The sequence below is a fragment of the Saccostrea cucullata genome, unplaced genomic scaffold (genome assembly GCF_032062105.1).
Source record: "Saccostrea cucullata isolate Sc308-1 unplaced genomic scaffold, CSIRO_AGI_Scuc_v1 ctg615, whole genome shotgun sequence".
Lineage (NCBI taxonomy): Eukaryota > Metazoa > Mollusca > Bivalvia > Ostreida > Ostreidae > Saccostrea > Saccostrea cuccullata.
In genome coordinates this window covers 11,649-72,608 of record NW_026926389.1, presented here as the reverse complement: position 1 = coordinate 72,608, position 60,960 = coordinate 11,649, and the positions used below count along the sequence as shown (strand labels likewise).

At 31.2% G+C, this 60,960-nt stretch overlaps 3 protein-coding genes across 3 annotated transcripts in view; 1 reads left to right on the top strand and 2 right to left on the bottom strand.

Moving 5' to 3' along the window:
• Positions 1–7,216: 7,216 nt before the first annotated feature.
• LOC134271520 (uncharacterized) lies at positions 7,217–13,934 on the bottom strand. The gene is made up of 13 exons (XM_062753715.1): positions 13,833–13,934; positions 13,487–13,504; positions 11,230–11,256; positions 10,549–10,608; positions 10,033–10,095; positions 9,555–9,581; positions 9,366–9,386; positions 9,136–9,153; positions 9,001–9,018; positions 8,712–8,774; positions 8,456–8,470; positions 7,472–7,499; positions 7,217–7,383 (listed from the first exon to the last, which is right to left on the bottom strand). The coding sequence occupies exons 1-12, from the start codon at positions 13,873–13,875 to the stop codon at positions 7,486–7,488; spliced, it is 387 nt and encodes a 128-aa protein (XP_062609699.1). The 5' UTR covers positions 13,876–13,934; the 3' UTR covers positions 7,217–7,383; positions 7,472–7,485.
• Positions 13,935–29,723: 15,789 nt separating this feature from the next.
• LOC134271524 (uncharacterized) lies at positions 29,724–39,087 on the top strand. The gene is made up of 13 exons (XM_062753722.1): positions 29,724–29,973; positions 31,833–31,862; positions 32,092–32,221; positions 32,562–32,653; positions 32,771–32,858; positions 33,006–33,076; positions 33,364–33,607; positions 34,032–34,105; positions 34,713–34,806; positions 36,009–36,094; positions 36,424–36,511; positions 36,742–37,846; positions 38,154–39,087. The coding sequence occupies exons 1-13, from the start codon at positions 29,904–29,906 to the stop codon at positions 38,160–38,162; spliced, it is 2,181 nt and encodes a 726-aa protein (XP_062609706.1). The 5' UTR covers positions 29,724–29,903; the 3' UTR covers positions 38,163–39,087.
• Positions 39,088–58,700: 19,613 nt separating this feature from the next.
• The window catches only part of LOC134271519 (keratin-associated protein 19-2-like), an 11,333-nt gene continuing 9,073 nt past the window's right edge, over positions 58,701–60,960 (bottom strand). Inside the window, exon 2 of the mRNA XM_062753714.1 lies at positions 58,701–58,778. Coding sequence (XP_062609698.1) covers positions 58,726–58,778 — 53 coding nt within the window. The 3' untranslated portion in view covers positions 58,701–58,725. The remainder of the gene's footprint in view (positions 58,779–60,960) is intronic.

Sequence of the window (60,960 nt, the reverse complement as noted above, 5' to 3'; positions counted from 1 at the left end):
TCATTGGACAACTCATTGTGAACATGTAATTATATAAATGATGGCCTAACAATCATTATGAAAGAAATGAGTCAGCATTTGTCTTAATGATAAGTTATATTTGCTGATGAGGTCATACAATTGACCATAGGACTTACAAAATAATGATTTTAAAAGAGATTGCTCACATTCTTGCTTCATCAACTCGTCTTTCGAAAACTTGCATCGTTTTAGAAATTGTGTATATATTTGGTATGCTCCTCCGTATCGAAATGACTAAGAGATATAAACTCCGTATACAGGTGACAAAAGTACATGTATATTTCTGCATCAGTAAAAAAAAGCTGATGATTGAAAAGTTAAAAAAAGTCATCACGTTTATTAAAAAGCTTCGGTCTTCGATAATCATTACTGTCTTCTTCTAGTAAAAGATCCAAATATGAAACAGATGTCCCAGATCCTTTGGTATCTTTAATATTAAGATCATCGGGATATAACGTGTCGACATAAGAATGAGGATAGTTATTGTTAATTGGTAATACGTCATCATTATGTCTAAATGTTGTATTGAAGGCAACAACATGTGTTTGATTTATTGATTAATTGAAAATTGTTTAACGTCCCTCTAGAGAATTTTTCACTCATATGGAGACGTCACCGTATGCCTGTGAAGGGCTTAAAATTTAGACCTATACTCGACACTCAGGGCCATTGAGCCTTGAGGGTTCTTTACCGTGCCAACGCCTACCGTGACTCGGGACGTACGTTTTAAGGTCATATCCGAAAGACCCCTTACTTTCACCTATGGTGCCGAGCGCTTGGCGAAGGAACAGTCACTACCTATGTTTAGGTCTTAGGTATGATATGACGCAGCGCCGCGAACGAGAATCGAACCTGGGCCTCCCTCTCGAACTCTCTACCACTAGGCTACCGTTACCGATATGCAGCATGTGTTTGAAGAGATTGATCAAATTCATTTTCAAATGAATACAAAAAAATTGTCTGCTAATAACGGGGTGCAATAGGTAGCCATGGGAAGTGAAATGTAGGTCTTTAAGATGAAAGCTTAGTGCTGAACACGATTCGTACAAAGAATTTGTCCGCCATATTTGTTGAAATTCTTGCTATATCTGCAGGCCCCTATAAATAGAGACGGTCACTTGGTCACTGTTCAGTGTAATGAATTGTCGACAGTGTACATGGATATATGCTATACAATACTCAGTAGCGAAGCGAAAATAGTTGTGTTCTTCTTCCAATGCAGGAAAGTAAGATAAAAAAGATACTTACAACAGTTGCACAGGTCAGGTGTAACGAATGCGAAAGGTATACCCTTGTGTTAATACCCTAGTGTATCGTATATAATCATATCGAAAATGTCGTATGCCTATTTACGAGTCGTGTTCAGCTTTAAGAACGGAGGCCATGCATCAAGACAGACATTGGCACGATAAAGAACCCTCACAGGTCAATGGCTTTGAGTGCTGAGTTAAGGACAAAATGTGAAACTCTTTACAGAATATACATGTAGCTACTATATTACATGAGTGAAGAATTTTGGAATGATTCACTATAAAATAAAATAGAAAAAAGAATCATTGCTGAGAAACAGTGAAATTGATTATTTAATAAGTAATGTTTACAATTTCTTACATTTTGCAAAGGTCCTACTCAAATTTGACTTGGAGATGAATATGGTAAAATCATTATGTTGCAAAGTTATATTGAAACCAATTTCAGTATAATGGTTCTCAGTTTTAAATGTTATCCAACATATCAAACTAATCCAAAACATAAAAAGGTAAAACGTTAAAAACAAAAAGCGTCTACCGAACATTACATTAGTGTTACACTACCTTTAACGCACATTTCTAGTAAAATATCCAAACACATAAAAGACGTCAAAGACTAAGATATATCGTTTTGACATATATGAATGAAAATTTCTACTGATTGATTGTTACAGGAAAGGAGAAAATGTAATGCTGGTCCGGAGGCGAACCAGTGTCCCTGCATCAATAGTCAAATATTTTACCGACTGAGTTATCCAGGTGGATATAATTGGTACAGCCATACAGTTTACCCTAAAGTTGATTCTATGACCAGGTCAATATCTATGGCCTAAACTATCACATTCCTTCCTCCTTAACGTAGAACTTACGTCGTATGACATTATAACTAGTGAACGTGTTTAGCGTTTGCTAGATCCATTATGACGTCATAATTAATTTTTTGGTAGTTTTTTCCATACTTAACAGCTTCAATGAAAATTTTAGAAAAGAAAATAATTATTTTCATATTCATGAAAATCAGGCCAAAAATCTTTATACATGTATTGAATAGAGGATGTCTATATTGTGTTATTTGATATTGGCTTTATCCAACGAGTTGAAATGGTGTATATATTCGCGAGGATTGCCGAGCAAATATACATCATTTCAACGAGTTGGATAAAGCCAATATCATATCACACAATTAAAGAAGTTCTGTTTATCTCATACAAATTTCGTTTTAACCAAACTTTGAGACTTCCCCTGCGAAACTACATGAATGATTGCTAATTCAAACTGATGACGTATAATTTGATGACTAGCACCATTGATGTTGAAATGCCTTGAAAGAAAGTAGATCGTTTTCAAAATTTAGATGGTGTGTCGAGGATTGTGTGCTAATTTTGTGATGTCTATTATGAAATAATGTGCATTCCTTTTCATAATTATTCGTTAATTGTTAATGCTTATTTTTACTTGTTGGTGTTTGATTTTTCTCTCAAATATAATCTTTTTTGATAAAAAAAATACAATTTTTGATAATTATTCACAATGAAATCTGAAAGAAACCCCAAACAGTCATTTAATTATGAAATCGAGTGTAAGTGTAAAAAGGTCAAGAGAAGTCCTATCTCTCTTTAGTTTGGGGCGAAAGGTATATATTTTAATTACTTTTTGTAATCATTTGGGTATTTTCTTTAGTATATTAAAGATTGAAAACATCATGACAAAGACTTCTGAAACATATTTACAAATTGAGGGTGGAAAATTGTCTTAAAATACAGTTCATTTTCCTATATTTTTCTAAATATGGACATATCTTTTATTTCAATCTAATAAAAAAAAGAATTTATTCTTGAATAATAATGCTTAATACTGTTCAGTTAATAATGTCTATAATCGACGATGTTTAAAGAAGTGTTTTTGTGAATTATTTTATTCTCTTCATGACAAATACCCCTAAAAATGACTGACAATATGTAGTGACATTATGTAATTACTGTTCCAAGTTTCATAGGCTATACTACATTAACAGATTGATAAGCGAGTGCTAATTTATCATTTTAAAAAGTTTGAAAATCTTGTGACAAAGACTTTTCCGATGTAAGTTCTACCTTAAATGGTCTGCCCTCGAAGCCAAAAGATCTTATTCAGCCCTAGTAGGGCTCTCACTTGCAAGTTCATGGGTGATCACAGCACCAAATCTCTATCAGGAAAGGAGGAAATGTGGGGCCGAACTGGGAATCGAGCTCAAGACCCCTGAATCACTAATCAGGTGCTCTAGCGACTGAGTTATCCACAACGATTACCACGGCCCAAACCATTACATAATAATACGTCCACGACATATCTAAATGTCGTTTTGAAGATAACATGTTTCTTCTCCATTTGTATATATATTTTAAAACAAATCTGCTTTATATGAAGACACCACTACTTGCCACTACTTACGGGCGATGATTTACAGTTGAAGAATGAAACCCCAGTTCCTCTAAAATTCAATTAAAATGAAAAGCTGGGGCCAGTACATACTTCTGTGCATGTAATCTTTCTTTTTCTTTTTACTTCAGAATAGAGAAAGATAGATTTTTTTTCTTATTGACCCTCAATCGATTTGGGGCATCAATCCTATAATTATGCCTGTGATAATTGTATATGGTCCTTAAAGAGATGAAGATAGAAATGTTAAAACCTTCATTTCAATCTTACACTCAGTTAAATTGTCAGGTTGCCGTCACAGTAGAGTGTTGCAGGTTTTTCCTTACGAAAGTTTATTTTTTTGTTTAAACATTCTCCTTAATATGAATACACAAACAGTTTATTATAATGTGACATCATTTCTACCATTCATTGACAATTCAATGATAATTGTAATATCAGTTTTAGAAAACTTTTATGTTAAACCAAATTTATTTTTACTGTAGTGAATCTGCAATTGCAAAAAAGCAATATTTGGAATATATTTTCGAGTTATCTCCCGTTAACTAAGTATCAAATTAGATGCAATCAAATTATTTATTGTTAATAATTTTAAATATTGCAAGCCTTATGGTTTTGATGACTTTGAAATTATATCTGACCATATTTCCAGTAAAATAGATTGTATTATCTGAATCGATCATGAAAAGGAAACGATATGCAAAAAAGAGATAATACATCATTCTGTATCTGATACAATTTCGACCCCAAACAATACTATCAGCCATACTAACACTTCACATTCTTATCATTACATTTCACATGCTTAAAAGTGTCATTGATATTTCATTGCTTGAAAATTATCATTGTTCATGATTCCTGGTTCTTTTGTGAATATTTATAACTTCTTCTGTTAAGTAAATTCTTCTGGTTATTCTAATTTTGTTTTTTTTTAAAAAGAAATTCTATTCCCTGAATTAATAAAGTCTTTTTTCCAAATATATTTGCTAAGAATGAAATGATAGACGATCAAAATTTGTCATGCAGTTTACGTCCTTCGTCAAAATTATTTTATTTTAAAAACTTAGATTATCTAACAACATGGATAAAATAATGTGAAAGTCAAAAAGATTTCGAATTTTAATTTTTCAAATGGTTTGATAATCATGCAGCATGAAAAAAAATTACAGTACCGATGTCTTGTATTGCAAGGAATTTTTTTAAAATTTATTTTCTAAATGTACGACTATTTAGAGTTCCTTTCGTGCTTTTGGAAAATACGAGAACACATACGTACATGTACTTGTGTAGTCTAGTATTTAAGTGTAAATTCTTTTGATGAAATCATCAGTTAATTTTTTTTCTAGGTCATTTTCAATAATCCGCGATATCATTATAACAGTAAACAATGAAAAAGAAAAGATTTTGAAAAGGGGAACAGTGTTTGTCATAAAAAGGAACCAAGCAATTAAGTCTTTATTGCCTTAATTTAGAAGAACACCCAAACATGATAAAAATAGTATACACCCTTTCGTTTCCTAGCCTTCATTCAAAGATAAGGGGACTAGGATATTACGAGACGACAGTTGACTTGATCGAATTATTTTTAATCTACATACATTGTATCGTCCTCTGTTTATAGCTAAAATTGAGATGAAGGCAAAAGGAAATGATTTCTTCTCATATAAAAAAGTTTTTGAATAAGTTTGTTTCATTTTATAAAATGTGGCCTTTTATATTGGTTAATTTTCAAGTTTCCAAATCGATTGTAACGCATTTTTGAAAACACTATTCTATATACTGTATGTTTAATAACCTCTGATGCGTATACACGTAATTAATATATGATGCCACATCTATTTTTTATCAGGTGCAAATTTTAAGCAAATTATCTCCTCGTTTTAAACTCGCGATGTAAGATTTAAGAACATATTTTTAAAAAAAAAAGTCACGCAAAATTTAAAACCAATTTGATATTTTCCTTCACCTTTGAAAAGTTTTATTCGAAACTATCTTTTCCTTTTTTTATTTTTGAAAAAAAGAGTATTTAATGTGTGAATTAAATTCATTTCAATTGATTTAATTTCATTCATTTCTTGTTTTGATTGCTCCACCTTGTAATGCCTTTTATTTAATTAGATTTTGTTTTGATGTTTTTTTCTCTGTATATTTTCTTTTGAAATATTAATTTTTATGTAATAGTACACTTATTATTTTTTAGGGGGTTTATGGAAAATTTTTCCTACGGCAAATGTAAATAAAAAAAGAATACGAACAAATTATCTAAGAGAATTATAAAATTTCACTACAGCAATATGTTTGCTTTGAAAAATACACAGTATGGAGGAAATTGTCTTCACATTGTGTTGTAGTCTCCATGTAATCAGTTGATTATATATTAAGTTTTCTTTTAGGAACTATAAGAATGAATATGGATACTTATGAGTATCCAGCTTTATGGCGACAGAATTTGGAATTGAATGCCATACTTTCTTTCTCATTATCTACATTTTTCTTTATTCAATTACCATATAAAATCTAACCATGATGTAGCACAATTTACAAAATTGGTAAATACACAAGAATCAACACACATTATCGAAGATGCGCTTAAAAAAATAGATTGGTGGTTATTAATTTTATGTAAATGAAGAACCATAACTCTGCCGTGTATCAACTCATTTTAGGATCTTTTTAAAGTATTTTATGTTTTGTTGGAAAAGATTTTCATGTTCCTGATTCCGGACAAAATAGTGCATAACTGGGAAACATGATGGCAAGAAAAGACAAAAACGGAATTAGGGGATAGAAAATTTATTTTTTTTATATTTATTTAGACACACAAACACATACGTACAATAAATTAAATAAAGAACAAATATGAACTGAACACTTTACGATGTAATACACCATATTTATAATAGGCATAGTTAAAATGAATACTCATCTACAAAAATAGTCACATTGCGTCATTAAGTAGAACTGAAATAAGGATTAATCACTTTAAAAAAAAAATGGCAGATTCTTTTAGAAAATATATTCTATATGTCAAAAGGAGAAAAGGTCGACTAAGTAAAATAAAACAAGAAAAAAGTGCCTAACCTTCAATCAATAATCAATAATAAAACATTTGATGCTATAACATAATTATTAAACGATTAAAAGATTTATTTTTTGCACCTCTTAAAATAATTAGTATAGGCATGATTCGTTATAATCAATGAAGCTCTAATTATCTTTTATATTATCTCTGAGATACAGATAGAAAAGGTTAAAACACAGTTTTTTTTTTTAGAAATGTCATTCTCATTGTGTAAAAAAAGTTTCATTTCAAGTAATATGCATACTTTTTTTACTTTTTCAAAAATATATTAATCTGGTTATGTGATATATCAAAATGTTATATTTTACATCATTTTGATAATGGATTAAAAATCTAATTTTTGTGAAGATTTATTGTAAATAAAAATGTTCTGTAATAGAATTATGTCATGTTAATACTTACATATAACACAAATCAGAATAAATCTTTTACTTTAACAGTGAAACATTAAAAAAAAATCAGTGTTCTTACAGATTTTAAGATCTTCACACAAACGGTTTATATGAAAAATAAAATTCATTGAATTTTTCAGCAATCAGCACAGTATAACCGATTGATTTCAAAGAAGGGATTGCAGATGGTTTGTAGCTTAATAATGTTCATAGGAAATATCTGCAAAAAAGAGACAAAAATTGTTTTTGATGGCATTTATACTCGTTCTGCTTCACTATTATTCATCTATCTGTGAATGAATAACTACCTTTGTTTTGTCTTTTAACCAAACACATCTGAAATGAAAAAAAAATAATATTAAAAATGAAATACAAAGCTAAATAAATAAAAAAACACAGGAGAAATCCATTCATTTTATCTATTTGATCAAGAAAACTGCTGACAGATGATAAAAAAGACCCAAGAAAAGATGCATGCAATATGATTGTGGTCAAGATCTAAATATAATTTATTTATCTATTTCTTGCAGTTGTTGCCCTTTTTATATTAGTATCACTCTCTAACTAGGTCGCAGTCCATTTGTTTTTTGGCGTGCACAAGTGTAACAAACCGCTAATTTTCCGTAATCCTTTCAGACGCGTGGCATATATGGCCATTTTATGGTCGCCGCGTGACATATTTCCATTCCATTAATCAATACAGAGAAATTGGTAACTTATTAATATAAGTGATAAACAGCGTAATAAAAAGGACTGAATATAATTTGCCTCTCAATGACATGTCCCCTCTTATTTATATATTTCTTTATCTGAACTTTTGTCCCTCCTTATTGCTGAATGAGTTGCATGGGTCTTTGTCTAGTAAAATATTCAACTATGAAACTGATTTTTTATCTAGACTTTTTAGTATCATGCATTTCAAGCTTACCGGGGTATATCGTATCGACTGGAAAATTAAAAAAAAAACATTGTTAATAAACAATACGTCGTCGATATATCTATATGTCGAGTTGAAGGCCACATCAAATGTTTTTTGCTTTTGTTTTCGTTTTTAAGGCCTTGAACAAAATTTTGCAAGAACCTATTGATATTTGATATATATATATTTTTTTCTTTTCTTGTAATTTGTTAACCAATTTCTCACACTTTTAATTCCTATAATGAATATTTTGATAATATCTGTGTTTTTTTTTCACTAAAACATTATTGAAATTATTTTTTGTCGTTTTTTTTGTTCATTAAAAACATTTAATTGACTTTTCCTGTATTTATCATATCCTTTTTATACTTACATGTATTATCAGGATCTGTGGAAAAGAAAGGTTTTGATGTTATTACATATATTTTTTTCTTTTCTTTTCATTTTCTTCAAAACTCATTTAAGGCTATTTTTAAAACTTAAGACAACTGTTTATATCAGTGATTTCTTTAGAAAAAGTAATTGATGAATGAAGATAATGCTTAATAGAATTTTTAATTCATACAGTTATAAAAAATTTAACATGGAAAATAAATACATGTATATGAATTGTATAAAGGGGAACGTACCATACATAAGCTGATAGCCACTAAGACCTCTGCCTCCTAAACTTGATCCCCCAATAATTGGATCTGAAATACACAAGACACAATGCGATGTTGAAAAGGTACATACAAGTAGTTTTTTTTAAAAGATCAGTTACATACAAAGCAGATTTATATGCTCAAACACTTATCTATATTTGTACTGCGTTAGGGTAATCAATCTTATATGATCATCAGGATAATATGATCTGATATAATTTAATAAATAAACTAATAGATTTATTTTATTGAAATATAATTATTGGAAACTTACAGATATCTGGTGCATCCCCTATATAGAAATAAAACAATATGATTAAAGAAAATCCAATAAAATACTGATATTCATTTAATACGATATGTCTAGGTTGAAATTGTACACACTTAGACATGCCCTTAATAAACTTACCCAAATCGTATGGATTGTCTGAAAAATAGAATGAAAATAAATGAATGGCTTATTATCATTAATTATAAGCTTTGAATTGAATTGAACATTACATATTAAGGATGTAGCAAATCTTGTTTCGTCGGATTTGTCGCTCATCTAAACGTGTTTACCTCATGTATTCAGTTTATCGCTTGATTTTTCATGCATATTGACAAAAATGATTTAGCAAATAAAAAAAAACAACTTACAAGCATCGGGGGCATCACCATCTGAAATTAGTCAAAGATTGTTAATACACTTGAAAAAAAAAGAAGAAATAATGATTTTTTTGGGGGGAAATTTGTGAAAAATTAGTTATTCTGTTGTTTGAGAAACGTACAATTTATAAAATGTTTATATGCTTCATTTGATGTTATTACTATTTAAAGTATACTTACTTAACATTAAATAACCTCTTCCAGATGCTGTGATGAAAAAAATAAAAGAAATATGTATTGTTAACGTTATTATTCATTTAATCTCTCGTTAGTCTCATACTGTGTTGTTTAGCTTCTGATTAGCTTTAGAATTTATAAAAGAATTATTAGGTATTTAAAGTCTTCAAAAATTGAACATTATTAAATAAATCTGGCTCTATGATCGTAAAATGAGAACATATGCACGTCAAAATTTCTAATCAATATAACTTTTGAAAACAATCTGAGAATGAAACGTTTTTTGTCTTTTTTGTTAGACTTTGAATATTATACATAAATGCATGGAAACACACGTTAAATGATTTAAAAGATATTCAAAAGTAAAATTATGACGTATGCATTTATCACGTGACTGTTCTCTGTTTATGGTCTTGAGATCCAGCTTTTAGCTTTATGACTAAAAAGTAATAACATAATAAAATGTAGAAAATGAACGTACATCCAAAACTGTTTCCGAGTCCTAGGGATCTCCCTCCGAGGTTCACGGTGTCTGCATCAGATACTATATTTAGAAACAAGGGACACAACCACAAAATTTAGTAAAGAACGCCATATTTAGTTCTTATTAAGTGCAAAAATGCACCGTTTACCGGTGTTATTAGGAGTTTTGTGCAAAACAGGACAGAAGCATGTGTGCATATTAGTATACTTGGCCACCTTCAGGAATTTTATCTAAACATTCATTTTTGAAAGTAAGTATTGTTAAAGTGTGACAATGTGTAAAAGAAAAATTCCAATTTCGATTTTGATGGAAATGAAATTACTTTCTTTTAACTATAGTTTCAATATAATTCTATTGAAGTAAAAAAAAAAATCAAAAAAAGATATAATAAATCTAAAACATTTAGCCTTTTTAAATAACAATATAAAGTGAAGATTAAGTTATATTTGTTGATTTTCAAGAACAAGATGACACTGACTATTTTTAATTGTTTGTTGTAGATAGGATACTAACTTGATGAAAAAGCTCCAAAGCTGAATTGTGGCCTGGATCGTCTTGAAAATATTCTACTTGCTGGAAACGAAAAAAAAAGGATCAATTAATTTTTAATCTTTACTGCACTGCTGTTTTAATAAATGTCTATTTACCAGGGATTTTATTTTAAAATTATATTAAGAATCATTGAGGACACGATGGGTTTAACGGGTCGCACGGGAATGCTTACACCTCCGTGGTACCCGATCTCATTTTTGAATTGTATTGTATTGTTTCAATGATTTCTGCGCTTTACTATCCATTTTTTTTTTCAATTCATAAAAATTTTGTTGCATATTTCAGATATAAGTGCAAAAGAACTAAAGTAAATACAATCTTTTTTCCCAAACCTTTAAAATCAGTTTTGCGTTGATAGTTAAAGTTAACGGTATAAAAACATGTCATCCAAGGTCTTTACTAGTCGCAGTTAGCATGGATACAGATATGGCTAATTACAAATGACCTATATGAGCACTAAAATTAGCAATTTTTCTGATTGTGTTTTAAAACTGTAGGGGGAATAAACGTTTAATGAGACACGAAATCAATAAACAAATTAAAATACGAAACCTTGTTCTGTGCAAAATCTTCTGAACTTATCACTTGCTTTAGAATAAATTACACGGACAGAAAAATAGCAACGATAAAATTAATACTCACATTGTGACCTTGGCATCACACGCAGAACTGAAAATAGATAAAACAAACATTTAAAAATTATATGCATGAATAGGAATTTAAGAAGGGTATGAAGATATATTTATTTTGCATAATTATTCATTATTAGGGGTATTTATGATGACATATCAAGTGTTCTTTAAATGTAGTAATTTTAAGAATGTTTTTCTTAAATTGTGAAAAAAGTATAGAATATGACAATACCGTCTATTTTGTAAAGTAAAAAAAAACAACTTACGTGAAATATCAAATCATATTTTTTTCAATATTGAGCAAAACATTTTACTGAAAACAGAACAGTTTATAACCTAAGTTGAATTATTTTATTTCGTTTGACAAATTGAACAGTCAAAACGATAAAACACAATAAAAGTAGAACATTTTTTATCGGCTGATATATCAATATGGCCTTTATGGACACTAAGAGAACAATTATAGCATATGCCTTTTTGTATAGGCAAAGCACTAATTTTTTGCCTCATATAGACTCAGAGTTTATGTGTTTCGTGCGCATATATACATTTACATTTTCACACGGAGGTATTTTTTGCTGTTTTTGTAATTTTGAATCAAGATTTCACAAAAAAATATCAGTTGGTCAAACACAGTAAAGATTTACATTACTGTCAAGCTGACTTTGTCAAATCTGTAAAATTCCTTTTAGTGAACAGATGACAAATGAAAAACGCCCACTCTGTGCCGATTAAATCGTTTGAGATTAACTCCATAATACTTGTAAATAATTTTTCCTTACTTTGTACGTTCAAAATTGAGGAAAAATATGTCACTTCTAGTTTTTCAAGAGAGAAGCTGAGAATTCCTGGAAATTTATATTAATACAAAAAAATCCTTGAACCCTAACCTTGTTCTCTTAAAGTGTGACCTGTAGATAAAAGAATTATAAAAGAACCTATTTTTGATTCATTAGTGTTAACCCTATAAGATATTCTCACGTGTGTTTCTTCAGAAGAGCAATAAATTATTTGTAATAGTATAAGTCACCAACAACCGGAACGTACAGGATCCACGTCATCGTTTTTTGCAATTACATGTGTAGACATCATGTTTATAGTCCTTTCTTGACAAGAAACAAACAAAAAATATACAAGAAAATGTGTTTTTGTATGAATCCATCTGCCATTACACGGATGTTCTATCTGATATACTATTTGAACAATATAGAGTTGTAAGTGATATCATAAATATTAAGCTAAACAATGAACTTGCAATTAAAGGAATAGTTAACATGGGACTACTTCAGTTCTAAGAAAGGTCTCAAAATAGCTCTATCCTGTCTTTGAGGAATCCAACTGATATCTAATCGTTTCTGGATTTAAGTCATTTATTGATATAGAATATGAGTCTTGATTAAAGAACACATGGACAAAACCGATTTTGTTTTTATTAAGAGCGTGAAAGTTACATCTAAATTATGAATTAAACCAAAAATGAATGGTCTTAGCTGCATAAATTTTAACAAGGTTTCCCCGGGGCTCTCGATGAGGTCATGCAAAATTATAAAAACTTTCACTGATTTATAACGGTTATAGCAAAGTAGTAAAAGTTTGACCATTATAGAGAGTTTTCGTCTTATATAGAAGAATTGTGTTATTTCATAATTAACAACAAAAATAGGTCAGGAAGATAAGGCAATAAATGCATTTAATTTTCAGTTTCTTCTGTATTTTACAAGTAGCACATTTCCTAATGAAAAAGCTCCTCATCCCCTCAACTACCAAAAAGAAAAAAAAAAGAATATACCTATGTTATCTTTAAGAACAGTTTTTTTCATTATCAAAGCACACAATATTACCTATCACCCCTAACTAAAATCAGCGGAGAGATAATAGATACTTGTTTTCATGGATTCCAAAGCAATTGGTTTTACTTTTCGGTGTATTGATGGATCAGGAACTTCAGACATAAATTGTATCTCAATAAGGAGTTTAAGAGGCACATTATATGTTTTCATTAAATCAGTAAATCTGACTAATATCTTGCCTATGTTATATTACTTTTTGATAAAATCATATCAAGAGTGTCTTTCTTGTCAAAAAGAAAGGCAGAATAAAAAGATATTATGACCAAGTCCAAAATTATTGGAGTCATGGAAGCCTTCAATAATAGTAATAATTTTATGCTTTTACTTATGAATTGCGAGACCTTAATTGAAAATTCAAGTGGATTACAACGCATTTTCAACTCCTACAGATACATTATGTAGAAAATATATACTCACGAACTGATGACGTAAGAGCTGAAAAAAATACAATAAGATAAACTTATTTGTTTTAAAATGAGATAAATTAACTTTATAGAAATATATTACTTAAACAAATGTAGTGCACAGCACATAAAAGGAAATAATAAGATTATCAAGAAGTTTTTGAAATATTTTCGAAATACTTATTTTTTCTTTTATCTTTTAGAAGCCTTCACTATTCATTTAGAAAACAGGAAACAAATAAAAGTAATCTTTGAATATCTCCATTTATACTTTTATTTTTAATCCTAAATAAGTGTTTAGAATGAAATGGAATTGAAAAATCTACTAGAATATAAAACATAAAATTTTAGCAAGTTACCTGCAACACTGCATAGAATCAAAAGACGCACTAAGATTCCCATACTGAATAGGAAGTTTATAAAGGAGTTAACACCAAACACCAAAACCAGGGACTATTAGGCTACATCTTCACCCCTATTTATATATATATACCACACCGGGAAGCAATAACGGTGTCCCAAATGCGCGCGCAACCAACCACATTTAGTTTACATGTGTATGTTTTGCATTAGTGTTGTTTCCTAATATTTTCGTTGTTGTACATGTGCTTATACGTTTTGTAATTCGGGCAATGAAAAGACAAGGAAGTGGAATCTAGTTTAGATTATCTGCTGCAATTTAGCATTGTTCTATATAATGAAAATGAAAGTAGAATATAGACATTGTTTCCGAAACATAATTTTTAACAGATCAATCTGTAGGAACCAAGAAAAAAAAAGTTTAAAACATGTACATAAATGTCCAAGTACAAACTGTCAAACCGAATAAGGATATTTGGAACATGAAGGATAATATTATGAAACAAATATCAATGATGATAGACCTTTTCCTCCCGATATTTGAAAATCTTTGTCCACTTTTTCAAACTAAAGGTATGCATTTAAAAGGATTTTAATATTTTTATACGGGAAAAATTGAAATACACAAACACATAATGATTGCAAAATCATTTTACTTGATAGCAAACCTTAACAGTCATTCAACAGAAATTTCTTATATTTGAAAAAAAAAACTGCCTTAAACTTAAAGATTTACACCCTTCGTCTCTAACATTTACACCAGTGGGCAATACCCAACCCTATTTAAATCAATAATTAACAACCTACAGAGGGAAAGCGGAAACAATATGTTTTGACATGTTGCTACAATGCAATATTTATCACTGAAAAGATGTTCTGGTACGTCTTAATGATTTAGTGCGCCAGGGTTACCGTGATCCTTAACATTAACATATAAAGCATTCCGTCTGCCGCCTTGTTTCGCCTCCTGTTATGTCAGATGGTTAGCACTGGTCATGATATTTGGTCAGTTTGGTCAGTTTGGTAAAGGTGTCCAATGTTAACATCTGTTATTGTACATCTTTTAAATCAACATGGAGACCATACATGTCACTTCTTTTTTCTTGTGTTTTGCATGGTCACGCAGGTCATATATTTACATTTAAATCAAAAATCGTGCATTGTCTATATTTGAAATATTACTTACTGTAAAAGTCAAATTTAAAGTAACTGGGTTTTTTTGCCAAGATATGTACAGATAATTTGTTCAATGCTTAATTCTTATCATTAAAACAAAATACAAGTTTATTAAATTATTTATTGACTATGATCATGTTTTCTTCAAATATTTTATCAATAAACGTTTTTTTCAATAAGAGAAAGTAATGAACCGTCCCACGACAAAACAAATAACATTGTACAGAAACACTATATACACCATTCTGGATAACGTCTTGATAAATTTATAATAATGTTATGAAGTGCATATTGCAATATGTATTTCAGTTTAGTTACTTTTGTCACTTCTGACCTTTTTTATAGCAGTACGACGTTAAAAGACACAACTTGTGTAGATCGAGGACCACTATAATTCTTATCATGTTTCACATAGCGGTGTAAGACTATACAATTCTCAAGAATCATAATTTTTTTGTCGTACCATATCTCCAAGCAAGACCGTCTTGCTGTTTATTTCCCAAGAAACAAATATATTTCCTTTATCAAAGACCAGAGCAAATTCCCCGCTGTCAACATTCCCTCACACAGATGGTGGCATCAGATCCCACCCCCACTGGGCCTAAAGAGAATATAAACTGAAGATAAATAGCTTATAAAAGTGGCGTGATTGAGATATTTTGTCTTTGCAGCGACATGCTTACACACCCCCTCAACGCAATACACCTGCACACATATGAAAGAATGTAGGTTGCTTTGAAGGCCGTAGGTTACATGTATATACACAAAATGGATTTTTTAAAATAGAATAAAATGAATCCCAGAGATTCGGTCTAGTTATTTTTCTTGCAAATTTTAGGCTTATTAATTATTGGATCACTGATATTTTTTAAGATGGAAACATATTTACCGAGATGCTCAAATGTTTGCTCAGTAAATTACTTTATTTTTTAAAATCACTTAAAAATGCTAAAATTTTCAAGTACATGTACATTAATAGTGATGAAGAAAGTAATATATCGCTGTGCATGAAGTAATCATCAATAGATAGTCGAAAATCTATTTAAGGTCTTCATGTAGTTAAGAATTAAGAAAAAGCTTATTAAATAAGAAAGAAGTAGAGAAGGATCCTGAAATATTAGCTATGAAATAAACCATGCACTATATTTAGAAAACAGCTAAAGGATTCGTATTAACATTTTCTTAATTAACCTTAAGGGGGCCGACTGGGGTTTTATTGTGTGAAAACTACAATAGCGAAACTGTTCATTTTTATACCATATATAACTTACATTAACTTCAGCGTACATGCCAAGTTTGTGGAAAATCATCCGTCCAGGTATTCTTAAAGGACCGTCTCAAAATACAAGTACATTTACTATAGGATTATATAGGAAAATGTCACTTTTTAGCACTTTAAAACATATTATACAAATACTACTATAGACTTTTTGTCAAAACTATGATATATGATGAGTAATACTATATTATACATTATATGTAAGAAACCTTCTTGTTACCAGAGGGGACATCTCAAAATGCAAAAAAGTAATGCATTTTCCTGTTTTTTATGGAATGCTACAAAAATTTAACGGACACAAGAGATTTATATGAAAACAGAATAAAAAATATTAGAGATATTCTTAAATTTCCATTTTTTGAATTTCAAGAACGTATATTAATTACTTTTTCTTTAATAACATTTTTATTACCCATTTCTTAATTGCTTCAGTTTAAGATAACGTCAAAAACACACTATAACGACGTCAACCTACCCATCAATTGCAACATCAGTTAAAAAGATCAGTCACATAAAATTGTAATAATTTACATCTTTAAACCTGTTATTTCTTGAGTTTGTTTAGTTTTATTAATCAAGTGAAAAAATTGCTTAAAAACAGTTAGTACGCTTCATTTTTCTATGATGCATAAAATATTGCGCAATGAAAACTAAAGTCGACCCGCCTAAATGGATACAAAACACAGCGTCACATTAACTCCCTTTATATTTTTATCATGTTGTGAAAAAACCAACGAGAGTGTTATGAAAACGAGCCAACGTGTGGAAAGTATATATAGATATATTACGAAACGCTTTTGTCCGTCAAGTGAAAGACTATTATATGTTAATATTTTCGTCTGCTCTAGGTTAACATGCATGTGTTTTGACGCATAAGAAAGAATAGCCTTACAGATGTTATTTAATAACAGATAATAAAAATACACCTGACTATCACTCAGATCTTTTATCAATTAATTTATTTTTATGATGAAAAAAATGTATTTCTATCGCACATGCAAAGAAAGATTAATAAACTGTTTGAATTACATCTAGGATTCTTAACAAAGAGTGAAAATTATCGAGAGAGACGTTAAACAGCATACAAACAAATTAGCAATATTTTCATTATTATCCCTTTTTGGGATAATAATGTAAAACGTCAACAAGGAGGTGGAAGATCAAATAGATTAAAATTGCAAAAAACAAAAAGTAAAATTTAAGAGGAATACCATAACATGTATTAGAAGCAATCTTTTTTTTAAATTTCCAGAGTAGGAAGTTTCGTAGGATTCGTGATAAAAAAAAACAATTTTTTAAAAATGAACTAGAAATCATGAAAACATTACTTTAAAAATATCTAAAGAATTAAACATTTTGCTTTCAAAGATGAAACATGGTAAGGTAAAATAAATTTAAAGAAAAAAAGAAAAGGAAAGAACTATTTTGAAAGGAAGTGCATTATTTCCCATTACTTACAACCATTGCTTGGTCATGATTTTTTAAGCTAAGGTTCGCATTCTGTTCTCTTTTATTATACAATAACAATGCAATACACGTGATCTTACCTTAGGTAAAAATAGTGAATCACACATAAAAGGTAAAGTCACCTGTACCATTGCACCATAAAAGAATATAAAAAGAGAGTAGATCTGTAAGAAATGACTGTCTTCCTTTCAGTTTATCATATCCGGTTTATTCTTATTCCTCACCAATTAGTCGCCTTTATTTCTCATCATAGCCTGACTAATTGACAATAATACTTGTTATAAGCTGGGCTACGACTAATTTGTAATTAAAGTGTGTGAGTAATAAAGAAAAGTGTGTCAAAGAAAAAAAATAACCCTACTAATTTGATTGATCCGCCTATCTAATTGATAATATTATCTTCATTAATATTCTTCTTTATTATCAATTGCTAGTAGATATGTTTCACTAGGTTAAATATATTGGCCAAAAATAATGTTAAGCCAATTTGTATATGCAATTTGAAAATTGTGCATTTAAATATTCTAATTAGTGATGTAATATAATAATTGTGAGGAAAGGCAACTTCAGTGGATACTTTCCTGAATTCATTTTTATATATGAAGCCCCTCTCTTAATGTAAAACATATTCTTGATGTTGTTGTGAAATGTCTTTGTTGAAAATTTCTCTCAAATGTAGAGGTTTTCACTTTCCGATGGAGGGCTCCAAATTTTGAACTATACAGGACACTCAGGGTGACTGAGTAGTGATGTATCTTTTACATGACAGTACCTACTGAGATACGGGATCACGGCTAATACGGTCTTTAAATGTATGTCGTTTGATTCCACGTTGTTTAAGTTTCACCTTGGATTAAATTTCACGTACCAAAAAAAATGTTATTTTTGTATAAGGAATGAAACGTTTTTAACACTGAGGAAAACATTCAGGCATGAGATTAATTTGGCGGGAAAACGTTATATGGCGACCATAGAGAAATTGAAATAATCGTGATTATTTGCCAATCTTCAACATAAATGTTGTACTTAAAAGTGACAAGAAAATCAGTAACACATTTACACATTCTTTACTGAATACATGGAACCTTGATTCAAATTGACAACATGAAAAAATTATCCCTAAAAAAGAATTTTGTTGTTATATTATTTTTCATATGCATATTTCTTTTCTTTGGTAATAAAATGTTTTTTTTTTTAAGTAGTATTTATTTTTGCGACCTCTTTGATGGTACTTAGTAAAATTATGAAAACGTAGTTATATATAACGCGCATTACCTTCTAACAAAGAAAATGAAGCTTTGTTTGACTGCATCCTTCTTTTAAAATTTTATACATAACATGGAACTCTCCTTATCATGATGGAAGCACCTAGAATAAACAAAACTGAGAATTCAATATGAAATAGAATACCTGATCTTCAGTCAAATATTATAATCATGGAATGCCTTTGGTGAATATTAAAAAATTCAAAAACTATTAATGCTGAAATTGATAAAACAAAAAGATTTAACCTAGACTACAACGGTTTCATATACTGATGTTCATGTAAAATGAAAGTGATATTTTTATTCTAATAGGTACCAAATGATAAAACAAATCTAAGACAAATGAATAAGGAATCCTACCTTTATATCGAAAATTTATATCTCAAATAAAGCTAACATCTTGTAAAAAAACTAAATTGTCAAATAGTCTTTAAATCGTTGAAGATTGATTGATTTTATGTTGTTTAACGTCCCTCTCGAGAATGTTTTTCTCATATTGAGACGCCACCACTTGCCGGTGGACAGCTGCACAATTTGTCCTATATTAGGCCATAGAGCAGTGAGGGATCTTTTTGTGCCAGAACCTACTGTAACACAGGACCTCGGTTTAAACGGTCTTGTCCGAAGAATCGATCTCCTTGTCCAACAGTTTGATTTGAACCCGCGACGTAAGGATCAACTCCTTACTTTGCGACTCTAGAGCAGACGTTCTAACCACTGCGAAACATGGACGACAAAACTTTGAAGAAAAGGGTAACATTTTAGGTAAGTTGGATATTATATCAACTGTCTATTAATTGTTATATATTCCGGAATTTTCTTAATATGCACATGTCTGTATAAAGGTATTGTATAAGTAGGTCAGACAATCATAAAAGTTATTTGCATTCTAAGACTATCTGTCATTAGCCACAAACTTGTCAGTTTTACGTAACCATTAAAGCATTTTATGTAAAATAAGCAATAAATACATGGTTATTATAATCATATACACTGTAATTGATATCTTTTACTAATACATGTATTCCTATTGGATATATGAAAATTTTTAAGTACAAATCAAAGGCAGCAATCACAATTTCACTAAAGAATATTCCTGCATGTCATATAAATTTTTTTTGCAATTTTAAAAAGGAATTCATTTGTTGGGGAACATGCTGACAACATCAGCATAGTGTAGTGTTGAAAAAACGGATAAGAATAAGATTGTTCTCTCACATGGTTCGGAATCAATTTTAAAAAGTTAACAGTTTTGAATGATAATTTGTTTACTGACATTTTATATGAATTTATGACAATTGCTTACACACTGATTTTTCCATTATTTGCATGACAGGAAAACAAAGTGCGTGTGACCGGTTGGCAAGGCATACTTACTTCTACTTGATAAATAATCCCCTCTGTGGTGATGTTCTGGAGGTCTAGAGGACTGTGTTTGCAGCACTCCTGAATTGTATTATTATATTGACTTTGAGCTTGAATATTGTTATGTAGTTATCTTTTATGAGTTTTTTTTAAAAAACAATACTCATCCAGAAAAAGTAAAGATATTTCTCAACTTTGGGTAAAACGTGTTTTTTTGTATAAAATTTCACGACAAAGAGAAAATATTACCCCCCCCCCCCGGAACAAATTGAAGCAAAATCTTTTTGTACAGTTGAAATGGATTTTATTATCTTCAAATTCTAAGATTTTTTGTGCTGGTATTTGGTAAAAAAAAAAAAAAAAAAAACCATCTTTGTTAAGAACGAATTTTATTTTTGAAAAGCGGGTGAAAAAATACTTTATCTATATATAAACTTTAAATTTTACATAATTTCAATAAAGTAAAATATTCCAATGTCCCTGATACATTTAAGCACTCGATTGATTATTGTATGCTTTTTTTAATTAGACAAGCATACCGGCTTAATATCTATACAAACATTGTTTGTACCATTCTTACACATTTTTTATGTAAACGTAAAATTCCTTGTGTTTGATTCTTGTTCAAATTGTATTAAATATGGAAAGTAAGTTAAATGAAGATTCATTCTATGAAATAGCTCTAGAATTATGTGAAAAAGTAAGTCAAAATATAAACAAAATGTATTGTAGCAAACAGCAATAAACAATGAGGTTACCCTTTTACGGAAGTATTTATATTTATAATTCAATACAACCGTGATCAATTTATATCACCAAATCTAGATTCAAAACTTCATACAAAACCTTACAAACAAAAACACATAGCGGGTTCTAGTAAATGTTCTACAAAACCTCTTATTTGTCGCCCGCTTGGCGCAGTGATTTGAGCCTTTGCTCCAGCGTCGCAAAGTAAGGAGTCAATCCTTCCGTCGCGGCTTCGAATCCCCCTATGGGACGAGGAGACCGGTCCTTCGGATGAGACTGTATAAACCGAGGTCCCGTCTCGCAGTAGATACTGCCATGAAAAAAAGATCTCTTACTGCCCAATGGCGCTATTTGCTGAGATAAGGAAAAAATGTGCAGCTCTGCATTAGCAAGTGGTGGCTTCTCCATATGAGTGAAACCTTCTCGAGAGAGACATTACAAAACAACATACATCAAACAAACAACAATTAGACACTTCAGGAGTACTTTTCATCGATACAGCATATTAGTGAACAGGTGTAAATCAGATGCGGATACTTAAATTTTCCTAAGAACCTTTGGAAGAAATGAAAGCACAAAATTTCACCAAAACAACAGCATAACAACTTGAAATTGTCTAACTATTTATACAACTATCCCCACGATAATTAAAGTCAATGATTTTTTCTATATCATTGACAACAACTTTTAGAAAAATGTAACTCGTACATTTATCTTCTTTGTCCTTAGTGTTTTCAAAATTATTTTATTAAAATATTCTAATTTGGCACATATGTACTCTGACGTTGGTGTTAAGAAGATGTTTGATTTTTTGATTGATATTATCGAAGTGGTTTTTGGAGCCCAGGTCTTTCAAGATTATTTTTTTTGAATTCCTATGGGTACCAATTGCGCTCATCTATAAGCCAAATTATTTTTGGTATTTCTATGAAGCTGAATTTGTCCAAACTTAAATACATGAAAGGAAGAAAACACTTGCCATGGCCTTCAACAAGACATTTGGACGACGTATTGTCAATTAACAATTATGGTTATTTCTATTTTTATGTCGATACGATATATCCTGGTTAGCTTGAAATAAAAGACACCATAGAGTCTGACACACATGCTTCATATTTTGATTCTTTACTTAAAACATTCATCAATGGTAATTTAATCCAACAATATTGTATCTATAAACTTGATAACTTTATCTCAAACTTTTACATTGTGAGAAACTCTTATTTATGCAGCAATTTACCTTCATCACCTCAATACCGGGATTTTATATACCTAAGTTAATTCAAAACACGATCTCAAAAAAGAAGTTAATTATTGACAATCAAGTTGACGAAACAATCATACATGTTGTTTCGTTTATAACCATTCGTAAACCACGTGGTCGATCCGATGACCTTGTCAGCAAAAATAATGTTTATTAAGTCAAATGATGACTGACCAAGTGTAAGGCCATTATATATACTCTAAACTGTCGACGGATTTTCCGATCTTGACAAAGACCACAGACGGGTCTTAAAGCGACCTGCAGGAATCCCCACTCCTCCACGACACCTTATCTCATCTCTTTTGTTTTTCATGTCCGTGTTCGGTCTATGCAAATTTTGAATGTTTAATGGGCATTTGAGCTTGAATACTGTTCATTATTTCTTTTTATTCATATTTCTCTTACAAATGGAAGTGAAAAATGATCTTCTTTAATTCTCCCTTTAGTTTGCAATGGATTCAGTAATACACAAAAACCACAAACACATACAGACAGAATCGGTGTTATATCTTCCCCGTTAACTATTTGTGCGAGGGAATAATGAAGATATAGGAAAATGTGATAAAAAAATATATAGCGTTTTTCACCAGCAATACCGGTTAAAAAAATAAAGAAAGAAACTTACAATGAAATATTATGTGATTATTCAATTGTGCAATTTGAATATCAGGCATAAAATAGGAAGTAAGAGATGATTAATTACATAAAAATTTCATTTGTACACAAAAGAAATCCAACAAAAAAATATACAGTAATATTTTTGAGCATCATGTGTTTGCATTGAATGCCTATTTTATAATGATATTTTATGTAATTGTTATTGATGCACATAAATCAAATGTTATTTTTGTCAATTTATGTGAATATTCTATTTACAACCATCAACGAACATAACAAGTGACTATGTGGTGCACCACAGTACTAATCCTGTTTCGTCCGCTATAACATTCTCCGTGAGATTTGAGATTAATATGGTTCCCCAATATCCCACATGAACAACACCCATTCCGATGACTTTGCATACCATTTGAACACATTTTTGCTTATTATTGTAAACTAAGTCAAAAACAAGGACATTTTTGTATTTGTAGGTTAGTTAACAAAACAGTGATTTTTTTTCTCTTAATAGTTTTTTCTCTTTTCACTAAATAGCGGTTAGGGAAAATGTTTGCTGAATTTTCATAAATCTTTCAATTGGTATATCGTTAAATCATACATAAACATATATACAGTGTTAAGAAGAAAATTGGCTTTTAGCTTGATAACTTATGGTAATCTTTTTACATTTGTATTTGTCCTACTTTTTAAAGACAAACTGAAGGCATATCCGAGAAACTTGATGTTATAAATGTCATTTGACAGCCTTCTAAGAATTTTACTCCCACTCACCAAATGTATTGTGATATTATTATTATTTTTTGTATTTTTTGACAAGTGGTTGTGGACTTTACGTGAGAACCATTTATGCATGAATTGATATTGTTAACGTCGATTTGTGTATTCATCTGTATAAATAAGTGCTTTATAAAATATATATGTTTTTTTTAAAATTGTTTCTTAAGAAATGCACTGTTTTGATTTCTTTTCAGAAATTGTGCAATGAATTTAATTGGTTGCACAAAATAATAGAATAAAACTATTTTCACCTTATTTGATTTTTGAAGATATAAATGCAATATTTTTTTTCCTTTTAGGCCTGATGTATTTTGGGTTTTTCTCTCTCCTTTCTTTACTATAAAAAGAAATATATTATACACACCCACAAATAATTATTTAGTATTAGTATATTCTTCATTAATAATATAACAAAACATGATTATCAAATTGCTAAAGAGTTATCTCTCCTTATTTTCACATTATTTGATTGCTGAAGATATAAATACAACATGTTTTTTTTTAGGCTATATGTATTTTGCAATTTTTTTACAGCTCTCTCTCTCTTTTGCAAAATTTCCCCCAAAATTTTATCTCAGTTTTCAAAAAATATACAATATATATTTTGAAACTGGTTTTATCAAAAATAAAGCTTCCAAAAATAATTATGTTAGCAAAAAAAGGAAAATGGGCGACTAGGGTTTACAATTGCAAGAGGTTTTAATGTTACACACAGACCATATCTAACCTATAAAACATAAACCATTAACATCAAACACCCAATGTTCGCAAAAAATATGGTAGACTACATGTGACATCAGCAGCACAGCATCATTATCAAATTGCATGAATGTAATGCAAGAGTCATCTAAAGCATAAGCTATCCCTGATCTCTCTTACAACCGTTTTCAGTTGACTAAAAATTATTGCAAGAGGAATTTACATGCCATTGTATAGAACAACACCCCAAATATCGACTTAACAGTAATATTAATTTGACCACAGCATCACTGCTGAACATTTTGGTTAATCTACTAGTCCAGAATGATTATCTGAAAGCCTCTTATAAGTTTAAGAGTGCTAATGCTTTGAAATGATTGTTAGACAGATAACTGCCTCCAGGACGTTAAAATAGTTGGTGGTGGTAGTGTAATGATATGGAAAACGGTATTAAATTAATTCAATGGACTTTGATAGAAAAAGGTCAAATGTTCTACCTACACATTTTTTTTTCACAATGCATAGCCACATATAGCTCACACCTATTCTTGCAAAGAAACAACAACCTGTTTCAGTCACAGTCATCTAAATCGCTAGATTTAATCCAAATTAAGCAGCATTGGAAAAAAGAATTGACATGATTTGCCAAAGACAATGAAAATAATAAAAGTTTATATTTGGAAAACTATACAGTTTTTATTACACAAATTTGCTTCATATATGCCGTTTGTGGCTATCACTTGTGTCTGCGGGGGCATACCAGATATTGATCTTTAATTTGTCTTAAACTGACTATAATTTTAAAATTGTTGAGTAATTATGACATTAAGAAAGTATTCCTGTTGCTTACCACATTTCTGTTTTATCAATGCATCATTTTACTAAATAATCTTTATGTTCAATGTGTCACTAAAATTCTACTATGCGTTTCTTTTTTTGAAGAGTATATTTAAGATTTTTTAATCAGAAGACATGGGGGTAGTAAAAAAAAAATAGATATTAAAAAAAATAACAGATAGTGAATGAATCATTAAAGTGACAATACGGCGCATCTCTCCGAAAACAGACTTGTTAAAATTTTCCTACAGGATTTGTATTTTTTTTCATACTCATAAATGTATACACTTTCACAAAATTACAAATTTCATAAGTAAATAATTCTGGTTATTTCATAAAATTAATAATTATTTATGATCCATAAATATATACAGCAAAACGTGTTCGAGGTTCCACATTCCGTGCTATACACGCATGCGTAAAGTTTTCATAAACAAAACAGCATGGTAAGAGAGGGAAGCCCGGTAGGCCTGCTTCATTGACAAAGTCGACCAACACGAAAAACAAAACCAAAAATAGGGCTTGAAATTAAAAAGCAACTTTCCTGACAAAAATTTAGTTGGGGGATTAATATAATCATTGAATCTCTTCACGTGGGGCTCGTTTTACCCTACATATGTTGATACATGCTATCATTTCTCGTATCTCCATGGCTTTCAAAGAAAAAAATAAGTGTAAACTCAACGTAAAAATGCACTTATGACATATAAAAATTATTGCCATTTGAAGTGCAAATTGTATTGGAACTGCAAAAAGATATTTTATTTGACATTTTGCCGCGACGACGTATAATCTGGTGAATTTTCCTTTACAGCACCCCAATACACAAAACGTCAACATTTGTACTTAATCATGTTAAATTCGTCTGAATGTAGACTACTATGTTAACTATTCTTAATTTACCGGAGAGTTAAGATATTTTGATTCTCAGAATTGCTTTTACTTAATATTCCATTATAGTTGTAAACCCCACATTGTATGCACGTGCCATTTTAGAATTCACGTAATGAACAGATCTAAGTTGTAATTTTCCGGCAGATTCTAATAACGTTAATTTTGTATGAGGAGGGAATATTCATTTTTCTCAAATGCTTACTTCAACTTTTTACCTAATTCCTGAATGATGTATTGGGTAAATTTGAATGAAAAAGCACACGATTTGCAGGCGTATTACCGCTTTAAATTATGTTGTATCAAATGGTGATGTTTATTTTTTTCATTCATTAGTGCATACATATTCTCATTTCTTATTTGCATGAAAATAATAATTTTAAAAACTATACCAAGCATATATTTTACGGTTGGAGTGACAATAGTTTTAAGTAAAATCTACATATCTCTTACAATACGAGTTTGTGTGTTTAATTGATTAATAATGGAATAATAATAATGGAAGAAATACATTTTAACTTGTCATTTTCGAAGCCATAAATTAATGACTAAGCTTTAATTTCATACAGGTTTTCACTGGAGTTATAATGAATGAATGAATGACATGCATTGGCATTGCATTTATTTTGGGCATCGTCTGGAAAACAGTCTCATTGAAAATTATGCAAAGTGTCCTTATATATTGAATAATTCAAGCTTTTATTCGCCTTAAAGAGTATGGGGGATTTTTTAAAAAAAATAATTTCTGGTAATATTTTTGATTGAAAACCACAAAAATGACATTGAAATGCCAACATTTTTATTATTAGATAAGTTCTTTTGTTTTTCTGGTATTTATTATTTACTCTAAATATCTAGCATCTATTTTATAAAAAAAAATGTATACAAAAAATTTACCATTTTTAGCAGGTCATTGGGAAAACTATATGCTACGTTTCACTCTCTGCTTCTTTGATTTTCATATGAAGTCTCCAATAAAATTTTCTTAACACTTAATACCTATATACATATCTGAATTCCATACCATGTTCTTTCTTCTTCTATAATAACTATTTTTGTGGTTTGAAATCATCTTTAAATTTTAAATGACATAATCTCATCAAAGAATGAATGTCTGACTGTGCCTTCTGTGTAAATTTTGTCTTTATAAATTAAGACATTTTGTGTAAAAAAAAAAAAAACAGCTGAGAAAATTTCAATGCAGTTGATCTATGATACTCTAATCATCATTAATATGTTGCCGCCATTTTTTGTAAAATTTTTGAAGCAATTCATGGAAATATTCACAAGCCAAAAAATCAATGAAAAATAACAAATAATGGTCCACATTGGAAAAAAATCTTTTCTTCCTAAAGAAACGAAATATTCACTTGAAAATCTTTAAACCTCTATGTTTTTTTTTTATTTAAAGAGTTATGACACGAATGAATTGTGTTTACATACTAGAATTTCAACTTGTTTTTAAAAATATAAGAAATTATCTTTTGACACAATTACTATGCGAAGAAAAAAAAACAACAATCGCATCAGATGCAGCAACCCTGCCATTTTGATAACCTGTAAAAATATCTTCTTTTTTTTTTATTTTTTTTATTTTTTGCTATTAATATATTATTGTTAATATATATGTGTTTTATTATGAAAATCTTAACACTTGTAGAAATGCTGTAGACAATAAAATTTAGGTAATCGTACTCAGGTGAGATTTATAACCAGTGAACATTTAGCTATATACACTGTAGTTAATTCTTATAATGAAAGAAACTTTGATTTCATACTAGATAAGATTGATAAAAAAAACAAAACAGAAAAAAAAAACAAAGAAACAAAAGAAAAAGAAAAATCTAATTATGCATGTATTTGTCATTTGATGTTTATTTTGAAAAACGCCCAACATTAGGCCATTCTTGATCTTTCAAGAAATTTATTCAGGAAACTCCCAAAGGAAACTGAATCAATAGAATTCCATTAAAAGCAATGAAAAAAAAAACTATAAATGTATGATGTTTTATTAAGAAAAGTAGAAGTAATTCAAATTAAAAGTCTTAATTATTCTGGATAATTTTGATGACAACAATTATCTACATATTGGGTATGGGTATTTCTGTTATCATTATTCCTCAATATATTTCGACTGTAAAAAGTATTAAATGATGTAAGAGCTCGTACGCAAAAAAGAAATATATATATATGAAGAAACGTTAAGTTTGAGCTTGATCAAATTAAAAAAAAATACTACACAGTATATCCAGTAACCACTGTATTATAGGATGAAAATACATACACATTATCTGTCCTACCAATCACTTTTTATTTCCTACACCGAAAATGAGAAAATAAAAAAAATATGGGTTTTATCTACTTTTTTCTTTTTCTTTGATTCAAGGACAATTCTTTAATGTCTTCTGTATGATTAGTAATAAATGTGTACCTGTATATTTTTCTGGATCAAACTCGTTTTTTTCATTCCTAAGTTGAATACTTAAACGTTAAGCATTTGTGTTTCATGACCTGATTTTAACTTTTATGTCCTGTCATATTCAAAAGGATGGATTTTAGAAATGGTATTTATATTTCATCTAAAAAAAATTAGAAAAAAAACTGACAGATGAAATGAGAAAAGAAGGTATGAAAATTAAAAATTTTAAACATATTATTTGAAGATTTTTTTTCGATCCATAAATTGTTGCTCTAAATAAGCAATTTTTGAAGTGGATAAAAAAAAACTTAAGTTCTGCAAATATGGGACCAAGTGCTATGGATGGGTTAGCAACCACTACCAACCTGTCATACTCACCTTGTAGTTCATGTTATGATTGTGATGTAACAGATAAGAGTCGAATTAGTAGTATGAAAGACGTTAGTCAGAAATTGACTTAATGATAGGTTTTATTTGCTGACAAGGTCATTATATTGACTATAAAACTTACACAATGATCAGTTGAAATAAGACTGTTCATATGCTTGTTTCATCAACTTGTTTGTCAGTCACTTACCTCGTTTTAGAAATAATTCATCCGATGAATTGATATTAATTGAGTTTTTAATTTTTGTTTTAGGATTATGGAAACCTTTGAATTTCGATTGCTATTATTCAATTCTTTTGAACTTTTCATATCATGATAAATTGAATCTTCGCTATAACCTATAAACAAATGATAATTAACAACCATCAAATTTTCAAACTCGCATAATATAAACATCTAAATTTATCGACATAATTATGATTGCCATTTTGCATATTTCATATGGATAATATTATATATACATAAAGCAAAGGCTTCAGTGTAACTTTTACATGTTTGTCTTCAGAAATCAAACTTCCTGATGTCTATTTTTAGCCAAACTGTGACGGGGAACATACACTAGGGACGTTCTCCCATCGGCCCTGGAGTGGCGCGTGATTGTGACGTCAGTACCACTTAACATCAGGAAAAAAATTACAGGTGTCATTTTCGTATTTACATTCCACGAATGATAATAAATATGATTGCGTGACGTCAGAATAAACATCATATTAATTGATGTGTGAAATAGAAACAAAAATTGTTTTAAAACACAAAGGAAATCACGTGTAGTTCTTAGATGGGTTAAAACATCGTGGAATATAACAGTTTTCAACTTTATTTATATTGAAATTTAATCTGTGATATATTACTACTACAAGGGAAAAACTTTATTTAAAATGAATTTCACAGAGGAAATACGGTTGTGTTTTTTAAGTTCAGTTGTTTTTACCGTAATTTTCTTGTCAGGTAAGTAAATAAATGAACATGTATATGCATTTGTTCGATGCCCTAGGGTTATGACTTTACGACTCCGAAGTTGTTATGTACGCATGTTAATTTTCTATTTTCACACGTTCAAGAATAGATACGTAAGTTAGTTTAATGCTCTTTTCTCAAAAAGCGCCGAAATGTTTACAAAAAAATGAGATACAATCAGATTTTCTTTTCACGAGAATTAAAATCGGAAAAATCATATAGCCTGTAATTAACTTATTGTTAACAAAGAACATAAAATATATTACCATTTTGAAAAGGTAAATGCATGTATCTCCATATGCAAAAAAAAAAAAAATTATTTCTTGACTTAGAAATTAATTACGGTTATTAAATGGTAAATAACATTTTTGGTAATGGTCCAGCTGATACTAAACGTAAAAATGCCTTCAGTTACACATTAATTTTTGATTTGTTAAGTGCATGACGATAATATTGTCCTGATCACCTTTCTTGTTCATGTTGCATGGTCTTATTTGCTGTTGTAATGTCTTTTATTACATTTTATGTTTAGAAAAAGAGTGAAAATGTATAAGTACCACTTAAGAAGAACATTACATTTAATGCAGTAACTATAGTAACAAATTATCATTTTCTTTTCAAATCAGTAACACGATTTAAAGTGAAATATGCATATGGTGTTGTTCCTCTTTCTCTTTACCTTCTCATGAAGTCCTTGATAAGTATAAATGCTTTATTGACAATGTTCATTTTTCTCATATTGACTTCAGCTTGGTTGATTTTATTTTCAATAATTATTAAATAATAACGACTTTCATATCAAGTTGAATAATATTTTAGTCATTGTAAATCTATGCCTCTTGGTGCTAGATACAAAAAAACCTTTAAATTGAATATCATTAAAGAAAAAAAATAATGTATTTGATTTTTTAACCCGAATGTGGTTTTTCCTGCTGTAAAATCATGTCGTCAGTTAGCCGTGCCCAGTTCCAGATTGATTGGTCAACAAAAAACCATTTGTTTCACAGTGATGGATTTCCCCCATTTTACTTTGCGGTCAGAAAGCAGGCTTTCCATAACTGTTCCTTGTTAAAATGACAAATCTTTCTTCATATCGAGGATTGTCAAAAACTGTAACATTTTCTTTTGAATTTGTTCACAACGTCAAGAAGAAAAATGATTTAATAGGTGTTAATTTTATTGATTGGTCAATGGCAAATCATTATGAAAGCGATTGACGTCACACAAAAGAGAACATACTTATTTTTAGATCTGTCGTAAGTTGATTTGTTCATGAACAGGTATTTGAATAATATACATAATTCCATATTTTGATCAGCAAAATATACATATAAGCATTTAATTTTCATCAGAAGAAACGCGGAAACTTTAAGTAATTATGAGTACAAGATGTACAATACTTCCTCAAAAGAAGAAAGGATCAATTTCGTGGGATGAATATATAAACATTAATTCAAATATATATTTCGAACACGCCTCGAAATATGAAGACCTGTTCAGTTGAAGGAAACCATGCATTAAAATCATCAGATGGAATCCATAATTGAATACCAAGTCGTTGTTTATAAGATTCAGTATCGCAAATATTGCTTTAAAAAAAGAAAAAAGCTGAGAAAGTGTCGAAATTGTATTCCAAAGTCATTAGTTAAACCTGAACCATTTTGACATAACCAAGATGTACATGTATATGGATAAACACGAAAACTTATGATCAAAATTATGATCAATCATGGGACCTTTTGAGTCAACAAAAAGCACAAACATTGAGTGCCCCTCCTTCCTAAACCTTTTGCCTTAATTATTTATATCTTTATTACCGGAATATAACATCAGTCTTTTTTATATTTCAGATAATGTATCAGGTCAGCAAAGGACCACAGGTATTTCTAATTTATAATCATTTTTATTCGCAGATATTACAAACACATACCTGTCGAACAATTCTTTTTTCATGCGTTTGCAAAAGGGATTAAAATCAAAATTGTACACGTATTATTTTTACTTCACCAATTAATGATAAGGATAGTTTTTAATAAATGCCAAAAAGTAGTCAGATTCATAAGACTCTCAAGATGACGTCATGAATTCTAATTGTTACGTCATTTACAGAGTGTAAGAACTCTGGAGGGGCCTATGCATGGTTAAGCTGTCTCATAGCCAAAGCCAACAAGGATATGTGCAACCCGTCAGGGTGCGCCCGGTATGCAGGAACAGAATTCGAAAAAGACCTTACATGCACGTAAGTGGAGGATCCAGAATTTTTCATGTACATACTTTTCATTTCTTCAAAAAAGTTTATCATGTTGCCTTGAACAAAAATCCAATCAGTAGTTTAATTCTATTAAACATAAAAAAATGCTAACATATACAATTATAACTGTCATTTTTCAAGTAATTATATATGCTGTGGCTTAAAAAATCTTAACCTTAAGAAAATAATTGGCTTTGTTTTAAAAGAACGATTTTTTATGTCAAAACATAATTTAAATTTTATTTTCTAAGTTTAATTAAAAACAAATAACCATTATTTAGATTTAAAAAAATATACACTCATACAATAAGTAAGTTTTGAATTCTAGTTTTCAGAAACAGAGATGTGGGGGATGTCTCCCTCAGTATAAACTAAACGGAACGGAAGTGAGCTGCAAAGCATTGGAGCAAACAGGATATGGTATGTAAGAATTTAAACAGAATAAAAGGTGTAGGAAATTAAACGAGAAATATATTGAAAAATCATAGTTGTGAATACAACCATTGGTCTATTTAATCTGTTTTTGTCCCATTACAGAGTGTGCACCTGGTGTTCAAATGGAAATCTGCAATTTGGACGCATGCGTAGCAACAGTCTGTCGACCATATTTAACAGCTCCCTGCAGGTGATCCTATAAAACATTTCTTATAATCACTAGTTACTAGAAAATATAGTTCCATATGTGACATGTAAATATATCTAAACCTAGAGATCCTTTTTTACTAGACTCTTCGACATCAATTTTGATGATTATTCTCATCCTTTTTTTTAGGAACAACTTTTGTGGCGGTTGTTTTGCAGAATATGACGTTGATGGTCAATGGAGAAGATGTCCAATTGAAGGTAAGACACACAAGGATATTGTAAATTAAATGCTTTTCTGTAAAACGCCACAATTTTCTTAACCTTGAGTATACAAATGTGTATTTTTATCAGAGTATGATACAAATTTAAGGATGAAATTGTACCTTTGAGTCAAATGATCAGTCAGTTGACTTAAAGAACTGGATCGTTAGTTGAATATAAAATCCCTGGCAGTCAGTCTCCTTTTTTGAAAACTCAGCATTTTGGGAGATCTTCATAATTTTTGAACGTCGATATGATCTATAGAATTATTGCCCTTATTCCAGTGTCTGCAATTCAGCCCGACAGTCCTGTAATCCCTGGTCAAACATTAGACGGATTTCTTGATGTACCTTCGGCTTCACGTTTTGCTAGTCCCGCAGTAGTCCCACAAAGCCCAGCCATAGGCGAGGCCAAACCAACAAACCCGATCATGCCGACAACGTGTTCGAACGGAGAATTACCGTGGGATTGTCCCGCCGACGTGTGCACCAACGCATATTGCGCTGCATATCCACAAGCGAAGTGTCGGTAAGAGAGAATGTACTGTAAGACCTAATTAATTATAGTATTTGCACCGTTATACAAAGTGTGTGAAGGAATGAACAGGGTACATGATTACATGTGGGAAAATATGTTAAACTTCACTGTGAAATGTATTGCACAACTTTTGGATTTGAAATATTTTATTATACATATTTTTTTTGTCACCATCAATTTCAAATTAACATATTCAAATATTTTTGAATGTATTATTTCTCCATAAATAGTTTTCTCCTTTACATGTAGCAGACAATTCCTCTTTTTTTTTTTTAAACCAACCACAGGACTTCTAAAAATTATGTTTTAAAATATCACAGCTGAAGTATCTCTTAATAATCTAATAAAGTATGACTTTAAATAATGTCCCAGAGAGAAAATTAGATGAACCAATTGATTTGATATCTTCTCTTAGGATAAATAACTGTGGAGGATGCTCACCAGAGTTTACAACAGGCATTTACCTTATACAGGACTGTAACTCCAGAGGTAACCACGATTATCATGTCAATAAATACTCAAACCGCATTGTAAAAGATATCTAATAGGCCAAGCTTAAAAAAATTCTTTGTTTGCAGTTGCCGACCTGTAACTTTTAGACTGGGTCGGTAGGTAGGCATTTTTTTTTTTGGAAAAAAAATCAGATTTTTGTTAGATAACAAATAAAAGAGGTTTTCATACACTTACTAACAATGAATAAGCTCACCTCTTGTTATAAACCGCTGATTGATAAAAAACGTGTCAACATTTGAAAATGAAACTGTTTCAATATTCTGAAAAATTGAAAAAAAATAAATTACCAAATGTCTAAAAAAAAGTTTGGGTCGGGTGCATTTTCAGTGGGTCGGTAGGCAACTGCAAACAAACTTAATTTATTTTAGGCCTTACTCTTAGGAATAAAGAAATTCATTTGTTTATAATATTGAATGTTAAGTAAACGATAAAATGCATATACATTTTGAAAGTAATCAAACTTAAAAGGCAAGTTTTCAATGCCTTTCAAACAGTTATAATTTTGATGAATCTTGCATATAATTGATAAACAAGTGTTTCAATGCATTGTCCATAATTGTTCACTTTGTCTTTTTTTATTCAGAATGCCCAAAGAACACGCTTGAAATGGTTTGTAAAGATGATCCTTGTAAATATTCCACCTGTAGAAAATACGAAGATAAGAACCCAGTGTGCAGGTAAGATGATAATTATATTTGCCATTAAAAGGAGATACTGTCAATTTATTTATATTTGAATTGTAACTCAAGGGTAAAAATATACTTCCCTCTTGGTACAGTATTGCAGTTTGATCATTTAACTTTTGATTAAAAGACCCTACTTTTAATTCAAAATCAAAAGAAAAGACAGGGATAAGGTAGCATTTTGTAAGATTAATACGCAAGTTTCGAGATTATCTCCCTTGGTGCGCTCTTTCAGGAACTAAACAAAAAGGTTTTTGATACTGTGTATGTTGGATACATTGCATCATCGATATACCGGTTTATCATTACTACATAGGATGCACTCTACAACTTGAGAATAACCTAATTAAAGTAAAGGCATCATTTTTGAAGCAAAATAATCGAAACAAAAAAAAAAAAAATATCAGTGGATGTGAGACTTTTCGGACGAGGGAAGAGATATGGACCTCTGATAAATACGGTGCATATGCATCTGATTACGTCGGGAATCTTAATGACATATTGATTCTTTTCCTTATTATGACTTTAAAAACACTAACTTTTTAGAAAATGTTCGTACAATCAAGAAATTCGGTTACTTTTTATAAAAACTACGACGTTTCTTTCGTTTTCAAGTACCCGAAAATTAATAGTAGATTTGTAAATATGCATAGTTGAGCCTGATAAATCATCAAATGCATCACTGCTGAACATGATTATCTTTCTATAACATTTAGTAAATTTTAAGAACCATAAATATCGTTCTCTTATTTATGCACGTTTGTATACAGAGACAACCTGTCCCACCTACATGCTGAAATGGGTACTTTTTGCGCCTCTATCGTAGGAGAGTTACAATCTCGAAACTGGCGTATTGCTTGATTATATGAATTTTAATAGTTCCTCTCGAGAATATTTCACTGATGTGTAGACGCCACTATTTGCCGTTGGAGAGATGAAATCTTATCTTATGCTCGGCACTAAGGGCCATTACAGTGATGGATCTTTTTCTCTCAGCACCTACTGCGACACGGGACCTTGGTCTCACCCGTATGAACGGTCTCCACGTCCCACAGTGGGATTAAAACCCAAGACAAAAGGATCAACCCCTTTCTTCGCGGTTTTAGAGCTGACGCTTTAACCACTGCACCACGCTGGCGACCATTTTTGTAAGAATATTTTTTTAAACTGACATTTGTTTTTAAATCTACTTAAAGACCGAGTCGTTGTGGAGGATGCAGAGCTATGTGGTATGTTAATGGAGAGGAAGTTGATTGTTATGAACAATATGGCGTCGATGTCCGTAAGTTGATATTTATTTTTTACCAACATAGTTCTTAAACAATATATTATTATACAAAAAAACAACAAAAAAAAAACACAGAACTGTCTGCTTTGTAAGTCCTAAAAAATCGAAAATAAGAAAACATATATTTTTTTTTTTTTGAAATACGAGGGTTGATACAATGTTCGTAGAATTTCTTTATATTTTATTTATTTTGAACTGAAATTGGTTGAAAATTACAAATGAGTATATCGACACTTGTTGAATATTTTAAATAATAAAACATTTTAAATACTAATGTATTATATAAGAGTTCTAATCTCATTTTATCTCATGATTCTTTCTAGCTTGTCCAAATGGAGAAATCCGACAACAGTGTCCCAAGAGCACATGTAGATTTAAACATTGTCCCGTAGATAGAAGTATCACATGTGTGTAAGTATCATATTCTGTATATGTCTTTATTTTTATCTATTATGGAAAATAAGAGACAAACATACATAGCTTTCATTATTATGTAAGCTTTGAGTGACTTTGAATGATACGATCTAAAAAAAAAGAGTTTTTAATTCTTATTATATGCATGAGAGCTGCATATTTCACTAATATATTCCCAATAAGTATCAAAATAAAACATTAGCTATGCGTCTAACTTTCTTGATCAGAATCAACAATTGCGGAGGATGTAATAGGGAATATCAAAAACGCATGCCGAATGGAAAAACAATCATAGTTGACGAATCAAGATGCCAGGGCTGGTGGAACTTTCAAAGTGGACAGAAAAAGAAGAAACCATTTGTGTCCAAAAAACGACCACTTCCAAGACCAATCAACGAGCTCTCTCCTAATGAACTGGACCCGATGGCAAGAAGAAACAATGAGCGAACGGTAAATGCAATCAACAAATTTGAAGCAGCGCCAAAAGATAGTTTGAATATGGAAGTAGAGCCAACAGTAGGATCGATAGCGAAAGCATCACCAAGCGGAAATGGTTTTCAACAAGGACTTCCTCCGCTAGTTCCAACAAATCTCATGGAGGAACAGGAATTAGGAATGCAGCAATTTATGCCAAAATCAAAATTTCCGGAAATTCCTTCAGATCCAAATGCTGTTCAGGTTTTAGAAAATCCTTTAATCGATTCACCAATTCCCCTCAGCAATGTCGATACGCCATCAAGTAACATTGCTCCAGATTATCCAAACGAAATTGGTGTCAAATTTTTGGAAAATTCTGCACCTTTTACAGCGGTATCTGAAAATATACGAAATACACAGACTCTCGAAAATCCACTAATCGACAACATAAATTCAAAAGTGTCTCCACAACAACCAGATTTAGTAGGTGTTCAAGAAATACAAAATCCACTGTTAGTGGATCAGGGACCTGGATCAAGTTTAAATGTTGTTCCACTCGAAAACATCGCACCTTCTGTCCCCGCTAGTGACTTATCTGTTCAAACACTTGAAAACTCACACAATGGAGGCCGGGCATCAATTCTGTTAAATACAAATGTTCCAGTCTCAGTCCCACAGGAAATTAAACAACCAGTACAAAACAGCTTTAATGTTGAATTCCTTGACACGACAACAAAAGCTTTTCCTTCCAATCGAAAAAATAGACGGAACCGACGCAGATTTAGGGCAAAAGAAAAAGGTGCAAAAGTATCCGGATTGAATTTCTGGAAGACAGACATGCAGTTACCACCAGCTTTCTTTGAATTTATGCTACAAGGAATGGGTTTTCATGGGATCCCCCTAGAAGGTTTACAGGTAAAAAAAAATAATCTATATATTTTTGGCCATATTTTAAAACTTTAGAACAAATCATAGGGGAGTTTTGATAAGAATAAAATTCTTAAATATTTAGTTTAGTCAATTTTACGTGTTTCTATTTCAAACATCCAAGGAAATATTGATTTTTAGTATCGGATTTATTTGTAAGAAAAAAAAATAGACATCGATTTCTTATTAGTAGTTCAGAAGTTTTTTCTAATTTCTTAAAGGCATTTTTTCACATCTATGTTTCAACCTCTCATATAAGAAGATCTCAAATACTTTTTTTGTTTTTTTTTTCCAGAAAATGTGATTTCCATAACAGTTTACGCGTCACACTATTTGAAATCCAGAAATCCATTAGAATTCTGATTTGAAACCGACAGCAGACACATCTCATTTCAAGGACAATGTATTTTTCATCAAGGATAATTTGATTCTTAAATACATTTGCATCGTAGAAACACCTGTAAATTATTAGAAAATAGAAATTAAACAAATTTATTCAAAAACAAGTTTGAATGCAATGGCGACTAAAGGACATGATACTTTGGTTGATGCCAAGGTCACCAATCGATTTGAAAATCAACGTTTTCACCCTTAATCACTGAAGTTGAATTAATATTAGGACGATGATCAGATATATGTGAGTACTTAAAAGTTATTGACAATTGGGTTACATGTCAAGAGTGATGTATTTCGGCACCAATAATGTGAAATATAACCCAGGTTGTGTAACATATTCTTTATCAATTGTGAGTATTTAACAAGTTTTAATGATGAATAATAGAATATTCTTTTGGCCTGCATAATAATTCACTGATTACACCTAAAACAAACAGCTCCATAAAATTCTTCAAGATTAACCCTTGCATCAAAAAATGGTCAAGAATTCACGTAATAATATCATTCATTTTTTAGTAATTTATTTTCTTCGACATGTACTGCAATTAGTGAAGTGCCAAAAATGATAATTTTATGTGCCAAAACAACGGATTTTTAGAGACAAAACTCTGAATAATAAACATATCCAAATTTCAAAGGAAAAAGAACGCATATCTATGACGTGCAATGTCAAATTAATTTTGCACTTTTGTAGTGACACTTTTTGATTAATTAATTTTAGTCATTCTTATTTGCACCTTTCTTTTTATTACCTGTACATCATGTTATATTTATTTATGAGCTTTCATGAAGTAGTTATCATGTAAATAGTTTTGCATTACTTTTTATGTTCTTGCAATAAAAAATAAATATATATACATATAATTTTTTGCACTTTTTAAAAGAAAATTGGTCAAATTCAGTACAATTTGATCTATACATATAGCAGAGATTATAGATTTATACCTAAGGAATAACTGTTTAATTTTTTTTGGTTTGATGATGTGATCAATCGAGTGGCTTGTGTTATAATTTGCATAAACGTCCAAGACGTTTATGCATAAAATTACCACACAAGCCAATCGATTGTTAATATATATATAATATATTCATTTCCTAACCACAATTATAAATACGAGAACAAACACAATTAGAAAGAGAGCTGCTGAGACCCCTCAAATAAATGTGTGTGTTTTCAGATGATCTGAAGCACCTACCTAATAATAATAAACCATTGTCAAAAAACATTGCACAAATTGGGATATATTGAATTCATTGATGAATAAATCCCTTTTCCATAATTTCAAAGAAATTATAATACAAAGTAACCTGAAATTGGTTAAACTAATCGAAAATTAAACGGAGATTACTTCTATTTGACGAAATTAGTTAAACGTTATTCCAGCTAGTATCTTTTGATTTGAGAGAAAAGGAGCTGCATCGTATCTATATAGAAAGGGCAAAGACGAACTACAAAAAAAAAAAATCATATTTCGATGTTTTCTCAATTTAATTTTAGTCGCTGTATAGTATCCTTAAGATTCATTGATTTTTGTTGTACTCACTTGCTAAAATTGATAGCTTTAGAATATAAATTTCAAGCAGTTTATTTAAGGAATGATGCATATTTTAACTTACATTATACCAAATAACATAACTTGAAAAAGTTCAAGCTTTTACTACAAGGGGTTAATAAAAAAGCATAAACTGCCCCAAGTTATGTTACATTATGCAATATAAAGTACATTATTTACCTGACCAAATGATGTTATACAAATAATATTAAATTCTAAAGTCTTAAAAAAATATGTTTGTTTCCTGTAACATTCCCCAAAAAATTAAGGGTCGGTAAGTCGGAAATCCTTTTTTTTTTTGCTTATGAGAGATCAAACATCCCCGGACTGAATATACCAGGTGTCATATTTATAGTGGACACCCAACATGGCATCCAAAATGGATGCCTAGCGGCAGAAAGCGAACTTCAGAAAGTTGTAGGGGGAAATTGTTGTTACAATTATGATTACTCTTTATATTTAAGGTATATCTAAAGTAGGCTGACATATTTTATGTCTCAAGTTAAGCTACAAGCTAATTCTTTTTCTAAATGAATGGAATCAGCTGATAACGCACTTTTGCCATTTGTCAGAAAAAATCCATCCGGGGATAATTTGAATGGGTAGGTCGGGTTACAGGAAACAAACACATTTTTAGGCCTAATCAATTAGACTCGCCGATGTACATTCTCCTGTCGTGACGTCACATGTTCTATTGAAGAAGTCATCACTGCATGTTGTATTATATGTATAACCATCGACCCCCCAAAAAGAATCTAAAAACAAATGTAATACTTCTATATATTTTTTAATATCATTGAAAATGATGAATGTTGGAATAAATACCAGATGGTTAATAAAAGTTTCACCGGGTAATAGCTAAATCTTGTAAGCTAGCCACAGCTTGTTTTTTGTGTAATTTGTGTTTTTAAAAAAGAGATCATTTTTTTCTTATTTTTTGCTTTGTCCCTACATATATCACATCGAACGATACAAAAGGAAAATGTCTTGTATTTATTAGACAAATATCTGGCGTTGCACAAAAGCATTTGCATTTTTTAAGACATTTTTATTTGTTACGTCAGCATGTTGATTTGTAATGCTACATGTTTTTTATCTTTTTAGCCGCTGTATACAGCCAGAGGTAAATAGATTGATATTATAAAAAAAAACATCAGAATGCACGAAAATGTTTTTTTTTTTATCGTTTTTAAAGTTTTTTATATATACTTACTGAATTTAATCTCATGTCATTGTTTCATCTTTTATTTTACACTAAAGACTGTGCAGTATGAAAATAATGGTAATGATAAATCATGCCATATTTAAATCCGGATGTAAATATATGTTGGTTAAGCGATTAAATTCTAGATTTGATCACAAGTCAACCCTTATTAACATCCAGATAAAAGTTTTAAAATAATAAATTATTTTATTTTACATATATAAGCATTTGTGGCTGCTCTAAAACAAAAAAAATGCTTTAATTTCATTCCAGGAAATGATTTCTTTCAACTGTCAACGGTACAATTTAATGTGCTGGACACACCGACATCTTATGGTGTCAATCTGAAATGACTGTTCACGACTTAACAATTAGTGTATATTTACATTGGAATCTGCTTTACACTATTGTGAAATATTTTATTCAAATAGATTCACTTATAAATGTAAATATTAAGCAAAAAAAGATACAGTGAACTGGTCCAATATTTTCCTGCTTGCAACATAACAGACGGTTAACAACTGTCAAAGATGTATTTCTTAATGGCTTCCATAAAGGGATAAAAACTGAGTTATTCTGCATCCTTTCATTGGGCGTGTGAAAAATTCTTTAACAAATATACAATGAAATATTTTCATTTTTTTAAAGAGTACTGCGCAGCAATATATTCAAGACGTGGTGTGAATCAGATGTGGATACACAAAAATTAGTAAAAGAGTAAAAGAACTTTGTTGTTATATGCCATTATGTGCATAATGTATCAACAAAATCCTAAATAAAATGAGAAAAATTTGGCTTTTATTAAGAGACAATCATATGCCCTTTGGAGGCTGTAAATTCAGATATATATTCAGGGATCTGATGAGTGAGGGATCATTCTCAAACAGCAATATCGTTAGATGTAAAACAAAGACGATTAATCAGTCGATTAATGCTCGTGCTAAAATAGGAAACTGAGTCCCATTTTCAAAAGAAACGATGATCCCCTGCTCTAAGTGCAATCGTACTTATTGATGTTTACACAAGTTGATGAATCATGAATATCAACAGTCTCGTTTAACGTCATCATTTCGTACGTTCTATGGTCGATACGATAACTTTGTAAGCAAATACAATATATCATTGAGTCAAATGCTGAGCAGCGTTTTTCATATTAATTGTTAGTGCATTAACATTATCTATACACTGAATTAAAAATTGACGGCGGATTTATCCGTTATTTCCCTATCATGATAAAGAGCACAGGGCGAATGTTACCGTTTGAGATGGAATGATCACTCCTCCTTGGCACGTGATCCCACTCCTGGTGCTTTGGAGTTCCGTATTTGTTCTGTCCCTATTTTGTTTTGTTTTATGGACTTTTGATCTTGAACACTGTTTGCTATGCATGGCTATACATTTCATGCATTTAAGGAGTTTCCACCCTCACTATTTTATAGGTTCAAAGTACAAAAACTGCATTTATTTTCATTTAGTATACTTTAAACTTTCCATTTATTGCAAAAAATGTAAAGGTCACCATATTATTTAAGACGCGAAGCATAAATATACAGAAGTGTATGTCAACATAAAAAATTGTCCATTTTTTGTAAACAGTATTGAGAAAAATATGTAAAAACTGGTGAAAATGCATAATTCTGATGCTGAGTGTTCCTAAATACTTCCTACTTAAAAGATACATTTGAAATGTAATATCAGGGAAACTATTTTACAGTAAAGCAAATGCCTGAATGAAGAGACCTAAAAAGGAGTTATTGCCCTTGTTAACATTTTTAAAGATTAAATAATTGATTAAATATAGAAAATATGCATTTTTAAAATTCTTTAACTAAACAATATTTATCATTACACCTATTGTAAAGCATTCTTCCAAGGGATATTTTTCTATAAGGTATGAAATTAAACTAAATACAGTTTTTGCAAAAACCTATGACATCATAGGAGGGTGGAATTACCGTAATAGAATTCAGTCGCATGTCAATATAATTCTGTTGATTCTGCCTCATTCTGAAGAATTGGCGTTCTTACAATTTCAAACATAAAAATTAATATTAATATTCTATGATAAGATTGAAATAATTTTGTGTCTGGAGGAAACTTCATAATTATGTTTATTTCGTTTACATTATTTCTCTAACGAGTATTCGTAGGAATGTGCCATAAACGTAGCGATTACCTTTTTGTCAAACATTAAATCTGTATTTACATGTACATAAAAACTACGTGTACATATTTTAAAGTCACTTGTAGCTAAAGTTTTTTTGTTAATAAAATTTGTCTTGCTCTTACAACAAGTGGACCCATCCATAAATTCTGCATCAAAAGATACATGATTGCAATGTCCATTGCGACATCTTAGATCACAGAATATGCACGTCTTGCTGTTATTAAGTAATGGGCAACCTGAACAGGACTAATTAATCAAAAGACAATGATAATGCATATACACATGTAGTTTTTTTTTTTGCTTGTTAATGGTATTTAAATAATACAAGAATATATGATAATTTATTTGTAAAAGAAAATGCATTTTGCCTTTAAGTAGAAATTATATGAAAAACTTTGTTTATACAAGTGCTTATGAAGATAAAAAGAAATATCTGGAAATTTGTTATTCATTGGGCAGAGTTAAATCTATCACTTTTAATTCACATACTTCAATCGTTGCAAAGGTTGGTTCATGAATCTCACAAACTGTGGTTACTTGAGGATCCTTCGTGTTTTACAAAGCTATTCCATGGGTCATGTGATAATATTCATCACCTGCTCCGGACAAGTAATTGTCCATACTTTAATTGTCGATTTTTGGGTAAATACTTGAATCACAGAGCGTGAAGGAGGTATACGCAATGAATCATTGAATTAGTACACAGAAAGAATCCAGTATGCCGATTCACTGCTGAAATGATAGAAAAATTGAATTCATCTTTTCCTGTTTCACATTATATTCCTAAATTAAATCCAATTCACTATTAATTATATTTCGAAAAAAAAAGTTTATTACATGAAAGTAAGAAAATTACAAGGTCTCAAAGAACTGGTTTCAATCGACATTAAAGAACTCAAGTTTACATACAGGTTGACTAGCATGGATATTCAAAATTAATTGTATTCTTTTCATTTTGTGAATAAAAGAAAAAAATCGGAATTTCAGGAATCATTCATTAACCATTAAAGTCAGTTTCCACCAGGTTTCGTTATTTAATTATGATGTCAATGTAACTCTACAAGTACATGTACCTGTTCCCTCCCCTTGCAGGAATCTGTCTACTGTATTGTCCAGTTAATACATTAGGGGATTTTCATTTGATAAACGTTGGGAGGCTTTATTTATTCTAAACCTGGCACGAAACTATGGTTTTCTAGTAAGAAAAAACTTTCCTCAATTAATATCCAAGTAGCTGCTTTATAGAATTAAAGTAGTATAACATAATAAATTGAAGACATCTTATTTTGACGATCTGAGGCGAGATATCTTCTTTAACATAAAAACATCATACATTTGTTGACTTGGGTAGAGGGAAACAATCGATCTGTTGGATCGGGTTGTAAGCTGTTGTCCATTAGTATATCTTTCTATTTGAAATCGAGTCCGTAGACCACGGGCAACAACTGGTTTTTTTTTATACCTTTCCCAAATGAAAAGATAGCATAGTTTAGCGTCACTTAACATCATCGAGCAAATACCTTAGTTTAGCGCCAATTGATGTCATCGGGCAACAGTCTTTTTTAAAAGTCTACATCGACATTTTTGACACACAGTCGGAGGAAACAGTCAAACTGTTAGACTCTTAAAGTAAGAAATTATGTAGGAATATATTAGTAAGAGGGGTAATAAAAAAGTTGCTAACTATCTCTCTATTTAAAAAACCACAATACAAGTCAGATTAAAATTTAGCATACATAGAATCGTACACATGTTCTTTTAATATTTTTGTAATGAAAAGTTTTGCCCCATGTTTTGACGTCAAATTGTGAAAATGACGTCAATATGTAGATCACTTGTGACAAAAATGGCTGACTCTGACGTATTTGCAAACAAAGCGGCTGTCTAGGGGATTCCTTTCTAAACATATTTTGAAGAATTCTCGTGCCTTTTTGACATCTTTAGTTTTATTTTTAATCCTATCAATGCAATTATTTCAACACTGGTCTTATACCATTAGATATCGGACGGAAGACCTACTCGTTGCTCGCAACGAGATCGCATCTAGTTAAGGTCTTCCGACTTCCTTCGGAAGACCTTACTATTATTCGTCTGTTTTTTATTAAGGTCTTCCGTTTCAACGGAAGACCTTCTTATTTTTCTGTTGTTTCTTTTCAACTTTTCTTATTATTATTATTCTTACCGATTTTGTGCACGCGATTTCTCGTAAATGTGTCGATGGATTTTCATGAAACTTTCAGCATTGATGACAAATGACATAAACTTAAGGTGTTTTTCTTTAATTTGATGACGTCACTTCCGGTTCAGAGTTTTTCGCGATTTAGTGAGTTTTAGAGGGTCATTTTGTCCGGCAGTTTTCTCAAAAAGCACTCAGCGCAGAAGCATGAAATTTTCAGTGCTGATAGAGCAACTTTTGGAGATATGTATTTGGTATATCTCAACCACCGGAAGTATGAAGCGCCGACGCTGGCTATGGTCCGAAAACAGTCCTATTAAGAATTTCAAAATTTTTAACACCTTTTCTACGATAACTTTTTATCTAGAAATATTTTGTTAAAGCTTGTAGAACAAAAGAAGTGTAGAATTTAAAGATCTTTCAAACGATATCTCGAAAAAAGGGCTGGCCCCTAAAATTAAGGGCCAAAGGGGGCCGAAAGTTTTTCCTTTATATCTCAAAAAGTATTGAGAATTTGTAATACCTCAAAGAAGCAAAGTTGTTCAAAATGTCAAGGTTAATCTACTGTATTCAAAATAATACGTCCGGCGTCGTCACTTCCGGCCAAACCGGAAGTAGTCTAAAATCGCGTATTTTTGCCATTCTTGACAAGTTTTGGGGTAACATATGTCACTGGAAGCCTTAAACTTAATTTTCCGTCCGTTGTTGTCACTTCCGCCGGCGTCGTCACTTCCGGCCAAACCGGAAGTAGTCGAAAAACGCGTATTTTTGCCATTCTTGACAAGTTTTGGGGTAACATATGTCACTGGAAGCCTAAAACTTAATTTTCCGTCCGTCATTGTCACTTCCGGTTTAACCGGAAGTAGCCAAAAATTGCGTATTTCTACATTAATCAACATAGCTTTAGATGATTCAAACCATTTTTAGGCGTTATTTCTTATTCTTTGTTAAAAATTAAAGCTACTTCCGGTCAAACAGGACGGAAGACCTACTCGTTGCTTTGCAACGAGCTTTGCTCTAGTTATTATTATTTTTCTTTTTTTCATAGTTAGGGCGATATCTCAGCTGTGGGTGGACGGATTAGAAAGATTTTTACAGGCTTGATGCATCATGAGAATATCTCCAGACCTGTTTTTCATTTTTTCAAATCTCACTTTCGTTCGCGATTTTTGGGGATTTTTGTATTTTTTAAAAGGCATTTTGTACAGCAGTTTTCTCGAAAACGGCTAAAGATATGAAAGTGAAACTCATCGAGGTGATAGAACATGGAACTCCATTATTAGCAACGAGCTTAATTTTTCGTCATCGGCACTTCCGGTCGCAAACGGAAGTGAATTCAAAAAGTCCCATTTCTCAACTTTTTTGTTTTTCAATATTTTTCTTTAAAATTTTCAGGGTTGATAGAATGTCTTATGAGAATTCTAAATATGTGTTCAGTATTTTGATGCGTGCATACATTGAAAAGATATGACCGAACCAAACTTTGTCCCACTGTCGAGGGTTCGAATCCCGCTGTGAGCGTTGAAATTTATTTTCTTTGTTTATGTCTTTTTTGAGTTGCAAATGACTTTTATATCTTTTATAACACGCATGGAATTTTTTGCCGATTTTTAAAAGCTATTTTTTGAGATATTTTGAGGAATACCTGTAATTATCATGATGTATGTTTAGAGACTGCTGTGAATAAACGTAAACAAAAAAATACATTCTGAAATCTATTTCATGGGATGATGCAGCATAGAACTCTAAGGAAAAGTCGGTCGGAAGACCACTTGTTGCTCTAGCAACAAGAACGCATCTAGTTAAGGTCTTCCGTTTCCAACGGAAGACCTTATTGTTTTCGTTCGGTTTCTTTTTCCCTATTATTATTATTTTTCTTCCAACCGATTTTGTGCAAGCGATTTCTCAGAGATGGCTCGTCTGATTTATACCAAACTATTAGATCTGAAAGATATTCAATTGATCTTGATAGGTTTTTTTGCTTTTTGATGATCTCACTTCCGGTCGTGAGATATGGTCGATTTTCTGATTTTCAGAGGGTCGGCTTGTCCAGGAAACTCCTCCGAAACGACTTAAGACGTCGACTTAAGATTTTCAGTGAAAGTAAAGGAAGGTTTAGTAAATTGTAATTGGGTCTCCAAATCTTCCTAGCGCAAAAGGCACCGGAGCTCCTTAGGACCCCACAAAATGTCTCAGAAATATCTCATAAAATTTGATAACTTTACATTTTTGTAAAACGGCCCCATTAAGGACTTGTAGGGGTGGCCCCTAAATATTTCCATTTAGCATATCTCCACAATGAATAGAAATATCTGAATAAATACTGAACAAAAAATCTTCCAAATCCCAAGACCTTTCATTTGATACCAAGAAAATAGGGCTGACCCCTCAAATTAGGGTCTCAGAGGGGCCAAAATTCTTTTATCTATAACTCTCTAATGATCAATATTTTGTTATACATTACTGTAGCAAAAGTATTAATCTTAACAATTTGCAACAATACATGATAAAATTTTGATCATATATTACGTAATTAGGGCTCACAAGGGGCCAGAATGTCAAATCCTTGACGCTTTATATCTCAAACAGGGGGAATATTTTAATCAGCAATATTGAACAAAAGATGGTCAAAATAATGTTCTTAACAATATGCATACTTTGAATTTTTGTAAAACGGCCCCTTAAGGACTTGTAGGGGTGGCCCCTAAATATTTCCATTTAGCATATCTCCACAACGAATAAAAATCTCTGAATAAATACTGAACAAAATATCTTCAAAATCACAAGACCTTTCATTTGATACCAAGAAAATAGGGCTGACCCCTCAAATTAGGGGCTCAGAGGGGCCAAAAGTCTTTTATCTATAACTCTCTAATGATCAATATTTTATTACATATTACTGAAGCAAAAGTATTCATCTGAATGATTTGCAACAACATATTATAAAATTTTGGTCATATCTTACGTAAAAAGGGTTGGAAGGGGCCAAAATGCTATTTTTTTTATGCTTTATGTCTCGAAAAGGGGGAGCATTTTTATAAGCCATATTGAACAAAAGATGTTCAGAAAATCGTGATAAAAATCAGAAACTTTAAAGTTAATGAAGAAAAACTTAATGTCTTTCTCTTTTAACTAATATCTCAGTCAAAATCACATCTCATCTTATCGAGAAATTCAACGGAAGACCTACTCGTTGCTCGCAACGAGATCTCATCTAGTTATGTTCCCCAAACGAAGTTGGGGAACATATTGTTTTTACTCTGTTTCTTATTATTATTCTTTTTTCTTCTTATTTCTTCTCCGGACTTTTTTGTCCGCGAGTGTTCTCAGAAACTGTTCACCCAATTGAGCTAAAACCTTTTTAGGGTTAATAGGTGTGTAGTGTAGGTGTGCGGAACGAAGGTCATTTTGCGCGCATACGCCTGCACGTGCGTGCGCGTGAAGTGAGTGAAATGACTGATATACATAAAATAGCCCTAACTTTTACATTTTTTGATGAAATGATTTGAAACTCATTATATAAAGATATACTAATAGTGTAGATAATGTGACACTGTCAAATTAGCACGAACTCACGCGCATGCACGTGCGCTTCGCTCTGATTGGCTGAAACAAAAATCTCAATATCTTTTCTGTTTTTCGAGGAAATGCTTTGAAATTTAAAACATAGCCATACTTTAGGATGCCCTATAATATGATTTATAATAATTGTCATGAAAGCACGTGCATGCACGTGCGCTTCAATCTGATTTGCTTAAACTTTAAATGGCTATAACTCCCTTGTTTTTCAGACAAACAGCATGGGATTTAGATCATAGACGGACATTATAGACTCCTAGAATTAGATATTGTTATCATGAACATGCTTGCACGTTTGTGCTTTCTGATTGGCTGAAACAATATTCTCAATATCTTTTTTGTTTTTTGACGAAATGCTTTGAAATTTAAAACATAGGCATGCTTTAGGATATCTTACGATATTATATATAATAATTTTCATAAAATCACGCGCATGCACGTGCGCTGCAATCTGATTGGCTTAAATTATTCATGGCTATAACTCCCTTGGTTTTCAACTAAACAGGACGGGATTCAGAACATAGATAGACATAATGGACTCCTACAAAAGGGTATGGTCATTATGCACATGCATACACGTGCGTGCACGTGAAATGAGTAGAATTACAAATACACCAGATTAAACATATTTTTGGATTAAATGCTGTAATATTTAGTATATTAAAATATATAAATCATGTAGACAAAATGATATGGTCATTAGCACATGCATTCAAATGCGCATGCGTGCAAAGCTGAAACTGAATACTTTTGGATTTAACTTTGTTAATGTCTAAAATGTATCGCGTATGTCTTATTTAATGTAACTTTCTGAGAATATGGAACAAAAGGGAGTTGGGGGGAGCGTTTGGGGAACATCTGTAACGGTTCCCGTTACAATTAGCCCTAGTTAAGGTCTTCCGTCTCCAACGGAAGACCTTATTGTTTTCGTTCGGTTTCTTTTTCCCTATTATTATTATTATTATTTTTTTTCTTACCGATTTTGTGCAAGCGAGTTCTCGGAAACGGCTTGGTCGATTTTCACGAAACTCTCAGATCTGATAGACATTGGTCTGAACCTTATTGGAAATTTTTTATATGTACGTCGTCACTTCCGGTCGTGAGATATGGACGATTTACTGATTTTTAGAGGGTCAGCTTGTCCTGGCAATCACTCAAAAACGAATGAAGATATTGACTTGAGATTTTCAGTGAAGGTAGAGAAAGGATTGTAGAATTGCTTTTTCGAGTCTATATCTTTCCAGCGAAAAAGGCGTTGAAGCTAGCCTGAGTCGAAAAATAGGCTCGGAAATATCTCGCAAAATTTAACACGTTTTCTCCGATATCTTGATACCTATCAATAATTTGTTAAAAGATAGATAATAAAAGTTGTTTAGAATTAGATTTTCTATCAATTGATATAAAGAAAAGGGGTCTGACCCCTCAAATAAAGGGCAAACAGGGGCCAAAAGTCTCTCATCTATAACTCTTTATTTATCAATTTTTTGTTATAAATAACTGAAACGAAAATGTTTATCATAACAATCTGCATCAATGCATTGTAAAATCGTGATAATATGCTACATAATAAGGGGCCATTAGGGACCAAAATTCTCATTCTTGGATTCTTTATATCTCTAAAACGATATTTTGATAAGCGGTATCGAGTAAAAGATGCTCAGTGTTGTCTTTTAAACATTATACAACCATTCTAAATATGCATTATATAGAACGTAAAAGAATTTAATCAAAGGAGAGACATCTTGATATCATTATGATTTAACAAAGATCATTGTCAAAATTATATCTTATCGAAAAATCGGACGGAAGACCTACTCGTTGCTCGCAACGAGATCTCATCTAGTTATTATTATTTTTCTTCTTCTTCTTCCTGGGTACTTTTTTGTCCGGGAATGATCTTGTAAACTGTTCGTCCGATGTAGGTAAAACCTTTTTAGGGTAGGTAGACTGTTATGTAGATTTGTGGAATCAAGGTCATTTTGCGCGCACGTGCTTGCAAGAGCGTGCACGTGAACATATGAAATGACCAATATAATAGATATAGCTGCAACTTTTCTATTTTTTGATGAATGGCTTTGAAACTCATAATATGAGGATATATTAGTAGTATGGACATGACGACATGGTCAAAATAGCAAAATCTCACGCGCTTGCACGTGCGCTTCGCTCTGATTGGCTGAAACTAAAATCTCAATATCTTTCTTGTTTTTTGACAAAATCCTTTAAAATTTTACACATAGTCATACATTATAAAGATCTACAGCCTGATATATAAGAATTATCATAAAAGCATGCACATGTGCTGCAATCTGATTGGCTGAAACTTTAAATGCCTATAATTTTCTTGAACAGAACGGGATGAAATTTAGCAAGGTATGAAGAATTACTACATTATGCTACTATCAGAATTGAATGCAAGGACAATGCTTGCACGTGCACAATATGACCAATATATTTGAAAAACGGTAACATTTATAATTTTATGATTTGTCATATTGATTCTCAAAACATAAAGAAATGTTAATGATTTAGACAACATGCCATGATCATCTTGCACGTGCATGCACGTGCTTGTGCGTGCAATGAGTTAAATGACATATAGTCGGTATCATTTCAGCTTTAATAATTCTTATATGAAATCCTTTGATACTGAGCATATTTTAAAAATGTCTTAAAGGAAAATGGCACCAAAAAAAAAGGATTTTGGGAGCATTTGGGTAACATCTGTAACGGTCCCCGTTACAATTAAAACTAGTTTTAGTAGAATTCAATGCTTATTAAAATCTTGCTAACAGTTTACTTGATGTCCAATTAAAAAAATACAATTTTGAATAATTTTGATTAGTTAACTCCCCCCTTAGGTTGGATGGTGCGGGGGGGGAGGCTGTAAATGCTAAAATTTTACCAGACAGAGCACAGTGTATGACTATGGGCAACAAGAAACCCAAGGGCCTTGAATTGCTCTTCTGATAAATTGTACAATCTATCACTAGTATTTGAAGCCTCTAAGTTTATAAGACCCAAAATACATCAACCGAGAAAGTTTGATCATTCTTAGCCAGTTAGGACTGAAGATATTTCAATAGAGCTATAAGTAGGTCATGGTGACCTACTTTTTGTCGACATTCTCCAAAAACCCAGGATGCCTCAACTCAGACAAAGTTAAATAATTCTAGGCCAATATAAAGTGCTTTTGGTTCTATTTTCCTGATCATATCCCCTTGTATAAGGGTCCAAACCCTAGTTTTAGTATAAATGGTAGCCCTTGGGCCAAGGATGCCCTGTGACAAATTTGACAATGGTTGTCCAAGGTGATCTTGAGTAATGGCCCACATTCTAAAAAGTTAATGCACACTGCACAGATGGCCATAGCATTAGCTCTTTGAGCCTTTGACTCAGAAGACCTAAAAACAGTATACATGTACACCTATTTACTGGCTATGAGGACAGTAGCTAGTTTATCGTCCCCCAAGACAGCAATTATTCCCCAAGATGCAGCCGAGGGAAATGGTTTGCTGTCGAGGGAGATGATAAACAAGCTATTTTCCGAATCGTAAGTAAATAAGTGTTTTATTACGGCACCTGATCCCACCTCTGATGTTTCGGGGGACCGTGTTTGCTCTGCTCTTAATTTGTATTGTTTTATGGACTTTGAGATTGAATACTGTTCGTTATCTCCATATCCTTATATTATACTGAAGCTGACTTAACTTATATGTATGGTCCGATCTGGATAAAACCAGAAGAGTTACGAAATGAAAAATTGAACTTACCTTCTGCATTAATCTTTAGCTTGGCATGGACCAATCTGTTTTTGTGTGTGTTCCAAGTGAATACTTTTTGTCCTTGAGATTAAAAAAAATATTATGTTAAAAAAAAAATAGACGACTTTCACATTAAAGGATCATTCTCTATAAGGCCGTTTTGCGGCCTACAATGACTTCAAATTTTCAGATAGTATTTTTTCTCTTAAAAATTGCATGAATCACTAGGCTTATGTTCCAATTTAATGATAAATATTGGTTGGTTAATGATACAATAATATATTTGATGATATAGGGTCACAAAGTAAGGTACTATCGGCCCATATTAGCATTAGAGTAATGGGAAAACTCAAGAGGGTGGCTGTGTTAGATAACTCCTACGCATGTCATAACCACCTTTAACCAACACCAAAATTTGCATGTAAATTTCTTATAAACATAAAAAGAGACTACCAAATTATGAATTTGGTTAAAGGTGGTTATGACATCTAAATAAAAACTTTTCACTTCATTTTTACGATATTTGCAGAAAAAGCTAACTACTCACAATGAAGGATATCAGCTTATGTAGATTATTTCTTTTTATAAACTTTTGGTTATATTACAATTTTCTGTTGTTTTACTAAGGTTTATATCAGCCATGAGTATTTACTAGAAAAAAAGTGAACTTTTTACTTAAAAATTTAAAAATCAAAGGACTGAGAAGACTGGATGTCATGAAATTTCAAGTGGAGACGTTTCTTTGAAATGTCTAATAAAAATAAAAAAATAAGAACTTTTTATCGAATATAAGGTGTGAATATGAGTTATCTTTTATATTTATAATGATAGTTTAGTATATCTATATATGCCACTTCTTTGGACTTCGTTATGAGTTCTGCAAATATTCTTTGTATTTACTTATGAGTACTGTTTATGTTCTAGAAATGATGAAAGCAATCTTTGTTGAAGTGGTAACATACATTTATTATAATTTATATCATTGACTTTTTTCCTATGGGTACGCACAAAATTTTTATATGGACACTTCCGTAGGAGTATCATTTGATCCATATTTATTGACTGGGTCTTAATATTGAGAGGACTCATCGACATAGGTTACGATAACATTAGTCCTGTCTTAGAAAATAAACTGGTAAAGTGGAGGGGGATTCCTAAATGTATTATGTGATTTATAAATGAATGTTGCTTTACCCCATTTAAGGATTTTTCAACCATATAAAGAAATCATCCACTTAAGGTCAAGTGTTTATGCATAGTTGCATTAATAACCAACGCCCAACGCAGGACGGGACCCTTTTTTGTAAAAAAAAAGAAGATAATATCCAAAAGACCGATGACATTTTCCTTCAATGCTAAAGACTTAGGTAGGGAACTGTCACTATCCGTGTTAAACAAGTTTTTGTCGCTGCACTGGGAAAGAGACTGAATTTAACCTACAGGTTTCAAGAATGGGAAAGGAGCATCAAACCCTAAGGGTCCATTTTGTACCTGGGATGTTGTTGAACTCTTAAGTCCGTATACCAGTATACACGAAAACTTCAGAATCTGATATACAAAGTTGAAGGAACTGTTAAAATTCTGCTCCATTTTTATGTTGTGCCGTTAGACACGAGGGGGGGGGTCTCTCAACTTTTATACATGTAAATACATAAAGTTTAGAAGGCATTTTTAATTGAATATATCGTGCAGCACGAGTAATTGAATGAAAGCAAAGCCATTTTACGACGCTATTTCATTTTACTTAGAGATGTATATTTTAATGCAACCGCTCTGAGTTATATGTATTGACTATTTACATGCATATGGATAGTCAACATGTACTTGCATTGATATTCTTATGCTGTTAATTCTTTATTTTTTTGCAATTGTTGAATTTCTTTTCTTAAATACTACTTCAATTTTATTTAATCACAATCAAAATCCATTCAGAGCTTTCAACATTTGATACATAACTTTTAGAGTTTAATAGACACTAAGAAACCTCATTTCTAACATATACAATTACAATACAATTATATATGAATAATACTTTTCAATAAATTGCAAATCAAACTTTTTTCAGCACCATACAGTGTGAATTTCGTAAAGATTTACGTTCAAAATATGCAAAATGTGGATGCATTAGAAGTCTTGTCATAAAAAATATCTTAAACCTTAAATTTAAAAAATCTTCGACTTTACTACTTAGGTCTGATGTATTTCCGACATAAATAAACAATTTTTGATCATTTACATTCAAAAACATGCATAGAAACTTGATTTAAATAGACCTACCCTCAATTTTTCTTTAACTGACAGCCATTTTTTATCCCTAAATCACGTGACTGAGATGATCGATGTTGAAAAACAAACATCAAAATCATGAACTAGAATGATTATAGTTATATAAAATCACATTTTAAAGTGATTTTGTCGTAGAGGGGAAAATGGCCTTATAGAGAATGAACCTTTACAAAAGTTATTCTCCTTTGTGGGGTCAATCTGGCGTAAGGCCCTGTTTTCCCTCTGTAACCTTACCAAATTTATTGGTCAGTATCTTAAAAATAAAATCTGTAATGAATATATTCATTAAGATTTTCATGTTGCCCCATACATTGGCAATTTATACAGCCATACAGGTACAGATCTAAATTGTCCAATAAAGTTTGAAGATTGAAAATAATAACAGGTAACTTACAAAGGACAAAGTGGGAAAAATGAGAGTTACGCCGACAAGGGGAGATAACTCTTAGTAGTATAAAATTCGTCAAACTCAATTGCATTTCAAATTTTACATGAAAAGCTTCAAGTTACATGTAGTATTTGCAAGTCTCAAAGCAATATGATCAGAAAATCTTATTCCTTTTTAAAAGTATTACCATATTCAAGATTACACTGGTTAAACTTTCAGAATCTGTTTTGAAGTCCATTCTAGGCATTTAGGTGTTTACAAAGATGAGCTTCAGTCACCATCCTGGAATGCATATGATATCTAAAATCAAATAAAAATTCACAATCTCAAACACAATTTATATTCATAAGGATGAAAAGGGGCAGATTATAATATATGTAAAAAGAAAACTGTTACACCATTATTGACCTCAAAGATAATAATTTCCTTTTAATACCATGTAATGTGATGTTTTAAATACTGTAAAAAGAAATAAATTCAGTGAGTGGAACTTTACATAAAATTGTTGTTGTTTCTTTTTTTTGCATCTTATTTGTTAGGTTAAAAAACATTTTGAATAAATACTTAATTGTTATTACAGTATTTTAACTTTACCTGCATTTTGATATAACGTGCCCGTGTTGATGGATACACCTGGGTGCTGACCAAGACAGCTCACTGCCTCAACGTGGTCAATATTTTCTGTTTTTGGTAACCCAAGTCTCCATTATGTAAAACACTGAAAAAAACCACCCCCTGCTTAGTTAACATGCAACACACAGTAATAAAGGAATTAAATAATTGTTGATTTTATGCATTCCTCACCGTTAGCCAGGCCCTAGAACTTGCAGACGTCAGACTTCGCTTTCCAGTGACGTCACTGGTAACGTACATGTAATACATAAATGGAGGCTGGAAAATTCCGGAAGGTATATTTTAAAAGTTTTATACGGACGCACTGTATATTTGATAATTATCTAGGTGAATCATTTACTCCATTTTGAGATTTGTTGTGAGATTATCGTGAATATCTTTTCTTTTTTTTTTAATTTAGTTTTGCTCTTGAATTCGGATTGATTATATCTACCGATGACCGAGTTCAATTTTATGTGCCTCTACCGATATCCGATACACATGACGAGGACGAGATTGGAGAACTTTTTATGTAAACTTTGTTAACTGTTTTTAGAGTAAATTTTAAACCAATGCGAACTGATAACATCATGCCAGACATGAAAGTGGACGTAAGGTAAGCAATGTGAAATAAATTGAAACATTAAATACGCAAAACACACAAGACAAGTCCACAACGCACACACATTTGAGCTTCAGTTGTGATTGGGTATAACCAAATATCATAATAATGTTTATGTCAAAAAAGATATTTTAGATTTCAAAATATTATAATTATTAAAATACATGCAACTTCTGATCTAAGGACCCGTTATACACGTTATAAGAAGGATTTTATAGATGATCATATCACTATGATTGCTCTTCTTCCTGAATAACAGGTTACGCCCTAAGCATGCTAAGTGCCTATTGATTGTTATGTTAAAAAATATCTTGATTAGTTCTCCAAAATCACTTAAACTATTAAGGAAAAATAGTTAGTTGTGGAAGTCAGCCATATTTTTATACAAAAGTTCCTGTATTTTAAACGAAATTATGTAGTCCCTAGCAACAATAAATGTTTAACTCATAGTTTTTTTTCTCTTTATAGCGAAAACTAAATGATAATTTGATTAATAAATTGAATTTGAAATAAAATTAAAAGGATTAGATTAATAGTCAACCTACATTTATCATACGTGTATGTAATAGTATGAATTTACAAAATATACAGCCTTCTCATTCTCAAACATAGCTTTTCACACACATGTAAAACACCTTTTTAAATGTATATGTAACATGTGCCTGATAATACACATACTATATTCATCAACATATATGTAATGAGAGCTTTATAATACACATTAACCATAATTTATTTATGTACATTAGTATATTTTATACAATTATTGACTTTTGATGAGGTCTATTCGTGACTATACAGACCTGGTCGGGTTTTGGTTGACCGAGGCCGAAGGCCGAGGTTAACCAATACCTGACCGGGTCTGTATAGTCACGAGTAGACCGAATTCAAAAGTCAATAACCGTTTTATTAAATGATCAGGAATTTTACAACACTTTAAACACTTTCAATCTTGTCTCCATTAAGTAAAAACACCCATAACATAATTGTCACGACTTATCTAATTAATAAATAGTAGTTAAAAGTGGAAAACAATATTATTAAACAATCAATACTCAACCATTTACTTTCAAAAGCGTTTAATACTCTTTCGTACTGGCGTCTGACATGTTTACATTCACATCGACACATGCTTTGAAACACGCAATCTGATTAGTCGAAAAAATTGTAAGCAAAGCTATGGTTGGTCAAGAGGAAAACCCCGAATAAACCTCCCAGAACGTCATATGAGGTGAACTTACTCTGAGGTACACCTCAGAAAAGAGCGTCTAGACCAATCAGAGAGCACCAAAATTCCTGATCATTTAATAAAATGTGTGGTTTATAATACACATAAACTATACATGACATTTGTGCTTTATAAAACACATGTAAACCATGAGTTCATTAACGTACGTGTAACATGTGGTTGACTATACACATGTAAACCATGTGTTCATTAACATATGTGTAACATGTGGTTGACAATACACATGTAAACCGTATGTTTATTAACATACCTGTAACGTATGGTTGCACATAACATATGTTACACTTACGTTTCACGTATGTAAAACATGCGTGTATTCCAAACATACGTTATGTGAAATGTATCTTGTCACACATATGTTATACGTACGTTGTACCACATACGTGAAACGTATGTTTGTAATACACATACGTGATATGCACATTTCACATACGTGATACATGTGTGATGTGCAACCACACAATTAGCTGTGTACAATGGGAACAGGAATCATAGTAATTCATGAAATAATCATAAGTTTCAGGTTGCTGATACATTTTTGCATGACCTGTCAAGAAAATTTGAGATCATATAGATGGCACGATAATTTTATGCACATACAGATAGTCTCTTTCAGAGTGATTTATCGGATTTAAAAAAAAAAAAAAAAAAAAAAAAAAAAAACTGTTAAATTGAAAAACAAAATGCAAATATATTTTTCTATATTTTTGATATACCATAAGGCACATTATAAATAATGAAATTTTACTAGAATAATTTCTGTTGCAGTTTTTAGAGGTTATTGTCTTTTTGAGCTAGATTGACTGGACTATAAATCTTTGTAAAAATAAAAAAATAAAATGACTCTGTTAGTTATTTGTGTTTTATTTCATCAATAGCTTAATGCTAATTCTGACGTGATCAGCCAACTTTTCATTTGTAATCCTGAAAATAAATGAAAAAGAATAATTAATACCACATCCAGAAAAACATAACTTCACATGTAAAATCTTCAAAAAAGATAAAAAAAAAGTGATGAAAATTATACATAATTAGACCGTCACAAGTTCTTTTAAGATTTTAACGAAGAACCTTTTATCTTCCAGCAAAGTAAAGATTTCCAGCTCCTTTGGAGAGAACTCCTGAAAGTCTTCCTAATCCCCATCCTCCACCGTGTCCTCCTCCCACGCCCAAACCATAACCTCCGAAGCCTCCTCCGAATGCGCCTCCTTCATAACCTCCTCCTCCGTATCCTCCATATCCTCCTCCATATCCCCCTCCATAGCCCCCTCCTCCCGCTCTCCCAAAGGAGGACTGGACATAACCCACAGCTATAGAAAGCAGAACTAGGCAACACAACAGCTTGAACATCCTCTAATAAAGCACAGTGATATTCACATTGTTAAAATTTATTGTTACATGTATAATATAATGTCTGATCAGGCAAAAGAACTAATAGTATGTCCTTCGTTTCTGGGAATAGTTATAATGTAATTGTGTTCTATGACACTCAGCAAGGCCTCAGCAAGATTTGGCATAAAATAATAGCTTCATTACCAGATTATTTAATTTAAAGAACAGAATATAAAAAAAAAATATTATGAGGTGATGAACTAGCAATTTGACTAAATAAAAAATACAAGTATAAGATAAAATATATTGATGACGTAGCAATACTACTAAAATTATTATGACATCCGTTTCTAGATCGATTTTAAGCCAGGCAATAGATCACAGTTTCATGGATAAAAAATTCCATAACAATTGAAATGGACTACCTAGTGAAAATAAAAGAATTTATTTAGAAAAGGCATAATTTTTTAAAAAGGTTTTTAGAGCACTGATTATTGTTTTGCAGAAGGGAGTATCGTAGTTATTTGTAAGCAGTCACGTGAACAGAGAGACAGAACACATGTCACATGCCTCAACTGACTACGTCATTGTCCATCTTATATAAATGCTGAAAATTGGTAAAAGCATCAGTATTTTAGCGTTTTTAAATAGCGTATGGAGCTTTACCGTTTTATGTAATAACGATCATTTCAATATCTACAAAATATCAAATTGATTGATTCACCATCCGTTTCATTGCTCTGCCTGTCTTAGAAGTCAATGACGACACATATGTTCTCTCGGTAGGAAAAATCAGGTAGCTTGAGTGAGATGATTTCAAGACCAGTCTTATTAAATGAAAATACATGTATGTCACAATCAATGCACCACGATTGACTTTTTAAAGCGAAAACCAGGCTACAATTATAATTTTTTTCGTGTTTGGTTTGGTATTGTACTTGTGTTCTATGTTTCTTGCTGATTTTTTCTGTGACGTCAGAGTTGTTTCCAAAACTTAAAAAAATGGAAAATGCAATTTTTTTTTAGCTTTTTCTTTCAATGTTTATACAGCTAATTAGCAGAATGATGGACTTTATGTTATTTGTAAATCTCAAAATATATTGACAAAGTTTTTTTCTCCCAAATAATTATTTAAAGTGTGTATCAATATCAAAGATTGATATCATAGAAGACTTCTTAAACATGATGTATGTCTACATGCGTACTTAGTATGTATACTTAAGTATCTAATAATTTAGCACCTTTATTATGTCCTCATTAATTAAGTGCAATTTCATTCCTACATGTAATACGCTTTAATTACCCTGTGACAAAATTCCGTGAAAAAGTTTTGGCTGCATTCATAGCGGAAATAAATCACACGCGGATAAAAGTACGCGCTTTTACAGTATGTGTTATGTGGTTGAAACAGTTTTGAAAGTGCATAATGTATTCATGTGAAATAATAGAAAAACACATAGATTTTTCAACTCAATTTATATTCTTCTTTGATTTTCTGTATACATTAAAATAAACGTGGATCCGAACACTAATCTACTCATGATCAGAGACAAAATTCTTTAAACGTTTTGTATCCAAATAAGGAATGAAAATTGCACCTCTGTGGGCAAGAAGTTCATGTTTCAGAGTTAATATGTGTAAAAAATATATTAAACAATGTAGAACGAGGTTTGTCTTAACTGGGTAAAAATCATTCACTGTGGTAGTCAAAATATATGTAATATGTAAATCTTCATGAGCATATATGGTTTATTCCAAGAATTAAATGAAACAT

Excerpts from the sequence above, each read along its gene's own strand:
- LOC134271524 (XM_062753722.1), top strand. The coding sequence starts at position 29,904 with ATGAATTTCACAGAGGAAATACGGTTGTGTTTTTTAAGTTCAGTTGTT. Across the intron at positions 31,863-32,091 it reads AGGTCAGCAAAGGACCACAG|AGTGTAAGAACTCTGGAGGG; the intron begins GTATTTCTAATT and ends CGTCATTTACAG. Across the intron at positions 32,654-32,770 it reads ATTGGAGCAAACAGGATATG|AGTGTGCACCTGGTGTTCAA; the intron begins GTATGTAAGAAT and ends GTCCCATTACAG.
- LOC134271520 (XM_062753715.1), bottom strand. The coding sequence starts at position 13,875 with ATGGGAATCTTAGTGCGTCTTTTGATTCTATGCAGTGTTGCAG. Across the intron at positions 10,096-10,548 it reads CTTTGGAGCTTTTTCATCAA|TATCTGATGCAGACACCGTG; the intron begins GTTAGTATCCTA and ends TTCTAAATATAG. Across the intron at positions 9,387-9,554 it reads AAGAGGTTATTTAATGTTAA|ATGGTGATGCCCCCGATGCT; the intron begins GTAAGTATACTT and ends GACTAATTTCAG.